This window comes from Camellia sinensis, chromosome 3, assembly GCF_055761805.1.
Source record: "Camellia sinensis isolate YWXY chromosome 3, ASM5576180v1, whole genome shotgun sequence".
Classification (NCBI taxonomy): Eukaryota; Viridiplantae; Streptophyta; class Magnoliopsida; order Ericales; family Theaceae; genus Camellia; species Camellia sinensis.
The window spans coordinates 169,814,276-169,886,364 of NC_138963.1; the positions used below are offsets into that span (position 1 = coordinate 169,814,276).

Genomic DNA, 72,089 nt, shown 5'->3' on the forward strand with positions numbered 1-72,089 from the left:
TCATGCAATGGTCTGAAAACGAGACATTTATGCACAACTCTCAAACACGTTTAAAGAGTGGAAATCATGGGAATATGGAATTCATATAAGCTCTGAAATATGATGTACAATGACCCCAAAGCATGAAATCACCTCAGCATATGCATGCAACAGACCTCAAATCTCAAAGCTAAGCATGGATATTAAACTATAAACATGCAAAACAAGCATCATTCGACCATGAGACCCAAAAACAGAGTTAAGGCAGTCTAAAACATGTACAAAATCAGTTTAAGGCATGGCCAAAAAGTGCTAACATGAAGGGCCAAAACAACATGCAACGTAGGCTAGTAAGCATGGTTTACACTACATGTATATAAAGCACATGAGGGGCCACCAAACCAACCAAAAACAGAAACATGACATGCCAAAATATGACCAAAAACCCACTGAAACTCAGTCGACACATGTTAGAATGAAGTGTTCCTTTGAAAGGCCAATGAGAGGGTTGTTCTACATATGTATGATGGACACACAAAATGGCAAAACTACCTCTGGACAGAGGTTATGAGGGCCCTAAAACTCACTGAAAAGGGCCTGAAATGAGTCTAGGAAGCATGCAAGTAAAGGCCCCTTTGGAAGGCCTTGAAGATGATTACTCTACACATACATAATAGACATTCAACATGGCAAAAAGGGCTCTGGAAAGAGCCTATGAAGGTCACAAAACTCACAAAAAGTGGCCTGAAACATGGCTTTGAAACATGCAAATAGGGGCTCCTTTGTAAGGCCAACAAAGCTAGTAAACAAAATAAGGGGTGAGAGGGTCACCCCTCTCTAATTTTGAGGCTCAAAAACACATGTTAGCCACTGAAAATCTGTTGGATTTCAGTGGCTAAAAGGCCAAACCAAGGCCAACACAAATGCTCTAATGCATAGCTCAAAACAAGGGAAAATGAAGCATGCAAGGGGGTAGATGACCCCCAACAGAAAAATGGCCTTAAACAAACATGTTTAGAAGCTTAAAACAAGACTTTTTTCAGTTTATAACAAAGCCTAAATATGCTTGAAAATAGAGCTAAACTATGAAGCAAAATAAGGCTACAAAGAGGGAAACAGAGACTTACCCTTGTAGAGAAGAAGGCTAGCAGCTTTTGGACCAAAATAGAAACTCTTCAACCTCTGAAAATGAGCTCCTAGGTGCTTAGGTTGACCATGGAGGTGTTGTGCTTGGAGGTGTAGTGCAATGAGGCCAAGAACTAGGAGTTTTGGACACCAAAAGAGAATGATATAGAGAGAGCGAGGTGTACGCCTTAGCTAAAATTTCTCAACCTTGGCTCATGAGGGAGAGGCTCCCTCTTATAGAAGAGGAGGTCCATAGCTTCTCTAAGAAGCTTGGAGCAAAGAGGCCAAGCTTCTAAAGGAAGCTAAATCAAAAGAGTTAAGCTTCTTAAGGAAGCTAGACCAAAGGGGTCAAGCTTCCTCAATAAGCTCAACAAAAGATCAAGCTTCTCTTAGAAGCTAAGCAAAAAGGACCAAGCTTCTTTAAGAAGCCAAAACAAGAGGGTCAATCCTTGGAGGATGGGGCAAATGCCTCCCAGCTGGCACAGCTGGATAGCACTGAAAGAGACAAAAAAGCAGAAGGCTGGCCGACCAGTTTAAGTGGTCGGCCGACCACTTGCCCTGGTCGGCCGACCAGGGGTCAAAAGGTTCAAGTTGAAAAGGTGGTCGGCCTACCCATATTGGTGGTCTCCCAGGTGAATGCAACTCAATGGTGGTATGGGAGACCAGAAATTGTGGCTCAAAGTGAGGGAGACCACTTACTTGACAAGAAAACCGGCCAACCGGGGAAAGGTGGTCTCCAAGAGGAAAAGGTGGTCTCCCACCCTTGTACCACCTTCCAAACAATGAAACTAGGGTCCATGCCAAAAATGAACCCACACCGATGCGAAACGAAGGTTCGGGGGCCAAAACGCACAGCCGGAGGCCTCGAAAACTGACTATTAAGCATCGAAAGTGGCGTGCGACCACGAAGGTGGTCTCCCGGGCCACAGTGTCCCTTTAAGGAGAGGAAACAAGGTGTGTGCCAAAACCGGAGCAAACGGAGGTAGTTAAGCAGTCCCGAATCGAGGCGCACAGCCGACGGCTCCGAAAATCGGAAACTGGTCTCCAAACGGGAACAGTGGCCTACGACCACGAAATGTAGCCTACGGCCTCTGAGAGATGATCTACCAGACCTCTCCCTCCCTTCAGGAAGAGAAAATAGAACCTGGTTCGTAAACCGAGGCAAAGCACAAAAGGGTCCCAAGGTCCAGGGGTAAGGCCCTCAGCCGAAACTCCGAAACCTCCGAACGAGCACAACATGCGCAATCACCGAGCGCTCAATCGATGATTTCTAAGTCTTAAGGTTGGTCAAAAAAGAGGTGTCTACAGCCACGTATCCTGGGAATGACGTGTTGAGCAACTAACAAGACTTGTTGGGACTGAACGAGCTGTGAAACCAAACAACTTTTTAGCTCGGCAGAGTGGGGGCGTTCTTAGCTCGGCTGGACGAAAAATAATCCCAATCATGCTACACAGATGGAATTAAGGGGCAATTGAGAGGGTAATTTGTAAACAAATTAGGTTGAGCTGGGAAGAGTCTTTTTTGGGAGTTGGACCGCGTAATGGGCCGAGATAAGGGTTGGTGTAGCTCGGTCTTAGGCCAAGAAGACATCTCATATTTCGGGTTTGGACCGAAGTATCGGTAGAAGGAGGACCGGGCTAAAGGATAACTCTGCAGGGCGTCATCTCAAAGTCAAGACTGATAGTAGTGCTTAAAGTATCACAGAGCCGAAGTAACTTGGTTGACCGCAATGTTAGCCGAGGTAAAGGTGTTAGCCGAAATAAGTGGGCCTGGTGGTTAGCCGAGGTATTGGTGAGAAAGGATGCCGAGCTTGGTATAGCTTGGCCGGGCGCCATATACATCATTACCTAAGTGTGTGACCGAGGTAACTTAGCTCGGTGTGGTTGTAGTAGCTTGTATAACCGAGATAAAGGGTTCAGCCATCTCACTTGGCTTGCAGTGATGAGACTCCTAGTTGGACTTTGCTAAGGAGAGTTAGAGTCTTACTGGAATTATGTAAAAACCATCTCACTTGGTTGGTAGTGAGTAGGAGTGTGACTCCTAGGAGGACTCTGCTAAGGAGAGTAAAGTCCTACTAGGATTGTGCAAACCATCTCACTTGGTTGGTAGTGAGTAGGGTGTGTGATTCCTAGGAGGACTCTCATAGGGAGAGTTGGAAATCCTACTAGGAATGGGCCAAGCCAAGTCTATAAAAGCTCATAGCAGGACCTATGGACAGGTATGACAATCCCAATTTTTACTCTAGAATACACAGAACTTATTGTCTATTGTCTAGTTACTGACTTAGGCATTGGAGGGGTTTCCGGCACACACTCGTCGATTAGCTCACGTTTGTGTTTTCAGGTGGCAAAGTAACATTGTTTGGAGGAGTACAAACTTGAACAACAGGATCATACGAGAAGAATTATTTCTTGTTCGTACAATTTTTATTTTTGGATGGAGCAATTGAAGACATTTATTTCATTTAATTTTAGCCTTAGCTTATCTCGTCGCATGTTTATTTGAATTGGAATTTTCATTGTTTCCAAATTTCTGACAGCGAATAATTTACTAGAACTGAACTTCTCTGACTCTACTGAAGTAAACGCAAATAAATTCAAATTACACGTTATTATCATTATTATTATTATTTTACATTTTCTTTTATTTATTTTGATCATAACATTATTGTTTCAATACAAGTGCAAGGCAACTAAGCTAGGCCAGAAAAAAAATTAAAAAAAAGTCTGCCCTTGCTTTGGAAGCACTTTATAGATGGGAACGGACACTTTTAACTGAGGTCTCGTTTGACAAGTTAATATTTTAGTTAAAAAATTAAAATATTATTAAAAAAGTTAAAAGATTTATAACTTATATTAAAAAATCAAAGATTTCCTTTTCTTTCTATTTTTTATACATTTTTTCGTAAAAAGTTAAAAAATCATTTCAAATATACTAGTTTTTTTTATCTTATATTTTAGCTAAAAAATTAAAAAATTACTAAAATAGCATGTTCTCAAACGAGGCTTACGGCTCTATTTGAGAATAAAAAGAAAAAAGTTATATTTTGCAACTTAGGTCAAAGATGTTAAGATGGCTTTTTTGTTATTAAAATCATTTGAAAGTATAGCTAAAAATTACTTGTGAAATTACAATTATACCTTTTATGTTATTTAAATGAGACACGCAGATGAAAATGATTATTTTTTAAAATGGGTAGAGATATTTTGATTATGATATAACAACATAAACAACTATTAAGTAAAAAAGTCAAAAAATAACTTTTTACTAATTTCCCAAATAACTTTCTAAAAAATTTAAAAAACTTAATTAAAAGTTAAAAATAAACTTTTCATAACATCTCTAAGTAAAATACCATTGATCTCATCTCCTAGTACCGTTCATCAATTGCCAGTTGCAATTCAAGTTTATTGCTATCATTTTTGAACGGAGCAATTGAAGATAATTATTTCATTTAATTTTTAGCCTTAGCTTATCTCGTCCTAGGTTTATTTGAATTGGAATTTTCATTGTTTTCAGATTTTTGAAAGCGAACAATTCACTGGAACTAAATTTCTTTAACCCTATTGAACTGAACTCAAAATAAATTCAAATCACACATTATTTTTTTAGATAAATTACAAATACATCTCTGAGTTCAATGTAAAATACAGATTACTCCTTGTGATTTGAAAAATTACAAATACCCATTTGTGAAAAAAAAATTATTTAACAAATTTAACCAAAAAAATAAAATTCATAATTGTTCTCTTATACAATAATTAATTGAAACATATTTATAATATTGTTAAAAACTGTTAATTGATTTCATGATTTATTAATAAAAGGGACGATTCGTTATGAAATTGAAAATATCAGGGATTAGATTGTAATTTTTAAAATTATAAAAGGTGATTCGCATTTTAATCAAATCTTATGAGATATATTTATAATTTATTTATTTATTTTGATCATAACATTTCTTGCTTTAATATAGGTGGCAGGGTAACTGAGCTTGCTAAGAAAAAAAATAAAATAAAAATTCTGCTCTTGCTTTGGTAGCACTCTACACAAATTTATTTTCTAAACTGATGTGATAGCAAATTATTTCTAATATTTAATTTCAGTAAATCTCATTTTAAATATTAAGAGTTTACTATTCTTTGTGTTGGTATTTTTTCATAAAAATACAAGAAAAATATATAAAATAAAATAAATAAAAATATATTTCTTATTAAAGAATGAAATACAAAATAAACTATACAGCTAAAAATACATAAATAAATTAAATTATATCATGAAACATATTACAAGATGGATTCTCATGAACATATAAAATAATATGTAAAAAATAGTTCAAATGTAAAAGGTTGAAGAACAAAAGATAAAAGATGTAAACCGAAACCTGTGTGATACCACAGTTTCCTTAAACAGATTCATAGCCTCTCGATAGGTGCTAGAGGTATGCTGGCGTCTGTTTTTAGGATACGACGGTCGAAGCCAACTAATGCAGAAACACCATCTGAATATCTTCGGTGAACCTGACAATGGTTGCACTCTCTCTAACAAGAACCAAAGAAGAGGCTAACAAAAGAAAATCGGAAAAAATTTCTTTGGTATAAAAAATCATCTCCAACTTTTTATTTCAAAACAACATCTCATTTTCCATCACAAAACCTCTCTAAAAACAACCTCCTAAGTTGGAGGAGAAATACCTCTATTTATATTCGTAGGGGAGAGCCTTAGCCATGAAGGCTAACATCAATGGGGCTATCAAATGTCATTAACTTTAGCCATTAGAGTTAGAGTTACAAAGGTTCAAAACTCCAAAATCATTGTATAAATCATAATGCGTATATAATGTATAAGTTTTGAAAATTAAACCAGATGGGTTGCAAAATGGATATGGGTGTTGGGTCACAACCCAATTCAAGCCCAATCTTAAACATATGCACAAACTAAGCCCAGCCCAGCTCAGCCCAAAGCTCAAGACTAGGTTTAAGTCCAAGTCTAAGACCAAACCCAACATATGCACAAGTACAAGTCTAGGCCCAGTCCAAATCAAGACAAAGTCCAAATCTAAACCCAACTTTATTGATGCCCACTTTATGAGACAATTCTCATTCATAACTCAATGGTCTCGGCTCATTATTTTTGTAATGTAATCTTCTCATTTAAGAGAATACAAAAACCACTCAGCCCACCTCAACCGGCGGTTGGATTTCACTTTAATTTCGAATTAAAGTTGCCGAAAACCCATTATTTTCCAACAATCCCCCACATAAATAAAATTGGTCGAATAAAGAAAAACAGACAACGCTTAACAATAAAGACTCTGAGAGAGAGTATACAGAATAACCCTACATTAGAAAAGGTAACTGTTGGCCTTGAACCTTTTGTAGTGAAAGCCTATTAAATTTACTGGCTGACTAGTGACCGTGATGTCTTGAATTGTTCTGTCGTTTGTGTAAATCAAGACAATAGACCTCACACAGGATTTACTCCAACCATTGTTCTTGTTCTCACTGGTGTGTCCGATTTGGCCCTAGAACACTAGTCTAGTTCAGTAAGTGTTTTAAAAGAATTCGGCCTTGTCAATTCTTAAAGAAACGGTCCCATTTCGCACTCAAATAGGTGACCTACATAAGGTATCTCGCTATACCACGGTTGACTATTCACAACACTCAAGTCATTAAAAGTATCAGCTTAACCTTCCACCCCACAGGGTATCACTGTATAAAAGAATAGGCAAGAGGACTTACCTCCAAAGTGACTCATCCGTTACACGCAATTAGGTTGTCTCTTTGAACCTAGATCTTGGGATTTCCAGTCAACTAGGTTGGGTTTTCCATTCTGGTAACATTTGTTAAAGGCCTTAACCCTATTCCTCTTGACAACTTTTTACTAACTCTCGATTTAACCCTTAGGTTAATGGATCCATAATATTATCCTTAAACTGTATGTAACCTATAGTGACAGCACACGAGAGTAGTCGTCGTATGGAATTATTATTAAAATGTCTAGTCTTTTCATTACATGTTGTAGACCTCCCTGAACGACCCGGGAGGGAATCTCTCGTTTCATTCATTTGGGCTCACTACAGTTCAGGACTCAAATTGTCACGGTTCTAAATCTGAACCAAAGAGTCCAAATCTGGCAAATCGTTTTTGAAAACAGATTTTTTTGTAAAGAAGTGCCAAACATGGACTGCTTTGCCAGATACAGAGTCGCCACCTAAATATTTTTTATGGGAGAATTTAGGAAACCCTGACTCGTTTGCCTTAGGCCACGTGTCCGTCATCACCAAAGTTGCTTCGGCTCGGGAACTTGGGTACGATTGGGGAAGGTCAGCTATGAGCACCCCCGCTCGCCCGATCCGAAGATCGGCCTCTACTAACCATGATATCTTGTTTTGAAAACATTATGCGTTCTTAAACTGGTTCTTAGCCTAGATTTACTACATGATGCGCACAACATACAAGTATAGACTGAATTCCCTGAATTGGAACAAAACATCGTATATCCGTTTTTTTTGAAAATGGATTGAAATTTGCTACTCGCAAGTAGGCTAAAATACGGGTTTTGACGAATTATTCCAACTCAAGCAACCCAACCTTCACCCACAGGCATTCAGGCAGTTATAACACATAAGCACATAGCCTCATGGTAAGCATGCTATCATGGCAACACTTACACTCATGCAAGGATGCTAAAACATAAATGCTTACCGAGTACTCCAAGCCAAAATAGAAACTAGTTAATAATCATATGCATGATCCTAATTCATGTTAAGATGGCTAATGCAACACATGCAAGATGCAACTACAATAGGCTCGGTTATTCTAAGATGGCATATGATGATGCTACAACTAACACGTATTCAACTTGGAATTGAAATACAATGCAGTTAGTATGATGCGCCGAGCCCGGTGCATGCAAGACAAATGTATGGATGCACGCATGTATAGCATAAGGTATGCTAATTTAAATATGCCCTAATACTAACCATTGAAAGCAGGTAAGTAAAAGGGAGAAGGAAGTGGGGGTTGGAAGACATACACATACTCACACACACTTATTACACAATTGCCCTCGCTCGGAGGGTCTGAAAGAATAATACAGGCCAAATAATGAACCAACTATCCTAGCTAATTAATTATTACAAAACTTTTAATTAATTAACAAATTAATTACAAAAACAGCCTAAATATGAAACTAAAGAGACCGCCACAGCTCTGCCTCGGAATGCGCGGATGTTGCATGCTCGATTTGCCTTGTCCGGAAACCCGCTGCCATGCCATTGTTGCCTCTGTTTGCATTGTCCTATACCTCTGAGGACTGTGAAAATCCTGGAGATGCCTCTGAATTGCTCCCTGAGCATTGTGAGATGCCACCGACCAAGGCATAAGATCTCCGACCATTAATAAATGGTCATCGACCAATTGTTGAGCCATCGGCTAATTATTTTTGGTCGGTCGGTACTGTAGGTAGCCGGTCGGCCAAATCTTCCTGCAGAAACCTGTTTTGACAGCAGCAGAGGACAGACAAGGCATGGCATGGAATTTTCAAGCAAATGTGCACATGTCCACTCTCCTTATCATGTTATAGACTCAAGGGAGTGTGGCCCTTGGTCCTCGGGCCACCAATCACGCATTTCGATGCATGATGGCCAAAGGCACCAAGTTTGAAAATCAATGTGAATGCATGCGACAGAACAAATGAATGCCTTACGCCCTATCATGTTAAGGTCAAGGGCATCGGCAACCGAGGGTTGAGACGTGTTTCGTCACTTTGAGTACGAACACACCTCACCCCTCATGCTTGGTTTGACACCCCAAACCAAGCAAAATGTAATGCATGTATGCAATGTGGCTCAAGGATGCAACATGGGTCAAATATGCAATATGAGGCTAAGTTAACAAAGCATGCCAAATGCAATGCAACCTAAGCATGCAAATGTACAATGTGCTAAGCATGCAAGATGCAATGCAATTCAACCTAACATGCAAGCTAAACTAATGTAACAAGAACATGTAAACACGGTATAATGCAAGCATGCAACTAGAGGCAACATGTCAAACATGCAACTATGTGCAAGGATGGACTTAAATCGAAATTGGGAGACCTCAGCCCATCCCAAAACAGTGGCCAAAATGATGGGTGAAGGCAACAAAAATGCAAAGCAAACAAGCTTACTAATTGGTCCATTACTTAGACCACAATGCACAACCTTCAAGCATGAGTGAAATGCGATGAATATGAGGATATGGCAATACGATAAGCTCTGAAATCATGTCAATAATGCTACCAAATCATGCACCTAAGGTGAATAAAGCATGCTAAAAGGCTTAAGGTCCAAAGCTAGTCAAGATGCTTGAACTAAGGCCATATCAACCAAGCCCCGCAAGGCCAAGATGACTAAAAATAGACTTAGGGCAGACCAAAATAAGAATAGAACATGCATGGAACATGGTCAAAACATGCCAAGAAATGGGCCCAAAACAAAGGGCATTCAAAGCCACAAGGAGGGCACTTTACTACAACCACCCCAACTGCTCATGGCATGGACTAGACAACCGAAAACAGAGTTTCAATACATCAAAATGCACCCCAAAATCCACTGATATGGCAGCCCAAAGCCTCAAACACATAGGCATACACCAAGGCCCTAACATGGAGCATAAGATCACATCTCTTCAAGGCATCGAAAGGGTAGCAAATGCAAGCATGTAAGCACAAAATATGGACTGAAATGGCATAATAAGTGATTCCAAATCACTGAAATAGCCTAGGTAATGCAAGCTAATGACTCACACACTCAAGGCTTACAAGCCAAAATGCAAAGAGGCTATACCAAACATGGCAAACATGATCAAATCAGCACCCAGCAGACCTTAAGCATGATGAAATATGACCAAAAGCTTCATGAAGTCAAGCTAGAACATGCAAGCATGGAGGTCTAAAGGCAAGATGCATTTCTAGGCAAAATGAAGGAATACAAGGCAAGTATATTATGCATGCAAGGGGTCAATAAACCAATATAGAATAGAGGTAAAACATGCTAAATAAACTCCAAATAACCTCTGAAACAAGACCAAACAAAACTAAGCATGCATGCTACCCTTATGAGCAAAAAACATGAACAAATGAGACACAAAGAGAGAGGGGTGTCTCTCACCTATGCAAGACTTCAAAACCTCTTCTTCACCACTAAAAATCCCCTGGATTTCAGTGGTGAGAAGGCCAATGCAAAAAAGTATTCAAAGCTCAACCAAAGAAGGCACAAAAGGGGCCAAACAAGGCCTAAGAGGAGGAGGTCGACCCCAAACACAAAAGAGATCTTAATGAACATCTTAATCATGAAAAATCAGAGTTTTTATCAGTTATACACAAAACTCAAAACAGCATGCAAAGTAGGTTAAAAGCTAGTGCAAAATTGGGGAATATAAAGCAATAGTGTTTATCCTTGAAGAACACTTCAAGAACAGCAAGTCCAGCCCATTTTTTCTGATCAAAACTAACTCAAAACTCCAAGAACAAACTCTCAACACCTCCAAAACCGAAGTATGGTGTAATACTAGGTGTCTTAGTGCAAAACTAAGAACAAAACACCCTTTTAGGCCCTCTAACACACACAAATGAAGAGAGAGAGGGAGATATAGAGAGAGAGTGGTGTATATATGCTATATAACTTTGATTTGCTGAACCTCTTCAAAGGAGAAGAGAGATCTCCTTTTATAGAGGAAGACAAAGGCCTAAGCTTCTTAAAGAAGCTAAGGCAAAAGGGTCAAGGAGGTCAAGCTTCTAAGAGAAGCTAAGGCAAAGGGTCTAAGCTTCTTGAGGAAGCTAAGGCAAAGGGTCAAGCTTCCCCAAGAAGCTTGAGCAAAGCGTGCAAGCTTCTCCAAGAAGCTTGAGCAAAAAAAAAAGGTGTAAAGGGTGCAACTCCTCCATACACGTGTATAGAGGACAAGTCCGTGCATTCCAGCTGGCACAGCTGGCATGTATAATGTCTAAAAAAGGCAAAAAGGAGGTACCGGCCAAAAAAAGAGACAACCGGCCAAATAAATGGTCGGCCGACCACACAAAAAAGCCGATACACCTAAGAGAATACCGACCGACCAAAAATTTGGTCGGTAGAAAAAAAAACAAGGCTGGTGGGATCATGCCACGGCCGGTGGGTTTCAGGGATGGCTAACAAGCCTCTTCCCACCCTCAGAAGCACAAAACACAAGTCCTTGGTGCAAAACCAAGCACAGAACAGGCAAGTTAAGAGATCCTGAGGCAAGGCGCGCGGCCGAGGCCTCCGGGAACTCAAAACGAACACGAACATGGATGGTCACCGAGCGTTCAAACGGTGACGTCCAAGTCTTGAGAACGGTCAAAAATGGGGTGTCTACACACGTATTACTCTGTGCCCTACCAATACTTGATTGGTTGTCGCAAAGTATATAAAATTGCTAGCACACGTTTTAATCAACATGGAATATCCTCAAGAAAACAGCAAAGTCATTCAGCTACTTCAGTAGCTTTATCTAAATTATTGAATTCCGATTCCATCATTGATCTCATAATATACATCTGCTTGGAAGATTTTCAAGACATAGTTGCACTTCTAATAGTGAAAAGAAATCCACTAATGAATTTGCAGTCTTTATATTAGATATCCAGGTGACGTCACTGTACTCTTTTAGTATAACCAGATATTTGGGATAATGCAACCCATAATCCCAACTTCATTGTAAGTACCTTAGTACCCACACAAACGCCCTCTAAATATAGGCATTGGGATTACTCATGTATCTGCTTAGCCTGCTAATTGAATAGGCTATACCCGGCCATATATAACTCATCAGATACTTCAAACTTCCAATGATCTGAGAATATTCCATTATTCTTGGTTAAACGGAGACTAAAGTCTATTGATATCTTTAACACACTTGTATCTGACTTATACATCTCAAGACTCTTATCAAAATAATGAGACTGAGAAAGTACACTACTAGCAGATGGTCAGGAAATCTTAATTCTCAAATATACATCTACAAGGCCCATGTCAAACTTAGAGTTCAACATCCACTTGGTAGTATTGAACATCTTCTCATAACTACCAACAATGAGCATGTCACCTACACACAGACACAACACGACATATACCATTGTCAATGTCTTTGGCATAAACACATTTGTCAATACCCACTTGACAACATAGTGTAGTCAAATTTCTCAAGCCATTGTTTTGGTGCTTGCTTCAAACCATACAATAATTTGAGAAATTTACAGGCTTTCCCACTTTGCCCTAGAGCTAAAAACCCTTTCGGGCTGTTCAATAAAGATTTATTCAGCTAAATCTTCATATAGGAATGTTATCTGAGCATCTATCTTGATATATCTTTAGGTTTCGTACAATTGCAATCACACTCACCATAACTGGTGATCACGTATCAAAGTAATCCAGATCTTCTCTTCACTGGTATCCTTTGATAACAAGCCTGTCTTTCATTCACTTGCATCCAAAGAACTACCTCTGCAAGATCAAGTTAATTTAATAATTACTTTCTAGAGAAATCACAACTTAAAGAGAAGTTTTTAGCCTCACTAGCCACCATATAGGGGGTAAGAAGATTAGATAGAAGAACTTTAAAGTCCTAGCCTATTTAATCTTCTAGGCTTATCTCTTTCTTCATGAAAATCACTTCCTCAATTTCGTGATTGTAATCTTGTGTAAATCTGAATATCAGATTCGTTCACAAGAAAACGTATATTTATTACTTTATTGTACATAACCGTTGAACATAAAGTCAACGGATTTTCAAGCCTATCTTACTCGCTTAGGTTTAGGTATTGCCACATTCTACATGACACACCCTTACATTTGCCACCTTTTGCATGACACCCCCATATTTGTAGAATTTATACGAAGGCTCTTGGCCTATCCAAAAATTCATACAGGGTTTTTAAATAATTCCTTGTGTCATAATGATTATGAAACTCTTAAAATCATATCACATAAAACATATTCCCAAACTGTCATTAACCGAATTAGGTCTTTCTCGAATTCAATGCACCATAACAAGTTTGGTCCAACATGTCTGTCACAACCCAAACCCGCTTCTATAGGTTTAGCGTCATAACCGGCCAGTAATCCTGGGATTACCAAAGACCTCTGAACAGAATAATATATAATTAGAGGCTGCAGAAGTAAATATATAAAACACATTGTCCATAGAGCTGTGCTAATGTATATGGGACAGAAATTTAAAACTCTAGTAACACTTATGTGACATCATATATATATATGTTAGTCGTGCATTACTCACATATATAGATAAAACAAAAATGGGACTTAGCCTAGTGTACAGATGAACAGACCTTGTTCTATACCCAAAAGGAGATAAAGTTTAAACATAAGCTATTTAGACTTAACCTGCACACAAAAGGGAACCTCTTCGGAACCGCAACGACTGGCTGACAAAATTGAGATGCCAGGTCATCAACTCTGAGCCTGGTTACGCGCCTGGTCACCTACATACATAATATAAATAGTGAACGGAAGCCTAGTGAATAATAACAGAGTAAAGAGATTTAATGAATGATGTCCGTCACAGATATAACTTTCAAATCTCTTATTGAATAGAAGCACGAGCATATTCGTATCAGAAACAGAGTCATAAACATATTCATATCATGAGTGGTGTATCCGTTAGCATTAAACATATCTCTTTGGTCAAGCATATTAAGTTCCACATTAGAATCTTCGGTACAGGGTTACATATCTTATACATGGGCCACGGTATTGTTTCTCCCGGGCGAGGGCCTGGGACACGGTATTGTTTCCCCCGGGCAAGGGCCTCATGACCATAAGCCACAGTATTCTGTACCCTAGGCGAGGGCCTTTGTTAAGGATAACACAATTACATTTCAAAGAAGTGGATCATCATTCATGTAGTCACAATACATTCTTTTCTACCATTCACACATAGTTCATATCATATCATATCATATCATAATATTCAAAAAACATTTCATATCGAACATAGCTTTACTAAGTTATTACTTACAGATAGCTTCACAGATAGCTTAATAGCAAACCAATGGACCAACAGCTCACGGCGCGTGACCTACATGAACATAACAGATACATATGCTGAAACATACGCTTGGATCATACGTAACTCATTTCATTTGGTTCTTAGTGTGTTTCTAGCCTTTACTCTCATTATTATGTCTTAATCTTGATCTAGGAATGCCTAGGATGCAATGAGGATGCTAAAATACACTTGAAAACACTTAACAAAATTTGCTGAAAACAAGGATCCTGCTTGAGCGTAATTTCCTTCGCTCGAGCGGACATATAAAATGTGAGTGGTCGCTCAAGCACAACTTTTGTTGCTTAAGCGGCCTGCAAAATCTGCAAAAGTACTAGTTGCTTGATTTTTCCGCTCGATGCTCACTCGAGTGTGAGACTCGTGCATTTGCTCGAGCGCAACTCTTGTCGCTTGAGCGGTCTGCAAAATATCTAAACTTCTGGGAGCTTGCATTTCACACTCGAGCGAACGTGTGAAAACAAAGGTGGTCGCTCGAGTGCAGGATCTGCCGCTCGAGCAGAGGGGCAGAATCTAAAATTTCCAGATTGCATTCCCAAGCTCAAAACTTGAATGCGAAGCTGTAAAATGCACCCTTTGGGCCTCAAAACTTGAGAAAACATGTGTAAACTTGCAAATCATTGAGAATTAGAGATCATTTCATGAGATCAAGGCCCAAAAGCATGCCAAATGCTCAAATCTAAACTCAATTCTTTGAAAACATAACATGCATGTTTTATGTTAACTTCAATGCTCCCAAAACATGATCAATTGGTATAAAATGATACAACACAAGATGAACTCTCAGAACAAAGGTAGACTTAGCACAAGCATGTGAGAATTACTTGAAATTTAATTCAAAATGTAAGAAAATGTGCATGCATGCATGATATGGCTCATGTTCACCTATTCTAGCTCAATCCTTACATTACTCAACTAATTTCTCTTGAATTTTTGGTTTAGACATCATAAGTATACGATTCAAAGGTGGAATTCCTACCTCAACTTCTTAATGAAGCTCTAGTTGGTGAACTCTCTAAGGTTCCAAGTCAATTTCCTTGAATTTTTTAGCAATTTCTTCCAAGCTCTAGTATTGATCTCAACTCCCTTGGTCTCTCTTCCTCTCTCTCACATTTGTCTCTTGAAGGCTTGAAGATGATGAGAAAAAGGTGACTCGAGTGGTGTGTATAGGCCTTATATAGGCTTACTTAGGACATTTAATTAATCTTAACTTAAGCTAAGCAATTTGACATTAATTATTCTAATTTAATGTGTTTCGAATCAAATTTTAATTAAACTTACTATAAGGTTCTAAAAATTGTAACTAGCATAGAAATCAAGTCAATTCCGTGATCGGATACCAATAAGGCCTTCAATTCGCAGAATAAAACAAAAACATATATTTCTACGATAGACAGATAGGAACACATATAATGCATTGCACATGTAATTAATTTAGGATTTCATCTTAATTACTTATTAAGCATAATAGTCATGGATTAATCGGTAATCATGGATTGAGGTTGTTACAATGTCACTCTGAAGTCAATAGCCTTACAATTTGGAATCACAAACCTAGTGATCAATAGTTTACTATTTGAAACTTCATAACATGACTAGTAATCTTATCACTAGGAATCACTAATTTCTCATAATGTGGTAAGTAGACTCTCCACTACTAGGAACCACAATATTTTAAATGTGATTAGTAGTCACTTTCATTACTAGAAATCATCATGTTTTGACATATAATCAGTAGCCTCTCCACTATTAAAAACCATCATGTCTTAACTTGTAATTAGTAATCTATTTACTACTAGGAACCACAATCTCATAACTGTACAACCAGTGGTCTAACACCTCCTAGGAACTACCTGTTTTCTTTCTCTGTAATCAGTGATGTTGTACTCACTAGGAGCCACCAATTTAGGAATATATTTAGAATTTAAAAATTCAGAAATATATGCACCCACCCTAACAGGTTGTCTCATCTTTGCTTTTAAATGAAGTCACATAGTAATCATACGTGCTATAATTGACACAAGGATAACATATTAATTGCCTCAGATTCATTCAGAGATATTATCATGCAATCTTATGATTTCCTCAAATCACACTTGATCTCTCTAGATCTTCTTTTAAGAACCTCGTAAGGCTTAAGGTTGTCAGGTGGAACAATATTTTATGTTGCCACCTCTTGAAGCCATTTTTGGAAAATCACAATAGAATTTCACTATTTTGTTTTTCCAGAAACTAAACTTAACACTAGAACTCCAAAAGTCTGAAATTTAATTCAAAATTGATCTCACCACTAACCCTAAAATCGAACATGGTTAGGAAAGTTTCTAAGAAAACTGGAGGGGTCACACCGGTTCCACTTAAGACCCAATTAATCTTAGACAAAACTTTCAAGAGCATGTTGACTCCTAATACATGAAAAACAAATTTAGAATTAAGTTTTCCAATAGATAAACTAGGTTGAAACAAACCAAGTTTGCAAAACTTATAAGCAATTAAATTTGCTATCAGAATTACACCACTCGTAAAAGTTAATCGGTACTCCTAGAACTGAACCCATTATTTCTGAATAAAAATCAGAAATATTTTAGCTAATGCTAAAAGTTGGTTTCTTTTCCCAAAGCAAAACACTTTCGAAATAATTATATTATAACCAAAAACTTTTTCAAAACTTGGTTTCCTACCACTTTGGGAATAAAAAAATTAAAGCCAAAGACTTCCTCTAACCACAAAGGTTTGAAACCAAATCCATCTTAATTGTCATTTCTGAACAATTTAGAAATACTCTTTAGCCAAGACTAAACGTTGGTTTCTATTACAAAAAACTAAAACACTTTGGGAATAATAAAATTAATCCCAAAGATTTTCTCTAAACCCGCAAGTCTATAATTTCTTTCTTTCCTCATTATTACAAATTAAAAATTAAAACCACTAGAAATGGAAATGGAAATGGAAATGGAAATGCAATTGTTACAATTACAAACTGTCTAAATCTACAAAACGGAGTTCATAGTTGCATCTAGAATCATCTGTTTAGCCAAGAACACACTTCTCCACTTGTAATGCTTATCTTTGTATGAACACATTACAAAACTCTATTATCGTTACCACTAAATCTCTATGCTCACTGTTCACATACACATTTGGATACAAGATGAGTTAATGAACCAATAAAGTAAATATTACACAAGTAATTTCAACTATAACTCGCAATGTGTAGTCCAAAGGCTAAAGATGCATTGTAGTTACAAGAATGTCATGAGTTGTGGCTATAAATTAATTATACATAAAGGAATATTATGGTCATAATGTTAGCAATCCAACCATGCAATTATGAGCAAATATATATAACAATAGAATTAAACTTCCACTTACCATTCTATGAATACAAAAAATATTTAGGAGTAATTTTCTTGATTACCCATCAAGACATGAAAGAACTCAAAATTGATATAACCAAAAATAAATAGAATGAACAAGAGTTACTATCATTACAATGCCAAGTTATACCACTATGCGATAATGCAATATAATCAAAAGCAATCACAGAAATAAGACCATTGGTTTACTAAATTTTCTCCTAAAACAAACTTGTTTGGAGATACTTTGTACCGGCGAAAACCTTTTGACTAGCCAAATCTCTTGAAATTCTCAAAATTCAGCTATTAGTTTTTCCCAGAATTTAATTAATCAAACTAAATCAAAATTATCACCACACTTTCAAAACAACATATAGAATAAATCCTAAATCAAATTGAACTATAAAATAAATAATTAAATTACTAAAATTCCAAAAGTTCAATATTATTCCTTATTCCACGCAAATGTAATCATGTTCAAACAAAAAATTAATAGTCCAATTTACTAATTCCAATTTATTTTTTTTGTTTGTATACATATCATTCTTTCTCGTTTAAGTAAACCTGTAAAGAAAGTTAACTACAAAAGAAAACAATTAAACAAATCAAATCAAATAGTAGGAATCTTACATAATAAAATTTTTATTTTTTATAAACTTCTACCAACTTAAATACTAACAATCAAATAACTCATGTAATAACAACTAAATAACATAACATAAATTTCATGAATAGATTATTAGAAATAAACAATTCAAAACAATCTAATAACTCTAGACAAGTAAATTAATTTTAATTCCAAGAGTTACAAGAATAAATTAAAATAAAAATTAATTTTTTTTTCAAAACTATTTATAATGAATCTGTTTTAAGATTGTTGGTATTTTTTCATAAAAAAAATAAAAATATATAAAATAAAATAAATAGAAATGACAAAACATTTATTATTATTATTATTAAAGAATGAAATATAGAATAAACTATACAACTAAAAATACATAAATAAATTAGATTACATAATGGAACATATTACAAGATGGATTCCTATGAACATATAAAATAATATGCAAGAAATACTTCAAATGTAAAAGTTTGAAGAATAAAAGATAAGAAATGCAAGCGGAAACCTGTGTGATACCACAGTTTCCTTAAAACAGATTCATCGCCTTTCTATGGGTGCTAGAGGTATGCCGGTGTTTTTCTCCCAAGATACAATGGTTGAAACCAACTAATGCAGAAGCATTATCTGAATAGCTTCGGTGAACTTGACAATGGTTGCACTCTCTCTAATAAGAACCAAAGAAGAGGCTAACAAAATAAGATAGACAAATTTTTCTTTGGTGTAAAAAATCATCTCCAACTTTTTATTTCAAAACACCATCTTATTTTCCATCACAAAACCTCTCTAAAAAAACAACCTCCTAAGTTGGAGGAGAAATGCCTCTATTTATACTCGTAAGGAAGAGCCTTAGCCATGAAAGTTAATATCAATGGGGCCATCAAATGTCATTAACTCTAGCCATTAGCGTTAGAGTTACAAAAGTTCAAAACTCCAAAACTATTATATAAATCATAATGCATAAGTTTTGAGAATTAAACTAGATGGATTGTAAAATAGATACGAGTGTTGGGTCACAACTCAATCCAAGGGATTGGGAATGTTGCTGCGCGGGGTGCGCAATAGCATCTGTTGTGCGGCGAAATGGGCCCATTTTGATAATATAAACCATTCACATTTTAGAATATATCAAGTAGAACATGCTTGCAAAAAATCAAGATAATCGGATATTGTTTACCCATTCATCCACTCACATTTCTATCTACAAAAATAAATAATAATTATGATTTAAAGTATTAAAATGAATACAAATGTGAGTGGATGAATAGGTAAACGATATCCGATTAACTTAATTTTTTGCATGCATGTTCTACTTGATGTACTCTAAAATGTGAACGGTTGGGATTATCAAAATGAGCCCCGAAATGGGCCCATTTCGTCGCACAACAGATGCTGCTGCGCACCCCGCGCAGCAGCATCCCCAAATTCCCGATCCAAGCCCAATCTCAAACACTTGCACAAACTAAGTTTAGCACAACTCAATCCAAAGCTCAAGACTAGGTTCAAGTCCAAGTCTAAGACCAAGACCAAATCCAACACATGCACAAGTACAAGTTTAGGCTCAGTTCAAACTAAGACTAAGTCCAAATCTAAACCCAATTTTATTGATGCCGACTTTATGAGACAATTTTCATTTACAACTAAATGGTTTCGGTTCATTACTTTTATATTGCAATCTTCTCACTTAAGAGAATACAAAAACCACTCAGCCCATCTCAACTGGCAGTTGAGTCTCACTTTAATTATAATTTCGAATTAAAGTTATCGAAAACCCATTATTTTCCAATACTATGCACATTATTAGTTTGTAAATATATATATATATACTAGAAAAGTTTGTTTGTATAAGATTTTATTTATAAAGTGAGTAATGCTATACTAACAAACTTATTTTCCAAATCGATGTGGCAGTTGACTTCATACCGTGTTTGAGTTTATTAGTTTAAGGTCTCGTTTGACAATATCATTTTTTAGCTTAAAAATTAGAAAGTCATTAAAAAAATTAAAAAATCAGCAATTTATATAAAAAAGTCAAAATTTTCATTTTCTCTTTACTTTTTACATATCTTTTTGTAAAAAATCAAAAAGTCATTTCAAACAATCATTATTTTTGAAGTACCATATGTCTGTACTTTCTAACTAATTATTATTCAATATGTCCCCTCATATTTCTCATTCACTAACTCAATACTCACCTACATACTTTTTCCATCAATCATAATATTATAAAATATATAACATATGCATATTTCAAAATTATTGAATAATTACACGGTGATGCAAGTCCTTCGTATTTTTGGAACTTTTTTTTTAATAGCTTCCCCCATTATTTAGGGGTTGTTTTGGGTGTTCTAAATAAGTGCACTTTTTGTTTTTTTGGACTAAAAAAGTGAGGGGAAAAAGATAGTTGTTTGGGATAAATTTTTGACTTTTTATGAAAATGTGTGTAATATAATATTAGTACACATGATAAAATGACTGTTTTGCCCTTCCCAACTGACACACTAGCTCAGGCGTACGTGTCACCGTTGTTTGGGGTGTCCTGTCAGTGAGTGGTGACAATTGCAATCACTGTGCAACGTAAACAAAATTTAATTTTTTTTCTCATTTCCTAAGTACTGTGCAACGGTCAAAACATGTGGTTCTTTTTTTTTATTCATTATTTTTTAAGTTTCATTCTTTTTCTTTTATCATTATTTTTTTTTTCCTTGTAGTCATTTTTTTTTTCTTTTCCTTGTAACATTTTTGTTTTTATTATTTTCCATTTTGAAAGAATTTATTTTTTTAACTCTTTTCCTAATACCATTATTATTTGTTTTATTCCTTTTCTTTTTTATTCATTTTTTTTTTGGTTTGCATTCTTTTCCTTTTAACATAATTTTTTTTTCTTCCTGTAGTCAGGACTTGTCCTTTTAACATTATTTTTTTTTCTTTTCATTTTTTTATTCAATTTTTTTTTCCATTCTTTTTGTTATAATTTTTTTTTCTTTCTATTCCTTTGTTAGTCAATATTTCTTTTTTATTCTTTTCCTTTTTGTTTCTTTTCCTTTTAACATTTTTATTTTATTTTTTATTGTTTTCCTTTTAACATTATTAATTTGGGTTTATTGTTTTCCTTTTTTTATCATTTTTTTTGTATTCTTTTCGTTTTGCGTGCAATTTTTTTTTGATTGTTTTCCTTTTTTATTCATTTTTTTTCTTTTCCTTTTGATTTTTTAAAAAAAATTCTTTTCCTTTTGCTTTTATTGTTTTCGTTTTAACAAATTTGGTTTCATTCTTTTTTTTATTGTTTTTTTTGTAACTTTTTTTTTATTCTTTTTCTTTTTTATTAGCTGGCCATGCACAATGCTGTTCTAAGTTGTTGAAAATATATATATATATATATATTTATTCTTTTGCTTTCATTTTCAATAGTGTTTTTTGGACATATGTAGTCTAAAATTGGATACAAAACTTTATCAACTTCCTACTGAGAAGTATTACAAATTCAGAAAAGCAAAACAAATTAACAATAAATGATAATATAAATTTGAATCTGAGTTACACACATTATAAATTTAACCAACATTAATGTTGGTTAAATTATTCGTGTTCAGTTGTTGGGCTAGTTGGTACGTAATGTTCGCTCGTACAACTGTCATTGCGGGGTTGGAGTCCCCTTCCTCAATCACATCGGCAACCCGTGCGTATTCATCGTGGTCGGGCATTTTAGGGGCCACGTATTCGGTGCTATTTGCGATAGGAACTGTGACCTCATCAATTTCACTGTTTCGGCGTATGAAGTTATGTAATGCCATCGACGCACATACGAAGATCACTTGATTAGAGAAACTCAACTTCTGAATATTCCGCAATGCCTCCCACTTCGACTTCCACGCACCGAATGTCCGCTCGATACAACTACGCAATGACGAATGTGCCTTATTGAATAGTTCGAACTCATTTTGTGGTCTTCAATTTCGATGGGCATTTTGGTGATACCTATACCCCTTGTATGGGGCTAGGTACTCTGTCTTGTTGCTGTAGCTGCTATCCACCAAATAATATTTTCCTGCAACGAACATTTAAAAAAAAAAAAAGTTATTTGAGAAAAATAATTTTGCGTCAAAATTTTTTTTTAAATGATATTATCTATTTTTGTTCATTTCTCAATTACGATAGCAAGTATGAATGTGTAATTTGTCTTATATTATTTTAAAATTATACTACTTTGTTAAATAAAATATAATTTTACCAGGTGCGGGGTACGGGAAGCGATGTTTAGATTCGGTTGTCACGTAGTGCAACACCCTACTGTCGTGCATGCTCTCGTCCCAACCGGTTGACACAAACGTGAAGCACAAATCGAAGTCACATATGGCCAGTATGTTTTGTGGTGGGACGCCTTTCCGGCCGTAATACGAAGTGGCGTACTCTTGCGAGACACGAGCCATCACGTGCGTGCCGTCTAGTGCACCGATGCAGTCTTACACAACGCACCATTACGCAAAAAGTATAAATAAAAATTCATGGCATATGTCGCCACTGTGATATTTAAAATTTTGTGAAATAGTGTCACCTTGAATGGCCGGTATCGCCGTTACGATTGTAAATGTGAGTGGCCCCTCTGTTGCACTTGCTCAGGCGTAAGACTCCTACTATGAACCGCTGTGAACGGTATCATAACTTTCAAAACCTCATGGAAATGCCGTGACAATGTCTCCTTCGAGTGTTGGAACCGTTCTTGCAAATCTTTTATCTTGATTCCCTGCAATGCACAAATGAAAATGGCTACCTTCTCTTCTAGCAGAACGCCATGCTCCCGCTGTGGCAGTGTCAATCCAAAACTATGAAGAGTGTCGCATAACATCAAGAACACTGGTTTGGACATACTGACAACATCTTCAAACCGGCCTTGGTGGCCGTTAAACAACTCATACATCCATAAACGTCCCGAAAGTATTGATGTATTTCGAGGCACTCTGTGATAATGGTTGTAGTAATATTTAGCTACACTGTTATACGCCTCTAGCAAGTTGTGATCAGTTTCGACTACCATTTCTTGTGCAATTTCATCGACAGCTTCCCGGGATGCATTACTGGGCACAGTGTAACTAGGACCTACGTCGTCTGCCATTTTAGAAACATATAACGCAGAATATACAGAGCCAAGCAGGTTTACCAAAATTTGACTTGGCCGGTATGAGGCTGCCTATCAAGAAAATTATAACGACTTTGGACAATGAAAGAAGCAGATTAGGGCGAGGGTAAGAAAGGAGACAACCACACTGATTTGTGGTGTTATATAAAGAAATGAATGATGAGATGAGCAAAGATTCTGGTGAGACCTTTGAAGCCAAAATTTCAACTGATTTGTGGTCTTATATAAAGAAATGAAAGATGAGCATGCGCAAAGATTGTGGTGGGACCTTTGAAACCAAAATTTCAACAAATCAACAAAAAGGGATTCTCTTCTTTGAAACCAAAATTTGGGGCCTGCGTAAGAAGGGATTCTCTTCTTTGAAACCAAGATTGTGGTGGGACCGTTGAAACCAAAATTTCAACAACTTCACGTGGTGTCCATGCAGATTGGGCAACACACAAATTATTGGGGCCTGCGTAAGAAGGGATTCTCTTCTTTTTGGTGTAGCCACCAAATTATTGGTGTATACGAAATTGTGTGTTGTGCCGCCAAAATAGTTAGATCAGTGGAAAAGGTAATGCCAAATTATTGTTTGCCCCCACTGGAGAGTACAACATGACTGGTTTTCTGGTAAAATGGGCAACAAAACAGAAAATTCCAATATTTATGAAGAAATAATGAAAATGGCTTAAAAGGCTTTGGATCTTTTCAACGATGAACTCACAAAAACTATGAACTGCTAATGGAATAAAAGCAAGATCTTAATTGGAGAGTTGCTTATTAAAACGAACAACAGAAGAGAGAAAAAAAAGGAATACACAAACATAAATTAAAAAATGCACAAAAAAAAGGCAGTAACAAGCATATACTACAACATCAACATCATCACACAAATATTATATCAACTGATAATGTCCTAAAAATTCCACGAACAATGCCATAGTTTTTGGAAAGGAAGGATAATTGGCCAACTGTTTGTTCGAAGGGGAAGAAAAAACAAATGGCAACACACAAACATTACTAAAGAAACATTACATCAATATTCATAACCAGCCACCACCCAAACATTAATAAAGAAGCAACACACAAACATTAATAAAGAAACACAAATTATTTGCTGGACGGTCTCAGAACCAGCCACCACCCATTCCGGGGTTTGCTGCTGATGGGCCACCGATGCATTGCTCACGGGACTTCTTTGTTCGCAACCAAGCAATGACAGCCGCGTTTGTCAGAATCGACATCATTATGGCTTGATTTGCCGGGTTGTCAAGTACCGATTGAGCAAAAGGAACTAGTGGGTCTTGCGGATCCAGCCCTTCCAGCGAATACAACCTTGTCATACATTTCTCAATGAGTTGTTGTGCCGAATCTGTGTAATCATGTGAGACGCGGATTTGTCATTGTTGTAATTTCACGGAGGATGCAAGGTTTTCCATACTACTCGCCAACAGAGAAGCTCCCTCACTCTACCCTTTTTTCCGCTGTGGGTGTGTTGGGCCTGGCGATTTGCTTTTGTTCATGCCACTAATTGGTGTGTCGTCAGCATTAATTCCCGACGACGCAGCGTGCACGGTTGCCGGCGTGCCATCCTCTTGCGCAACAGTGTGGTGCACAGTGTGTTCATGCTGCGCGGCAGGCTGGAAAGGGGGCAGCCCGCTACTGTCCTCGCAGTCTTTTTCAGGCACTGGCGAAGTACCATCATCGGGTGCCACAGGTTCGAACGCTGCACCTGGTGTCCATGCATATTTTCCGGTTACCGTAGCGCCTTCGTACACCCTTCGCATGAGGTCCATGTGCTCCAACGGTTTTGTTTTGAACTTGATTGCATTCTTGTCAACCTGGGGAAAACAAAAAAAAAAACCACAGGAAGAACTTCATCTCAGATAGTGAAACTTAGAATAATGGGGAGCAAACACAGGAAGCAGATTGGCAATGGATGCAAATTGGGGTTGATAGATTAAACAAATTCTTAAGCATTGCTAAACAAATCCTGTTTTATGAAATAATCTTTATTTTTTTAATTGAATAAAGATTAGCAAAATGTATGTTTCTCTTATTTCCAGCTAAACAAATCATGTTTTATAAAATAATCTTTGTCATTCAATGCTGGAAGAAAATTGGAGGAAAACAACCAGAACTGGTGTCATAACATGTATTTGCCTTTACATGTTAAAGCAGGATGTGGATTTTTGTAGAAAAAATAAGAACACATATACTATTCTGTAGCCTATGATCGACTTCCAGAGCAGATTGGAAACCTACTGTTTGAGTGCAATCAACAGTAGGTTGCCCAAAAAATTAAGCATCGAAAATAAGCTTAAGCATTGAAAATAGGAAACCTACTGTTCTGTTACTGTAATTTGGCCAAAAAATTGAGCACCTACTGAGATAGAACAAACTAAAGTTCATAAGGGCAACTCATAAAATAGTAAAAATAGAAGCAGACATATATATACATCCACACGTAACAATAGAAATACACCCCACCAGGTCATTAAAGTTGTAATAATAACGGTTTAAGTATCCATGTAAATGGCGTAAGTAAAACTCAATGGAAATGTTACCTTTTCGTAATGCGCCCACCAGTCGTCAGATGCTTGTATCAAACCCGTGGCTTCATTGTAACTGATGCCGGTTAGCCCATGCCTGCTGTCCATCAGTTTCGACCACGACTGCCAATCCTTTTTCAGCAACACGTACTTGTTCTGCAGTTGCTTGACGTCATGCACCTTATTTGTACGGTCCAGAAAGCCCTTGCTTATAGCTCGATATCCATGCATTATCATTGTATGGAAGCTTCTCTTGAAACCAACGTCCAACTCTTTGATAACAAGTTCCAAAAAAATCCGCACCGTGTCGGAGTCCCAAGATGCTTTATGCACGTTTGCGGACTGCTGCTGCGTCTGTATACTACCGCGCTTGCGCAAAGATTTGGAAGGCGTCGACTGCGTTTGGGACTGCTCCATTTGCGTACTACAATGCAACAAAAATTATGATATACGTGGAAAAATTGAAAACATTGAAACTCATACTGCGAATAAAATAAAAAACATATAAACAACTGTGAAACAGAGCTAAATTAGCCAAAAGGGCAAAAGATTATAGTGTAATAGTTTAAACTACTATTAATTTGAGTTTTGTAGTTCAAACATCTATTTTTGTATATCCTACATTCAGTTTCATAGTTCAAACATCAATTTTTGTTAATCTAATTTTGTTAATGAAAATGAACTAATAGTTTAAATTAAAAACAAATCAACAAAAACAAAAAAATATTTTGGTTTAGAAGCTATATATATATATATTTCTTTTTTTTTTCGTGTGTAATTTCTATTTTTGTGTCTCTTACTTAGCTAAGATAGGGTAATATATTGTTGGCCATTTACTAATAAATCCTATATGTATGACTTGTAATCACATAAATACTCTTGCAATCTTATAAATTGTATTCCACATTCCAAAATTTCAAATACAATATACTCACATTTCAAAACGCAATAAGATAAATAGTTGAAGCAAAACAAAATATACCTTATTGTCATTTTCTAATAGTAACATATTTAACAAAAACTAAATAAGACAATACCATAAAGCTAGCACATGTATTCATTTAAAAAATAATACATTTGATAAAAATTTCATATGTAATGAACAAATGAATCATCTTCGCAGTTGGAATTTCTAGGAATCGTTAAAGTAACAAACGGTGTACTTTTCCAAATGTAATGACACTATAAATGTCTATAAGAAACGAACAATTCATTGGTATTGATAAGGCAAAGTTGGATTGGTCTGATTATCAAATTAACAAATTTGTGATGAAAAAAAAGTTGAACATTCATATACGTATGCTTCATAATCGAGTAAATCATACAGGTAGGGATAACAATGATGATTGTGGCAAACACACTGTTATTGAAAGACATACACCCTAGCAATGTTAGAGCATTGCCAATGATTTGCAAAAACAACTACGAAACCCATAATATGACAGTTTGGGCCAAAAAAAGTAATCCACTTGCATGCTATAATGCCAAAAGTTCCAGATCAGCATCCCAGTGGTTTCTTTCTTCCATTTCTCCCACCTGCATCCTTTCCAGCAAAACTCTATGAAATAGAAAATAATTTTTTCATAACAAAATTCAAAAATTACAACAACAATCTGTACACACACAACAATCACAACAACAACGACAATTAAGAATTTATTGCAACTTCAGATAAATTTCAAGTAATTTCTCCAAATATGCAGAAATATAATTGCAGAAAAAGAAATACTTGGAAAGCTTTTCAAGGTTTGTCATCTTCTTCCCTGAAGTTGGTCTTGTTCATCTTCAGAGAGAGATGGATCGATTGTGAACTACGAACCAAAATCGTGAGAGATGCTTAGATCGTGAAACAGATCGCCGAACCCAATTGAACATCTTACAACCAAATCTATAGATCTGGTTTGGGTTTCGGATTCATAGAGGGTTTCGGTAGAGAGAAGAAAGGGTTTCGGTGTTAGAGATAAGAGAAGAGAGGTAGAAAAGAGGAAAAGTTTTGGAACAGAATCAGAGAAAGGAGAGCGAGAGTGAGAAAATTAATTTGCGTGGAAGAGATGTTACCTTGTAGTCAGGGAGAAACGGGCCGGCGTGGTGTAGATCTGGTCGGAAGTGGTGCAGATCTGGGCGACGAATTGTCCAACAGCCGTCGGTTACTGTTAATTTGCGATCGAGTCGAGGTCGGACTTCCCCATGGCTGTTGCGGTGCTGCACGGTGAAGGCTGCGACGGATCTCCGGCAGTCGCTGGTGTGGATATCTCCGCAGACGAATTGTCCCCTTTTGTGGCTATCTCTGTAGAACTCGACTGATACAGACAAGGAGAGAGAGAGAGGAAAGGGGATCTTCAGGTAAAAGGATAATATTGTGTTGAGGAAGAAATAAAAAAATAGAAACAAAATAATATTTTTACCCTCTCTAAGTCAACACAATTTTGACCACCCAAAACATAAAAATAAAATATTTTTTAATTTTTTTAATAACTTTTTAACTTTTTATCCTTCTTGCACATTTCAAACTTGTCCTTAACATGTTATCATACCCTTGACCCACACCAAATCACAGAAATATCCGCCAATCCCATTTGTGCTTGTTACTTACACACGCCGCTGTTATCTTCTCTCTATCCATTTCTCTCCGAAGGTTTAGGAATCTGTGTCTCTCTCGGAACGTCAATGGCGATATCTGTCGCAGCGGTCACTGTTCGGCCTCTGAACTCGGACCACTCAACCAGCTTATCTTCTTCGTCTTCTTCAAAGCTGTCTTACTTGTCTTCTCTGCAATTCCCTCGGCGGCTTCGGCTCATTCGAATCGGAAACAAAGGGTTCTCCTCCTACTCGCGGCCTCGAATGCTTCCACTGGTAATAATTATCGATTTCTTGCACCAAATTTGTGATTTCTCTGAGTTTTTTTTTTTTTTTTTTTTGAATTTTCTCATTTGGAGCGTGGTGTCTTGATTTGGGAAAGACTTTAACGATTTTTTTTTTTTTGGCATAACTTCATATTCATAAATACCAAAGATGTGACGAGTCATAACTAAAATAAGGTCCTAATTGAAAAATAAAATCAGTCGTAACGAAAATGACATAAATTAGGTGTGTTCCCCTCTTGATTTTTACAACTTTTCTTCTTGGAGCTTGAGATTCTTGGATTGAGCTGTGAATAAGTATTGGATGAGTGCAAATTGATTGAGAATTTTAGAGGCTTATAATTTTGTCGGATTAATTATTGTTATCGAGATTTACATTGTTTAGTTTGTCTGAAAATTCGGTTGAGTTTCTCTAAGGGCAGTTCTATTGCTGGGGCAGAGTAAAATTTTTTTGGATGCACTGAGTGATTGTGCTCTGACCTAGCAGCAGCCACTATTGCTCTGGCAACGGGGCTGCCCTTCTCTTATTGTTGGAGTTTAGGGTTTAAGGTAATGTTGGTAGGTCAAAATTTGGGAAGGTGGGTTTCAGATGTTGACTTAGGTGGGTAGAGGAAAGTTAGGTCACATAAATCATGAAAGAGAGACACAGACAGTTGTATGTTGCCCTTAGTACTTAAATATCATTCTGTCTTATACACCCACTGTAGGATCTCTGTATACCCTTTTCACCAATTATGGCCTTACCTTGGTCAACCTTATGTTTGTCTGTGTGAAGGTGAGAACTATGCTACCTGAAACGTGGATCGTTTTGGTACGGGGAACGGGAACGGGAACAGGAATGGGTACGGGTATGCCACATGTTCTAAAATGTGGTACGATAGGGGTAGACTTGTATAAGACTTATATATATTATACTTAAGAATTTAAAGTATTTTTAGAGTAATTTTTTTTTAACTATTAGGTATCCAATAAAATGTAATATTTTCTATGAGCATTATGACCAATTTTTTGATATTTTTGTCTTGTCAAAACTTAATTCACCTTAAATTTTAATTTATTATATTTGAATTTTTACTCTTAAGATAAGATTTAAGGACATATATTGAAAAAAACTTTTGAAATTGCTTTGGATCACTAAATTTACTTTTTTAGAACGAAAGTGTACCATGTTTCGGAACAAGTGTACCAATATGTAATTCGCTAGACTATTATCGTTTTCTGGTAACATTGGGTGAGAATACATTGTTGCTGGAACTCAACATACACATTGAGTAATTGTTCTTCTAAATGCCTAGGGCAAAATAGAAAAAATCAGTCTATAGGTCTTTTGCTGCCTTCTTTTTCTTGCTATGGCATGATACCTTGTGTAAGGATTCTGTATTCAATTTCTGCAAATTTAGATATATTTAAGAATGCACAGGTCGATCAGTTGGCCTCTGGACAAGCCATTTTACACTTCAACATTTGTAAAACAAATTTTTTTTTGGTTGAGATTTTGTAGTTAAATGGCTTGTCCAGAGGCCAAGCCATGGTTTGGGATGGAATCATTTTGTTGTTTTTATCTTAAAGTCATTGTTTGCATTTTAAAGAGGAAATTGGTGCTTGGCATTTGAATGCCATGGTTTGGGATGGAATCATTTTGTTGTATTTATCTTAAAGTCATTGTTTGCATTTTAAAGAGGAAATTGGTGCTTGAATGTCTCCCTTAAGGTTGTACTTTTAGTGTCAAGCGAGTGTCTATTTTAGCAGGCAAGGATTTTGATGGTTGACAATTTGTCTGATAGAAAATGTTTTTTTTTTTTTCTCTTTCATGAAGTTGTTGGTAAAGCGAGTGCAGGGACCATAAATCATTTCCCAATTAGTTGCGTACTGCATTTTAAGTTTGTTGCTTCATTTCTCTTGGTTAGAGCAACTTTAGAATCTCCTCTATTAAAGATAGTTGGTCAAGGTGTCTGTGTTGCAATAATTGCAAGAACGATGTAGCAAGAGTGTTAGCTATTTAAGGAAGGCGAAGTTGGTTTATCTTAAATTTTACACCTTTGTCCACAGTAACTATAATAACTAGCCACTTCATCCAGGGTTTAAAATCAGCTGGCATGAATTTTGAGAGTCCAAAAATTGTCATTGCTTTTGGGCCTATTTCTGGCTGATTGAATGAAGGTAGTGTTCAATAGGTCATCTCCTCGTTGAGAATATTAGCTAATAAGGTTGAAGTGTTTTACTTTTTAGCTGTGAGTGAGTTCTCTCTAATGTCTTGTTTGGTATGAGGGAGAGAAGATTGAGGGATGGGAGGCTAGGAAGGACAGATTTATTGAGAGGAAAAGAATGGATGGAGGGTTGGAAAAAGTTACCTAGAAAAAAGGATACTAGTTTTTCTCTTTGAGCAATGGGTTCCACATACCTGAAGTTTACTAGTGTGCTAGTGCAAACTAACGCAATTGTTGTTTGAAGGGAAAAAACATTAGAGGAAAAGGTATATCCCTTTATCTCCTGCTCACTTTAGGGCAGGAAGAAAGTAGTGAGCAGGATGGAAACTCTCCCACTCTTTTATTTTCCTGTTCTGTTTTGCTGCATATAATGGGACTGGTTAAATTGGAATCTCTACTATCCAGTCATGTTTTCGTATGAAATTGCAAATATCAGATACCTTCCATTACAAATTTTATGTTGCCGATTAATTAGTTGTATTGTATGTCAATAAATAAGTTACAATTTGAAGGCATAACTTGCTTTCTATGTATACTAGTGTGAGTTTCCCATGTATACTTCTATTTTCGATTGGAATTTGGAACCATTGTTGATACAATAATGTCGTTGTTAAATTCAGCTATAGCAGGACAGTTGACTTGAAAACTGGCTTTTCTGGGACTTCATCATCATATTTGTCTTGTTTATGTATTGCTTGATTACCAGTTTCGAATTCTCATAAAATAATGGTTGATTTTTTATTTTCACCAATTAGGTTGAAGCCAAGAAGCAAACATTTTCCTCCTTTGATGATTTGCTGGCACATTCTGACAAACCTGTATTGGTTGATTTCTATGCAACTTGGTAAGTTCCTTGTACTGTGTCTATATGATCATCTACTGTCTTTAAATAGATGACTGAGGATGGTATATGATTATATTGCAGTTTTATTTAATTGTCCTAGTGATAATTATGTGCATAACCATGTCATTTGTGTACTTGTGCATCTTCTTGTTTTGTTGGCAAATGTTGCAAATCCATGGGTGTCTTGCAAGTAAACTTGACTTATTGTAGTGAGTATGTGGAGATCTCACATGGGGAACCCTTGCGGGTGTCATGTTCTAAAAAAAATTCTTCACTACTAGGCAGTATGAAGCAAAGTGAAGTGAAATTCAAAGATTCAACTTGAACTCTTGTTGCAGGTGTGGACCTTGTCAATTCATGGTTCCTGTTCTGAATGAAGTTAGTGCTTCGATGAAAGATAAGATCCAGGTGGTGAAAATTGATACTGAGAAATACCCAAGTATTGCTGATAAGTACAAAATAGAGGCATTGCCTACTTTCATCATATTTAAGGATGGAGAACCCTATGATCGCTTTGTAAGTGGAACTTCAATTCTATTTCTTTCAATTAGCAGTCTTTCATTTGTCAAGAATCTGAACTTAGATTGTACGGTATCATATTAGACTTGCTGTTTTTGTCTCACACATGCCTGGGGAAGGGAGAAATGCTGTGACATGATTTCACACTTTCTAAGTAATTGCATATTTCACCTAGAATGAGAAGATAATATTGGCATGATCCACCTTTTGGGCATTTCGGCTTGTAATGTCAACATGATTATTACTTGATTCTATTTAAAATTACTCAAATAATGCTTTGTATATCTGCAATGTTAGTGCTTTAGAACAGTAGATTTCAATAATGTTAATTGTCATTGTTGACAGTGTCAGCACCATCCTCTATTGGGGATCCTATATTTTCTAGCACTAGTTATTTTGAATTTTTTTTGGGTTCTAGATTCAAGAGTTATGCTTTCTTTGTAATCATTTCTGTTTAATAACATTCAGGAGGGGGCTTTAAATGCAAACCAGCTCATTGAACGCATTGAGTCTGCATTACAAGTTAAGCAGTAGGAAACCAATGAGGTGATGTAGCAAATTCAATTGGAGTGCCTGGCTGCTAGAAGAATGAACAGCATGTTCACTTCATTCTCTGTTGCTTCACGAAATAGTTGGCATTGTGCCTTGGAAATGTGATAGCACTTGTTCATGTTCTAATGGGTTATGTTGATCCGAGTCCAACAAATTTCAAAACAGATTTTTTTAACTGCTGCTCATTTGCATAGCCATTGAATATGATAAAATTTGAATGAGAAAGATATGATCCCCCAACATTACCATTTTATGTTGAAAGATGTTTGTTTACGGTATTCGTAGCTGCCTATCTGATAAGCACTTATCTCATTGGATTGCTTGAACTGCAACTGCATTCAACATCTTGTAGTCTGATATTAAACTTCAACTCACAGATGAGAATCCTTTGTATTGATTCAAGGCGAACTTATACTGAGGCCAAGTTTGGCTATTCTAAATAAGTACACATTTTTTATCTTTTTATCTTTTTTCCATCATATCATCTCTCTACTTTTCTGCACATCTTTTCGTAAAAAGACAAAAAGTGCACTTATTTAGGTCATTCCAAACAACTCCTGAGTCAACAAAATAGCAGTGGTAATATATTCATATAATATGTTGTTAATTTTTTTATCTGTTGATATAGATATAGATAATGTATGAAACGAAGTAACTGACTTCTGATCTTCTACATTATTCTGTACCTGAAGTACATGATTTCCGTTTCAAACAATCAAATCTTGACTCCTCTCTTACACACGGTGACACGCATACCATAAAAAAAAATGTGCCATGTAAATTATTCATCACAAGTATGATATTGAATTGAAGATTCATATATAAGGGGAAAAGAAAATGAAAGATCCTAGTCTCTCATTTTTTATTTGGATAATTTAGAAAAATAAAGATAAAAGAGTGGATCATCATCTATTATTTGTTGAATAAAAAAAAGGAACAAGGGAAGAAAATAAACTTTATAATGTGAGTAATTCATACAACAACATTTTTTATTTTATTTAAGAAAGTACTGAAATGGATTCATGTATTGGAGAAATTTCATATATTTATCTGCATTTGTCCTCTTTTCTCATCTATATCAATTTGAAAGGAGACTCTGATCCTATTTGTTTAGCTCCATAAGATGGAAGAGTTTAAGAGTATAATGAGATTAAGTGAATAGATTGTTAATATAGTGATATCATATTAGAGATATAGGATAAAGAGTGCTTATTTATACACTACCGGATTAATAATATTATAGATAATATTTAATATATAAAATTAATATTTTTTAATATCATAATTATTTTTTTATTCTAAAAAATATAATTTTTACTTAAAAATCATTTAAAAATTTATCAATTTTCTCACTCAATTTCTAATTTCAACCCTCCATAGTTTTATTGGTTTTATCACATGGGATTGCTAGTTTAAAGGGATAGTGACAAGCCTCTAACCAAGAACTCAAGTAAATCAAATCCTCTTTTTCCAAAGGGCCAAACAAAACACTGCCTTGTTTTCCATTTTATATTCTCTTCAAATCATCGGATCCAAAACGGGCTGCTTCAATCTGATATTTCTTCTAAGTTCAGTGACAGAACAAGAAAAAAATGGAGATCAGAGCGAGCGAAGACATCAGCATAGGCCAAGATCTAACCCCTCCACTGGCTCCCCTCGCTTTCTCACTCCACTCCTCCTCCCTCCTCTCTCACTGCTCCGCCTGCTTCTCTCCTCACTCTCCTCCTCCTCCCCACCTTCCATTCCCCAACCCCTCCTCCTCCTCCTCCGTCCTCTACTGCTCCCCACAATGCTCCGAGGCCGACTCCGATCTCCACCTCTCCAGCGCCGAGCACCACCTCCTCTGCTGCCACTTCCACGGCGGCTGCGACACCTCCGACCTCCGCGCCGCCCTCCGCCTCATCCGCCGCTTCGAGCTCCTCAACCTTATTTCCCGCCAAAACTACCAGTTTGAGAGAATTGGCGGTTTGATGAGCAATCGCGATAAATTGATGTCTTCCCTGAACGAAGAAGAAGACGGCGACGTTTTGGCGAGGATTAAGGATGGCGCGAAGGCCATGGCGATGGCGAGAAGGATGCGAGACGGTTTGGCTTTAGAATGCTCGGGGTTAGGGGACTGTGTATTGGAAGAGGTGGTGTTGTGTGTGGTGTTAACGAACGCCGTGGAGGTTCAGATTAGCGGAGGAGGTCCTGCCGTTGGGATTGCTGTGTACGATACGACATTTTCGTGGATCAATCACAGCTGCTCCCCCAATGCTTGTTACTGGTTTTTGCAGCAGAATGAGTGTTCCGGTGGCGCGTCACGGTCGCGCATTGTTCCTGCCAGCAGTGATGGAATTGAAGAAATGGGAAATGGTAACAAATGTGAATCAACAAAAGGTAATTCATTGTTTATATTTTTCCAAAAATGAGAAATGAGCTATTCTTTCAAATTCAGTGTAGTTCTTTTTTGTGTTTTGTGTTAATTATGATGCAGTGAGAGCTAAGGAATATGGTCCCAGAATAATTGTTGGAAGTATCAAGGCGATTAACAAGGGTGAGGAGGTATCTGTTGCTTACACTGACTTGTTGCAACCTAAGGTATTTTGGTCTTCTCCCTATTAAATTTTATACAAATGTGTAATTATTATTATTATTTTCTTTCAGTGGAATATGTTCATTTTAACTAAATGCATAACTAGATGGTCACAAATTTTGGATTCAGGTATTATTCGCTTCAGTGTAGTTTGTATTGTAACCTGGGATTGGGAAAAATTTTAAGACTTCTTTTTTGGTGAAGAAGTTTATCATATTTTAATGGTCTTGATTATTCAGAAATTTTGGGGGGAAAAATGGTGAAGTTATTTGTAACATTTGGGGGAAGTCCTGGGGTGGTTGAGAACATGAAATATGCCAGGCTTAATTTGTACTTCTCGACAGAACTTGACAATCGATCTTGAAGAAGAAGTTGAAAAACTAGGGATTTATTGTTGATTTCTTTCATATCTGTTACTGAGACATTCAGCCTTTAGGTATATTAGTAGAGGTGCACGTGCGTTGCACATGGTAAAATTTCTTATCTTTTTTTTTTTTGGTAATTAGTTTTTAGCTTTTTGTGTTTTACCTTTTTATAATAGTTGCATTGGCCAGACCATATGAGTGGGCATTGAATGTAAGATAGAAGAATACAAATTAGTATAAACATTTCACAGATTATCCTATATTTTTATATTAATGTTTAAACATTAAAATTTTGAAAGTAAATCAAAACCAATCACATAAAATAATTGTAGTTCATATCATATGGTTGGATTTATTACTATTAAATATATAATTCACCAGATTGTTTTACTTTTGTTATGTGTATGTATGTAGAAACCACTTGGTAATTAAAAAGTGGAGAAATAAAGCACCCAACTAACATTGTAATATTATTATTATTATTATTATTATTATTATTATTAAAATAGGAACTCCATAATATAGAATAAGAGCACATGCGTAATCAGATATTAAAAATTAAATAGAAAATCGAATTCAAAAAAAAAATTCAAAACAGAGTTGAAATAACAAATTTCACAATACAGAAAAATACTAAGGTAGCAAACCTACACTAGTTGACAGAAGGGCTTTCATGTTCAAATCAATTGTTTTATTATCTTTGGTTAATTTCCTTCGTAGGTCCTACAAAACAAATCAATCAGTACAAGTTTAACAATAACAGTGAAAGTTTGCAATACAATTTTGAGTATTTCAACTTGGGATATTTGAATGGACCTTTATGAAGTCAAAACTTCTTCGTAAACTATATTTTCTGTGCAATTACTTTACTTTACTGTTTTGTTTTTTTTGTTTTGGATTCCATTTTAATGAGGACTCTAGCTGTTGCCATTGAAGTTCCATGGGACAATGCAACATATACTTGCGCATGGGAGAACATGTGTTCAAGTAAATAAACTCCTACATGGGGTATAGTAAATGAATTGGAAACTGTGTACGCTTGGATTGGAAAGGATAAGACTCGTTCTCAGCTACTCAATAAGAAGGGCTATTATATATCAATGTAACAAATTAACCAAAAGAAATCAGTGAGAAGGGCTGTTCAATGATTTACTTATGTGGAGCTTCAATGCATTAAGTATGCCATTGGACCAATGTCCCTAGGTGGCTATTCTATTTCAAATTTTATCTCGAAAAGTAAGTGTATGGTGTAGATTTAAAATTAGTGAAATGTAAGTTACACCCACAATGAATGTAGTCCATTAATTAATTTATAATGTGGGAGAAGAAAATAAACTTCATTATTATTTTCTTTCAGTGTAATATGTTCATCTTTTGAAATTTTAACTAAATGCATAATTAGATGGCCACAAAATTTGGATTCAGGTATTATTTACTTCAGTGTAGTTTGTATTGTAACTCGGGATTGGGAAACATTTTAAGGCTTATTTTTTTGGTAAAGAAAATTAATAATATTTTAATGGTCTTGATTATTCGGAAATTTTGGGGGGAAAATGATGAAGTTATTTGTAATATTTGGGGGAAGTCCTGGGGTGGTTGAAAACTTGAAATATGCTGGGGTTAATTCGTAGTTCTCGACAGAACTTGACAATCAATCTTGAGGAAGAAGATGAAAAACTAGGAATTTATTGTTGATTTCTTTCGTATCTGTTACAGAGACATTGAGGTATATATGTAGAGTTGAAAACCGACTTCTAACAACTCAACTAACCCATTGATCACTTGTTCACTAACTAACTTGTAGAACAACTATCTAAATATAGATAAGCATTGGGGCTAACTACCTGACCTAATAGTTCTTCCCTTCGATAAAAGTATTTGTATAAAATTGTCAGATTCTAAATAATAAATAAATAGAGGATAATTTTCTTAGTTTGGTTAATTTAGTTTAAGATAGAATTTAAAAGAATGAAGAATTTTGTTACTTCAATCACAGAGGTTACATAATCTGACTTGCATATTATGGCTACACACAAATGTATATACATAATCCATTACGAATAAACACATGAGCTATTTGATTAGTGGATTCACAAACTAATGGTAATAGGATAATAGCAGAATGGCATTGCAACATGCATTGGAAGTCTCACACACCAATGCGGCTAGTTAAGAATGATTATGAGTATCATCATGCCATATAATGATCCATCTGATACATAGTTTTATGCATGACTTGGCTACATTCCCCACTGGTTTCCCACTGGTTATGTAAACACTGCCTTACGCGAGTGTATGCCTGTCCTTCCATGTCACATTGCCTCAATCAATATGGACAGTGAATCTTCTTATACCAGTATGAGTGGCCAGGAACCCGTGTTATTAAAGGCGATAGGCGCACTAAGGTGCCAAGGTCTCCTAGGGCCTAGGCTCAAGGCGAGGCGCAGGCTTCACCGAAGTGAGGCGCACCTTGTATGGAAAAAAATCTATAATTTAATATAAGTAAATAATTTAAGGTTCAACATAAACAAAATGAAATGTTAAACATTTAAAGTTCTTCGGAGATTAGGAATTAGGGTTAATTTTTTTTCTATCATTGATTTGGGATTGAATGCCTAATGTATTGGCATTTGTAATAAGAGTAGAGATCTTCTGTAATTTCACCATATTTAATCAATGGTTAGATTTTAAACAAAACTAATTAAAGCAATAATAAAAAAAGCCCTCAAAACACAAGCCTTAAGCCTGATTGTGCCTTGGACTAGTCAGGCGCCTTATCGAAGTCGCCTGGCCTGGAACACTACAAAGCACAAACCTTGAGTTTGGATGGGACTTGGGCCTAGGCGCACGCGTAGGCGTGCCTTTAATAACACTGCCAGGAACAAAATCAACTTTTAGAACTATTTAGAACCTTCTTATTAGACTTAATGATTTCCTAGTGCATTTTAGTTTCATATCTATCTAGGTTCAATAGTTCAATCATCCAGAATGTTTTCATATGCCAATTTTGTTTTTCTTTTTTCACCAGGCGATGAGGGAGTCAGAGTTATGGTTGAAGTATCGCTTTTCTTGTTCTTGCCAGCGATGTAATGCATGGCCCCCAACTTATGTGGATCATACTTTGCAGGTGAGAGTTCCATGAAACTAAGGGTTGGTTTGGGATGTTCTAAAAACGTGCACTTTTTGACTTATTGGCTTATATGGGTTGGGTTTGAGTTGGGTTTGATGTGATGTATTAGAGAGGTGATGTGATTTAAATAAGATGATGTGACTTAAATAGGATAGTGACTTTTTGACTTTTTGTATTATTTAGTGTACCACAAACCAAGCCTAAAATTATTGATTTAGATCCATCTTTGTGAGTCTGTGCCCCATCTTATAATTTTTTATTATTATTAATTTATTTTTCTTGTTCAATCTCTCTTTCTTCTTTTCTGACTTTGTGCCTCGTCATTTCTAGTTGACAAACATATTCTGTAGCAGCCCTTTCATTTTCTGTTTGCTTCATGACGTATTTCACTCTGAAAATTATCTAAACTATTGCAAAATTTTTACATTTCAATTGCTTTGCTAGTTTTTCATTTATTTATTTTTATTATTTTTATTATTTTATATCTTTCACCTCCAATCACTATTTTGTTCCTGCTAGTCATATCCTATAATACAATTGAATTTTCCTCTCAGAACCCAGATGGTATTGGAAATTCTTTTCTATTCAACCTAGAAAAAGTTGTTTATTTAAGTCATAACTTATGAAAAAGATTTCTTCCTTTCCTCGTCTTTATCTCTACTTTTAGTTTCTGTTTAAGTAACTTTTTCGAAACTTTTTTTAAAATGGTAGTAAGCATATCCTTTTGTGTCAATCTTTTTTCAGCTTCACATTTTCCTTTCATGTGAGGATGTAACTATTCCCAAATCCTTTAACTGAACTTTGTGAATTAGCATTAACACATTGATCGTTTTGTTGGTTAGGAAATTTCTGCTGTCAATTGCAATTGTGCCAACTTGAGTTCTGATTACAACTACTACAGATATGAGGCCATTACAAGGTTGACTGACTATGTAAATGATGCCATAACTGAATATTTGACATTTGGTAATCCCAAATCTTGCTGTGAGAAGCTTGAGAACTTGCTTACTCATGGTCTCCTTGATGGGCAGTTTGAATCAAAAGAAGAAAAATCAAAGCAACAATTTTGGTTGCATCCCCTCCACCATCTCTCTTTGAGTGCCTACACCACACTGGCATCTGCCTACAAAACCCGTGCAAGTGATTTGTTGGCAGTAGATCCTGAAATGGACAAACTTCAGCTGGAAGCTTTTGATATGAGTAGAACTAGTGCAGCATACTCCTTTTTGCTTGCAGGTGCTACCCATCATCTATTTCTGTCTGAATCTTCTCTAGTTACATCTGTTGCAAATTTCTGGACAAGTGCTGGGGAGTCCTTACTAAATGTTGCTAGAAGCTCTGTGTGGAAATTGTTAGCAAAACGGGGGTTAACTAATGCAGAGCTTCCACATTTCCCTGGTTATAAATGCTGTAACTGTGCATTGGTGAATACGTTTGAAACAAACTTTGCTTTTAATCAAGCCCGAAATGTAGTGTTTGAGGACATATCAAGGGAGTTTCTTAATTGTATCACGAGTATAACGCCGAAGGTCTGGACCTTTCTGATACAGCGGGGCTGTTACTTAAAAATAATTGAAGATCCCATTGATTTCAGATGGGTTGGGACTATGATGTCTTTCAGAATGCTGGATTGTGAATTAGGTGAGGCAGATGCAAAAAGTAGTGTTTCAGGAGGTGAAGCATGTGTATGTATAAAACCAGAAAATATAAATCTCTTTCAGCTTGGTGTCCATTGCATACTATATGGGGGTTTTTTATCGAGCATTTGTTGTGGAAAAGAATCTCATTTGGCTTGCGACGTTCAGAACCTTTCATATGGTTAAATCAAAATGATTTATTTTGTTCATCTAACAAATGAAGATGGAAACGTACATGTTTTCATGCCCTGCCCCGGTGCCCATGGCCTGAGGTGAAAACTTGGAATTCTGGTTCAATGTTCTGCTTGTTCATATCCTTTTTTGAAAAAGTAACTATTGAAATTGATTTTTGAAGCAGCAGTGGAAGAATCAATCAAGGTTTGCAAATGATGCGGAGAATGAATCTTTATTAGCGGAATTGAATCATAATTAGCAGTAGATTTGGAGGAAGAGTCTCTACTGGCTGTGGACGTGGCAATGCTATACCATCCGGGCTTGGGTTTGTATTGCAAGTAAGTTTATTTTGTTGTTTCTTTAAATATATTACCAAATAGAGATGCATCTATATTAAATTTATGCAACCGAATCAGTGCTATTTATAATGAATAGCATATACACCCATCCTGTCTGCAATTAACATCTCTTGAAGGCCATCCAGAGCTGCTGTACCCACCCAATACTAATAAGGGGTATATAATCGTATTTAACAAAAAAAAAAAAAAAAAAAACTAGGATCAAACTGATCATCCTCAATCCACTTATTATTTTGTAGCAGCCATGCATGAGGAGACGATTTCAAAAATGATGTTTTTCAAAAAAATATTTGTGAAAAGCATTTTTGCTGAAAAAATATGTTTCACCATAATTGCATGTTAAAAAGAGTAATGCTGTACTAATAAAATTTTCTTACTAAATTTATAATTTGTTGTGTCAATCGAGTTTATCCTATCATTAAATTTTAGAGGGTTCATTTCAAATATCAATACTTTGTTATTGCATGTGATATCAACTTGTAAGAAAAAATTGTCCTCTAATTTTATTTTATTTTTATATAATGTATTTGCTTACAATATAGATGGGGTGAACTAATTTAGAGAAGTCAATAATGTTATGATAACTACAATTACAAATAATCGCAGGGGGTTAGCCAAGTGGGTGTAGCGTGGGGTCTAGAGGTGTGCTCTGTGGGCATTTTGAATGGGTCACAGGTCTTTTTTTACTTCTTACTTTTCTTCCTACATTTCAGTTTTATAGTGGGAAAATAATTCTATTTTTTTGATAGTGCAAGTCTTTTGTTTGTAATATTAAAGTCTTTATTGTGTTTGGTGCAAATCTCTTTTCTGTCTGTTAGAGTTCGAAAAAAGAAAAAAAATACCATATTATAATTAGTTTGAAATTGTCTTTCTTATTAGTTGTAGTTTTTCCTTTGTTTTTTTTTAAAGGGTAAATTATATTTATACTCCTTGAGATTTACACTTAATACAGATTCCCTCTCCACATTTGAGAAATTACAACCCTCTCCCCAAGTTTTCCAATCATATTACAAGGAGCCCCTTGTCATTAAGCGACTGTTAAAAACTAAACAGCAATTGACGATGTCAGGGGGGTGCCTCAATTTACACATCACTTTTCATCTCAAGGCACACCATTACTCAAGGCACACCTTTAGTAATTTGATAAATAAGAAATTTGCTCAATATATAGCATAATCCTCCATCTTTATCCTTACTCGTACACCCCACCCACAATCCTCCATCTTTACTCTTACTCACACACCCCACTCACAATCTTCAATCTTCCATATTCTACACCTCCACTTCAAAAACACACACAACGTCCCATTTCATTCTTTGTTTCATTGTCATTCCAGAGCATCACAGTTGGAAACAACTTCATATTGGAGATACAATAGGTGGGAATTCTTATTTGGCTTAAATTTTAGGGTTTTAGTAATAAATTGGCTTGTGTAGTCAACAAGACACTCAATCCAACATTACTGCCTTCCATGGATGCACAGTTCTGGAAAAACAAAAAAAAAAGTGTTATAAGTGTTAAAAAATACAGAGTCGAGCTAAATTCAAAAGTTTGACTGTTGAAAATTGAACAAATGTTATAAGCTCGGAACTTATTAACCGAACATGTGGACTATGTTCGACACTAGAAAATCGAACAATTAGAACTTGTTTGGTTGTAGATAGTCAAACATGAGTACATTGTTCGAATCTGAATATCCAAACGAATACAAACGGTTTACCACTCAATAAGTACACGAAAATGGAAAAAAAAAAAAAATGAAAAACTAACATTTTCCTTGCTCCATTGTTCCAAACCAATATTGCCAGATGCATCAATCATTCAGTCCAATCAAAATCTTCAATAATACGTATATTTTTGGTTGTTTCTTTAAGGGTTTTTGCTTTTTGTTTTAGGGTTTTTAGGTTTTTGAGAGAGAAAATACGTAACGTTTCAGAAGAGAGGTGTGTATTGTATTTATTATTGTCTTTTATGGTAATTTTACATAAGGTGTGTATCATAGCCATTTGTCCTTTATGATCATTTTACATTAGGTTAATATTGTAATAAAAAATAAACTAATTAATGATCTGCCTTGAGATGAAACATGGTGTGTAAATAGAGGCACCCGATGTCATGGCCTCAAAATTTTTAAAAGACTATATTACCCTTATCTTTACAAACCCTCATCCTATTCTAACAACTCTGTACTTTCTTTCCTCTTTTATATTCTCCCATTATCTTCTCTCTATGCTTAACTCTCATCCATCTCCTCCCTCACAAAGCAACTACCACAAACACCAAGGTTATCTTCGGAGACTATCACCTGTCATCACCGACTACCATCTGCAACAACCACCAAGCCACAAAAGATCATTTTCGTAGCCACCGCATGCATCCGCTACCCCTATGGAGAGATCCTCCGCGGAAACCATCATCTCTGGGCCAGGCTCGTCTGTAAATGGATCATGGCTATGATCCCTTGAAACCCAAATCTCAGTCATCACCCATCTTAAAAATCTCTACACCACCACGACACCGTCTCTCCATCTTTGCTCTCATCACCATCACCATTCATTCTCTCTCTCTCTCTCTCTCTCTATATATATATATATATATATATATAATTTTGGGTTTTGATTTGAGATTTTATTTGGAGTATTTGAAAGGCATTGAAAAGTGCTTGGATTGAAACCCAGTTTGATGATATTGGATTCCACAGCATTCACTAGATAAACTCCTAATGTGTTGTTGCTGTTTTGAATTTTATTAAAGAATTCATTAATTGAGCTTCTCTAATTTTGGGTAACAACATAACACTGGTTCAACAAGCACATTGGGTCAAAAAGCATGCTCGCATGGATTGATAATAAGGCTTATGTAAAATAAATAAATAAAGAAGAATGATATTATTTAGAAATTGCTATACCTGATTTTCTTTGTTTGTGTTTTTGATTTTATTTATTTATTGTTTGATTGATCATACGGCTCAGGATTTTATATATTATTATTTGGGGGTAACTGGTGGAGGTGCATACCAAGTGTTTGAAGTAATTCCTAAAGGCAATTGTATGGATTTTTGTATTGTTTTTTGGGAGCTGAATTATATTACTATCTAGGGTTTGGCAACGAGTCGGACGAATTGTGGTGGTTGGTGGTAGGGGGTGAGGTTGTTGTAAGAGTTTAAAATATTGTAGTGATGTGTAGTGGCCAGTTGTTATGGGTTGAGAGGGTTGCAAGATTAGGTTCTTATTCACAGTAGTGGCCAGTTGTTATGGTTGAGGGGTTGCAAGATTAAATTTTTATTCATAATATTGATGATCTCTGTCAATACATCCATGAAAGCAATCTCAACATTTGTTTTACATCAGATTGTGGTGCAATACAAAGGAGATGACATGAAAGGGTAATATAGTCATTTTAATTTTCTGTTAAGATGTTAGTGGGAGCATCTGTTTACACACACCAAATACTCTCTTTGCATATCCTTCTCACTACACACACCAAAAAAATTAATTCCTAATTAGTTTACTCACTACACACACGGTTCATTCCACATCTACCCTCATACACACACACACACCCCCGACCCCAAACCCAGCTCTGCCAACAGTGCAAATACACACACCTATTGAAGCTGAAGCTACATCTTCAACCTTGAGGATATACACACCCATTGAAGCTTACCGTGTGCAAATACATTGAAGCATTCCATCACATAGAAGCTTACCGTGTGCAACCCAGGTGTGCAAATACATTGAAGCATTTCATCTACGAAGCTGCATCTCGTTGAAGCATTCCATCACATTTTCAATCCTCATTAGGTGAGTTTACTTTTGAGTGGATTGCATCCCATTAGATTCGAAACATAATCGTTATAATTTTGTAGAGTGAACCTGTTCAGTTGTGAATTGAGTGGTGTAATCCAACACAAAATCCGCGCAAACCTGACTTCCTTGAGTTGACACATATTCTTGCATGTTTTGTATAACATTACAAATTTTTTATGGCATTATAAAGATTAATTTGCAATTTGAAACTGTAAATTTGGTATGCAGTTTGCAAATTTGGAAAATAAAATGGGAAAAAAAAAATTTAGGGGTTGTTTGGCATCCCCTAAATAATCCATCTTTTTATCTTTTTATTTTTTTTCCATCACATTACCTCTCTACTTTTCTGCACATCTTTTCGTAAAAAGACAAAAAGTACACTTATTTAGATCATCCCAAACAACTCCTTACTTCATTCGGAAGTAGTTGTTCGAATTTATTTTCAAATTTCGGAAGTTGAATGTTGTAAAAGTTAACTTTGTTCGGACAACAACTTCCGAATTTAAATACTTTGTTCGGACAACAATTTTCGAAATTTATTACTTTGTTCGGACAACAACTTCTGAAAATAAATAATTATTTCGGTAGTAGATTTCTGAACCAAATAACACAATTCGACTCTGGTTATCCGAACGACGCTGGAAAAAAGAAAAAAGAAAAAGAAACTCATATTTCCTTCGCTCTGTTTCACATAAACACTTATTTGCTGATTTTCAGAAGGCAAATCTTCCATAACAATGATAAATAAGGAAGAAGCTACGAATGAGGAAGGTTGAGAAGCTACGAACTTGGACCTTAATGGAAGAAGCTGAACTTTGAGCTTAATGAGTTAGTGCTTTCACTTCTAGCTCAATGAAAGAAGCTGAACTTGGAGCTTAATGAATGAGTGCATTCACTTCTACCTCAATGGAAGAAGCTGAACTTGGAGCTTTAACGTGAAGTCTGGATGTGTGCATTGAGACTTTTGAATTGGGTAGATGTCTAAAATAGTAATTTCACTTAGGGATAAAATTGTAATAAAATTAAATATTATTAAGTGTGTTTATAGAGGGGATTAGGTGTGTGTAGATAGAAGCTCCCGATGTTAGTCAACAAATTCTGATTAGGAGAGTATTGTAATTAGAGTATTGTAATTTCTGAAATCTCAAGAGAAAGTCTGTATTAATAACAAACCTCAAGGGGTGTGGGTGTAATTTATCCTTTTTTAAATTTTATTTTATGGCATTTTCTATCGCATGTGGGCCCCATTTTCATTGTGAATAGGTGATAGAAAATGTAATAAAAAAATGGTGTCTGTAACTAGATTATTTCGATTATGCTTGAAAATGATAATAGTCAACGAGTCATATTAATTTTTTTTAATGAGAAATTGCATTGACGGTAATTTTATTTATACATAACACAAAATCTCAGTAAACATTTTTATATTTGAATAATTCATTTTTATTTATAAGTTTAGATTTGAATAGTTAATTTTTGTTTGAAAATTTATATCCAAATGACACAAATAGTGGACATTGAGATTTGATGCGGCGTGCAAACAAAATTTTCCTTACATCATCTCTTGAGATTTGAAAAAAATATAATAAATTTTATAATTTTGACATAATTACATTTGATTTCTGTAAGGTTTTAATTCGTATAAACTTAGTCCCTTTGTCATTAAAAATTTGTCAGTCATACGAATATAAAAGTGATGGCATCTTTTTTACATTAAAATATATATTTTACGTTGTTTATCTTTGTGCCTTTACATTTATATTAGTTTAATCGCTTTAGTTTTATTAAAAGAGAAGTGGGTGTAATTATGACAAAAATTACGAAATTTATTGCTTGGTTGTGTTTTTTCAAAAACACTTTTTAAAAAATTTTATTTTCTTGTTTTCCGTATTTTTTTGTTTTTACTGATTTTTTTAAATATTTTAAGCAAATTTTTTTTTTTATATTTTAGACATATCTAACATAAACATACTTAAAAACTAAAAAATTTGTGAAAAAATCTTTTAAAAATTCACTAAATACCAAAAATATAAAAAAAATACGAGAATTTCGTACGTTTTTTTGTATTTTTATGTATTTATTAAAATTTAAAATATTTTTTCACAATTTTTTTATTTTTAGATACATCTAAGTAAGGTGCATCTAAAAAAGTAAAAAAAATATTTAAAATTTTAAAAATATTCACTAAAAATAAAAAAACACGAAAACAAAAAAACTGAGTTTTTAAAAAATTTAATTCAAAAAATTCAAACCAAACTTAAATCTAAAAGAAGGTCAGTTTAATTTATCCTCGTCTTTTTTTTTTTTTTTCTTTTTCTTTTTTTAAAAAAAAATATGATATGTAACTTTTGAGTGTTTGTATAATTTCTCTTTAAATATAGTAACATAATGTAATTTTTTTTTTTTTTTTGATCAGCAAAGAAAAATTTCATTTAAACAGCATGAAATTAAAGGTACAGGAAGAAGACATGCATTGAGAGAGATTCGGAAGTATAAAAATACTCCTACTACTACTACTCGCACTCCTACAACCAACCCCTAAACCTCTCGATTTTTTTTTTTTTTTTAAAATAAAGTTAAGCAGAATTTAACTAGAAAATTAAAAATACATGAATCTTCACAAAATCCACCCACCAAAACCCCCCAAACCAAACAAGAAAACTAAACCAACAACCACAGTTACCCGAACTGAATACCCAATTAATCTGCATCCCAAAATAATGACCACCTACAGCTACTACCCAGGCCTAAGCTGCTCCACGCCCACCTGCTACACACCACCAGCTACAGACGCCCACCTGCACCCCGCTCCTCTTCTGTGCACCTCTGCATCGAGACATCACCATGACAACTCCACTGCTGAACAACTCCTCTGCAACCTCAAAGCTGAACACTATGGCTGGACATCTCCACGCTGCTACAACTCCCCTGCGCACCACCTACACACCCACAAAACATGCACCAGGTTTTCTTCTAAACTCACACCCAGCACCCACGAGCACCTACGCCAAAAGCCTCAGCAGCAGCCCACACCCCTGCTGCTTCCAAACTCCATAGCCACCAAGACTTCTGCCAAACTCCACACCCACCGAACACCGACCACCCGCTGGGACACCACCAAACATTGGTAGAATTTCACCCCTCAAACTCTCACTCGAGGAGGAGCGCTCGAGTGAACACCGGAAAGAGCTGAATCGCCTACGAACCAGAGTGCACCCCTCAAGCTCCTACTCGCCAAAAGCGCTCGAATGAAAAACCTGGACTCCCCTGATGAATCTGATGCAACGGCAAGGTTGAAAAACCTGGACTCCCCTGATGAATCAGATGCAACGGAAATTGAAGACAAACCCGGACAGCTCCTGAAGACAAACCCTGCACGACCCCCTACTCACCAAAGAACACCCCCGCTGCAGCAAAAAACACACCAAGGTGGGAAGATGGAAGACTCAAGTTTATTTAAAGGAAAAACTAACAAGACCGCCGCCGAAACAAACTAGGCCAGCCGACCGCCATAGCCAAAGGCGGCGGCCGGCCAGACCAAAGAAGAGGCCGGGGAAGGAGGTTTTTAGAGAGAGAAGAGGGAGAGAGGTTTTTTTTAGAGAGAGAGAGGGTTAAGATAGCGGCAATGCTGAACAAACCAAATCCCACATAATGTAAGTTTGCACCTTTCTTTTTGTGAAAATTTGAAATACGTGAGACACTCATTTAACAATTGCAGAAAAAAAATTGTGGTGTAATTCTAACACCCAACAAAGAATTGCACTAAGCATATGAAATGATTTGCACCATATACATACAAGAATGATCATAAAAATAAAATTATTTCTCCATTTGTCTATTGAAATGCAATTTTCCCTCTCTCTCTTTTTTTTTTTTTTTCATTAGTCAATTATATGAATTTTATTTTATTTTATTTTTATTTTGTTTAATTTTCTAGCCTGTCATGTAAATGTAATGTCTTAGCAAGATTTGAAGAATGTATAAATTCTATTAAACATTTTTGTTCAATTAATTAAGAAGAAATTAGTGAAACATCTCTTCAACTTTTGATAGTAGGAGATGTTCAATATGCTCTTTCTTATTAATTAAAGTCCTTCAATAATATTATTAGAGAAATTTAAGCTCATCATAGAAAAATTCTCTGTGATGAGCTAAATTTTTTTTTGAAGAGCTCAAATTTCTTTGTGAAAATATTAAAGGACTTCAACTATTATATAAATATTACATATAGTTTATTTTATGAAATTTTAACATCAAGACCTTAAACTAAAAATCCTATTAATCTATAAGTTTGCTACTTTATTATCTTGAATATAAAAGAAATTAAATATATATATATATATATATATATTCAGAATAATAATAAAATTCAGGCAGAGCAGAAATATAAAAGAAATTAAAAAAAAAAATCAAATTTTAACCATTGTAACAAAATATATCTTGAATTTTTAATTTTTTCAATTTAAATCTTAAACTTTTTATTTGTTTTTCATGTAAATCATTTGCATATTTTCATCAAATAAAATTGATACAGAAATGGGTATTGTAGTCATTAAATTCAATGAAAAATAATATTTTAGACATTATATATATATATATATATCTATATTGAGTTTAATAATTAAAATATTTTTTTCATCAATTTTACCTAATAAAAATAGACTAATAATTTAAATTAAAAATATATTAAAAAATTTAAATGTAAATTAATAAAATTAAAAATTTATTTTGTTAGAAGGCAAAAAAAAAAAACATTCTGGTTTTGTTTTGTGTGGTTGGCTTCAACCACAATCCCAAATCACCTAGCCTGAGGAATCTGTAAAAAAATCTCTTGAGTTGGTATTTTGAAAAGTGCATATTATTAATTTGTTATTTATAATTTTTATCACAAAAGAATATAAATATTTGTAATTTTTATCATAAAAAATTATAGAAAAAATTACAAAAAAACTTTAATGTTTAAGCCTTATAACAAAATAAATATTAAGATTTTAATTTTATCAAATTAAAATTGAACGTTTTGATTTGTTTTTAATTTAAATTATTTGTCTATTTTCGTTAAGTTAAATTGACAGAAAAATAATATTTTAGTTATTCTACTCAATATATGTTGGTGTATGGAAAAATATCTAAACTATTCTTTTTCATTAAGTTTAATAATTAAAATATTTTTTTTTCATTGGTTTTATTTAACGAAATAGATAAATAATTTAAATTGAAAACAAATCAAAATATTAAGATTTAAATTGATAAAATTAAAAATTTAGAATTTATGTTGTTACAAAACTCAAAATTTAAGATTTTTTAGTTAGCAAGTTGATTGGACCTGAGTCTATAGGATCCATCATGGGTCTTGTTTTAATGATCCGAACTGATCAGTTTTTACACGATAATGTGTAAATCATTTATGAAAAGAATCAAATTAATCCGATAATTATAGTTATGTAATTTTATGACATTTATTTACAAAAAAAAAAAAAAAAGAACGACAAATATTATTTGAAAACTAGACCATTCATCTTTTAAAAGACAAATGTAATAAACTAACGTAATTATGATTATCGTATCAATTTGAATTTTATTTTATTTTTATAGATAATCTACACGTTTTGGTCTAAAAAATAAGCAATTCGGATTATAAAGACGAGTAGAGCAATGCAAAATATTGCTCAATTTGCTAAAATCGCACCAATCCGCATCAATTCGCACTGCTCTATGCGCTAATCACAAATTACACTTTAAAATTTATAATCCTTCTTCGAAACTGCTCTGCTCTGCATTAGTTAATAGATATATATTTTTTAATCTGCAATGAAATATCAAAATAAAAATGAGTGTGATAGAAATTTAAAATGTGAAATTTATTGCAAATTAATAGTTATATATATAAAAAATATTATGTAAAATTAATTTGTGTTATATATATGAAAAATATTATGTAAATGTTTGACAATTGATTATGATATTTTTCAATCCGTTAATCTATCCAAAACTATTTAAATTACAATTTATCAATTTATCATTGGATTTGTAATTTTATTCTTAAACGGTTCGAATCACACTATACACACCTCTAAAGATAGGCCGCGTGGTGAGTTTATGGGGTCCAAATAACACGGTTTTTTAATTTTTTTATGTAACTTTCGAAAAATTATGACTTTATTGGTGATGTATCACCCTTTTTAAAATGTACCCCATCAATTTCTTGATAACAACATTGACATATAAAAAATTATTTATCAATCTTTTTTCCTTAATTTAATTATCTCGCCGCCCATTGTTTTGTTTTTTTTAATCTATGAGCAAAATTGTGAGATGGTAAAACATTAGAATAATGCTGAAAGAGATGGCATACGTGTAAAAATCGAACACGTGTTGGACGTGGGCCGTGGGGCATTCTGCTTCTGCCGACGCATGCGGACAAGAGTGGATAGAGGTGAGTCCGGATCCTCTCCTTGAGGCCCTCTCCTTCATTTCTTACTGGGAATGGCTCAGATGAGCCGTTGGACATCCAACAGTTCAGATTAAAAAAAAATAATAATAAAAATAAAAAATGAAATTTCAAACGTTCCCGCCCAAACAAACTCAGCCAAACCCAAAGCTATATGGGTTATACACGCACTTCTTCTCCTCTATAGAACCCACCTTCACCAGCGACCTACTCCCGACGGGCGGGAACGTCTGAAACTGCAAAGGTAGTGGTCTGAAACTGCTGAGATCAGTTGCTGGCAGAAATGGAGGAGTGGTGGAGAAGGGGAAGCCCTCGAAGGGGTCCCAGATGTCGAGAGAGAATGGGTCGAAGATGTTGCCTCGTCGGCCTCCAAAGATGCTTGGAATCATCGTCATTTCTGATAATTATTTTTTCTTCAAGTGAAGAATCTGTAATTGAGATTGAGAAGATTGATTAAGATTGAGTTCAATTCGATTGACGAGTTGAGGAGGAGCAAGGGATTTATATAGGAGGAAGAGGATGAGTCTGGTAATTTCTGGAGAAGAGTTCTCTGTAAAAATCCTTATTTGCAATCTTCTTCATTTGCACTGACTTTGGTTGCTATATTTTCTGGGAAAGTAAAAATGGAATGGTGAGATGTTGTGATATAAGTGAAACATCTCTTGGGTTGTTAAGCTAAACATAGAAATTAGGGGTGGGCGCAGGTCGGTTGCGGCCATGGAAACTCTAATCCGTCATCCGTCCGCCAGATTGGCGGATTGAAGAAAATCAATCTGCATCCGTCCGCCAATCCGGCGGATGTGGATTGAGCGGATTGGCGGTTTGGCGGATGGATGCGAATCGGTTTGGCGGTTTGAAATTTTATAAATTTTCAACATAGTTCAACTTGTACACTTCCTCAAAAAAAAAAAAAAAGTATTACAGTCAATGACTTAAAAAAGTATTACAATTACTGTATGCCTTATCCAAAGAAAGAAAGTTTGAAACTTTAGAATATCAAAATCACTGCATGCTTCATCCAGATATTATAATCACAGCATGCCTTATCCATATAAAGTATTACAATATGTGGTTCTTAAAATATAAAAACAATTCAAACTATCAAAACCATGAACATAGCAGTAGTAGAGATTGTATGTCTCTGTATTGTTACATTTATATACGTTTTTGAAAACAAAAACCAACCAGCATATATCATATTTTCTATTTATTACTTTTAGAGTTAGATTTAAAAACCAAAAAATATAAATAAATAATACGTTTATTTTTTTCAATTCAAAAAATATATTCAAGTTAAAAACTTTTTTTCAACTGAATATTTAAACTGTTTTTCAATTGAAAACACAAAATCTTATAAATTATTAAAGGTGCTCGCGGTTTGGTGGTTCGATTGCGGCCAAAGGGACCTCAAATCCGCTATTCGTCCGCAAAATTGGCGGATTGGAGAAAATCAATCCGCAACCGTCTGCTCGTCATCACGCATCCGTCCAAAATGCGGCGGATCGGTTCGGTCGGTTTTGGCGGATCGGTATATCCGCTGCTCACCCCTAATAGAAATTGACATTTGCATATGATGATGGTGCAGGCAACTAAGGCAAGGGAAAGGATGTTGAAGGAGAAATGTCCAGCTCTCAGTGAATCCAATTGAATGAAGAAATGTTTCTGAGATGGTGTTTTTCATACACCAAATGAGTTGGAAATTGTAATCAATTTGTCCATTTTGATTAGTGATCAAGGAGAATTAGAACTAAATACAGAGCTTGATTAATTTAGTGTCATTTCCACAATTGAGAACTAAATACAGAACTTGATTAATCATTTTGTCCATTTTGATTAGTGATCAAGGAGAATTAGAAGAAAAAATATACACTACCAACTGATCCAATTGATTGTTTGAACCACTCACAACAGAGGAAGGAAAAAGAAAAAAAAAAAGCAAAAAAAATGGGTTTATTTTCTTTTGCTCTGTTTTTCCTTGTTTCTTTGGTTTTTTTTACTTTTCCCCTTTCAAATTCTCAGCAAGAAAGTGGAACATCACACTCACATATTCAACAAGAAAATCATTTGCAGAATATCAAGAAAAGCTAAAAAAATGTATCAATAGAAACTAACAAAAATTGAACACACAACCACCTTAACTAGCACTGGTGCAACAAGAATTGAACAGTCATGTATGTTGCAACAAGAATTCAGCATTGATAAACAACAAATTCAGTACAATTTCAGTGTGAATACAAGCCATAACACACATTTCAGCCCAATTTCAGCAACTATAAACAAAAAACAATTTCAGCAAACATTTCCTCATACATGTTCACACAAAAACAAGAACAAATTCAAGCTCTTTTATGTTCGCAACAGATGTACAGCAGCAGCAACAGATGGACAGCAGTTTCAGACAGTGTTCAACCCCATTTCTGCCCGCGAGACCTCTGCCTTTGCAAAGACAGTGTCTTTGCCAGTAGGAAATGAAGGAGAGGGCCTCAAGGAGAGGATCCGGACTCGATAGGGGTAGGTACACCCACCACTCTTTCTTCCCGCATTTGCTTTTCTTCTTCCTTGATTTTTCTTTGTTCTTGTTTATATAATTATATTTCTTTAATTTTTTATTGAGATTTTTTTTTTGTTTTTTATGAAAATATATATATAAAAAAAAAGTAAAGAGATAATGTGACTCAAATAAGAAGAAATTATTCAATAATCCCGGAACACCAAGTGATTATACTCCAAGCCAATCACTAATTACTTAGTCACATGTTGTTCTCTATCCTCAACATGAATCGTGGGCCACTGCCCCTCTTTACCAATCAAAACTTTATGAAACACTACAGAGAAATACTGAATAATCACTCTTCAAATAAGTGTACTTATTTAGTTTATGTCAAATAGTGCTTAAGATTTTATAAAATAAAAGATATGTAATATTTTTGTAATAGTTGAGATTCCTTAACATTTTTACAAAGAAATTTCAGTACAAATAAATTTTGGCACAATGAAAATTGTCTTCACAAAGAAATTTCAGCTCTTCAAAAAAAAAAAAAAAATCAACTTCATAGAGGAATTTATCACAGAGAAATTCGTAAAATTTTTTTGTGATGAATTGAAATTTATATGTGAAGAGATTAAATTCTAATAATATTATTGAGGAAACTTAACTAATAAAAAAATATATATTAGACTTTTTCTATTATAAAAAATTAAAGAGGAATATTTCACTAATTTTTCCTAAAATCAAAATAAAAAAAGATTTTTAATTTAAGTCCTAATATTAAGTTTTAATAAAATAAATAACATATAATATTTTCATAATAATTGGGATCTATCAATATTTTCACAGAGAAATTTTAACAAAGAAAAATTTTAAATCTTTAAAGAAAAATTTCAACTAGTCACAAAAAAATTTCTTACTACAAAATGTTAAAGGGGATATTTCACTATTTTTTTTCATTTTATTTTTCATCAATTTAATTTTTAATTATTAAAAAAAATAAAATAAAAAAATACTAGCATATTGGAGCAAACTGATCTTCGTTCTTCTCCTTGCAACCCACCCATCACTCTGTTTCCTTCCTTTTCAAAGAAAAGAAAAGAAAAGAACATGGCCGACGCGTTGGTTGGGGGAGCATTTCTGTCTGCTACCCTTCAAGTGTTGTTTGATCGGTTGGCCTCTCGCGAGGTCATCAACGTCTTCCGGGGCCGAAAGGATGGCGATAGACTCCTCAAGAGGCTCAAGCTATCATTGTTGGGACTTAATGCTGTGCTGAATGATGCTGAGAACAAGCAAATCACTAACCCAGCTGTGAAAGAGTGGGTGGAAGAGCTTAAAGATGTCATCTACCATGCAGATGATTTAGTAGATGAAATTGCTACCGAAGCTTTGCGCTCCAAGTCCGAAGCCGACTACCAAAGCAGCAGCAGCAGCACTAGCAGCCACAGCCGCCTAAGCCAGGTACTAAATTTAATCCCTCTGACCTCAACATCCTCTGGCTCTACTACCGCTAGTTTCTTTAATGCGGGGATAGAGTCCAGGCTAGAGAAGATCATTGATGACTTAGAATATTTTGCACAAAAGAAAGATGTCCTTGGTTTGACAGAAGTTTGCGGACATAATAACTGCTTTCTCAAGTCCCAAACCTCTTCTTTGGTCGATGAATCTGGTGTTTATGGAAGGGATTTTGACAAGGAAGATGTAATGAAGGTGCTGCTCTCCGATGATGATGCGAGTGGTGGTAATGAGATAGGTGTGCTTGCAATAGTGGGGATGGGTGGGGTTGGCAAGACCACCCTTGCTCAACTTTTATATAATGATGATAGAGTGGTTGATCACTTTAAAATGAAAGCATGGGTTTGTGTCTCTGAAGAATTTGATGTTCTAAGCGTTACCAGATCAATTCTTGAGGCAGTTACTGGAAAGGTTTGTGATGCCAAGAACCTAGATATGATTCAAGTCAAGCTGAAGGAGTTGTTGATTGGGAAGAAATTTCTTATCGTCCTGGACGATGTTTGGACCGAGAACTATGGTCACTGGGAAAGCTTGAGTCAGCCTTTTAGATATGGTGCACATGGGAGTAGGATTATTGTTACAACACGCAAAGACAGAGTTGCATCTGTCATGAAAAGCGTTCATATTCATCGATTGCAGGAATTACCATTTGAAGATTGCTGGAAATTGTTTGCCAAATATGCATTTGAGAAGGGAGATTTCAATTCACATCCAAACCTAGAAAATATTGGCAAAGAGATCGTGAAAAAATGTAAAGGTTTGCCTTTAGCTGTGAAAACATTGGCGGGTCTTTTGCGCTCTAAACGGGATGCTGAGGATTGGAATAATGTATTGAAAAGTGCCATATGGGATTTGCCAGAGGATGACATTCTTCCAGCCTTAAGACTGAGCTATCATTATCTCCCTCCACATTTAAAGAGGTGTTTCGCTTATTGTTCCATATTTCCGAAAGATTATGAATTTAAAATGGAGGAATTAGTTCTATTATGGATTGCAGAAGGTTTTGTGAAGCCAAGAAGTAACAAAACAATGGAAGAAGTAGGTAATGAATGCCTCGATGAATTGCTGTCAATGTCATTATTTCAGCCAAGTGCTAGAGAATCTTGTTTTGTCATGCATGATCTTGTTAATGATTTAGCTCAATCTGTGTCTGGAGATTTTTGTTTGAGGTTAGAGAATGACAAGCCACATATTATTGCTGACAAAGTACGCCATTTCTCATATGCTAGAGGCACGTTTGATGACTTTCAAAGATTTAAGGTAATCAATGAGGCTAAGTTTTTAAGGACGTTCCTACCTTTAGGACGTAGATATTTTCGGAATTGGCTGAGTAAAATGGTTTTGAATGTTATTTTGTCAAGACTAATTTGCTTAAGGGTGCTGTCTTTGCCACATTATCGGATTTTTGAATTGCCTCATTCAATTGGCAATTTGATACATCTACGCTATTTGGATCTCTCTCACACGCAAATCCTACAATTGCCAGAGTCTGTTTGTAACTTGTATAATTTACAAACATTGCTATTGATTGATTGCTATAATCTTACTACCTTGCCAACAGAGATTGGAAAATTAATTTTCTTGCGTCATCTTGATATCAGTGGAACTGCTAAGTTGAGGGAGATGCCAATGCAAATGAGTCGATTAAAAGATCTCCAAACATTAACTGCCTTCGTAGTGGGAAAGTGTAGCGGTTCAGGTATTAATGAGTTGAAGGAGTTTCATCATCTTCGTGGAAGCCTCTCCATTTCATGTTTGCAAAATATAACGAGTTGCACGGATGCAATGGAAGCAAAGCTGAAGGAGAAAAAGTTCCTAGGAACATTGGTGCTGAGCTGGGATAGTGGAAATCCTAATGATTCAGAAAGTGAAAGAGATGTACTTGACAAACTACAACCTCATACAAACTTGAAACACCTAGAGGTAAACAGGTACCGAGGCACAAGATTTCCGGAATGGTTGGGAGATCAATCATTCCGTAATATGGTGTCTTTGTCTCTGCAAAATTGTGAGGATTGCTTTTTCTTGCCGTCGCTTGGTCAACTGCCCTCTTTGAAACATCTTACCATTTCTGGGATGCCGAGCATAACAAAGGTGGGCCCTGAATTCTATGGGGATTGTTCTTTAAGCAAACCATTTCAATCTCTAGAGACTCTTAGTTTTTCCAAAATGTTGGATTGGGAGGAATGGTATATATTAGATGATGGAGAGTTCTCTCGGCTTGAAGAGCTTCGGGTAACCAACTGTCCGAAACTGATTGGAGGCTTACCCAAACACATTCCATCTTGGGTGAGAGTTGAGATTAGGGACTGCCCGGGGCTTATGGCTTCACTTCCTAGGACATGTGCTGCAAATCAATTAGTATTGTGGGGATGCACTGTAGAATTGGGATGGAAAGGTTTGTCTTCTCTTGTAGATTTGGAAATTTCATCTGCAAGTTTGAAGGAACTGACACCCGAACTATATACCTTAATAAATCTGAAGAAGTTGACGATAGTGCGATGTCCAGACCTATTGTTATTTCCAGACACAAGGTTGCCGCCCATGCTTACAGGCCTTATAATCATTGATTGTAGGGCTATACGTTTTTTGCCGGAGAGAGTGATGCGTCTCAACAGTTGCCTTAAACGTTTGTCCGTTCGTGCCTGTCCGAAACTAGTTTTCCCACTATCTGAGGAGATGGAGAACTGCTACACATCCCTGGAATATTTGTCCTTGGAAACCTGTGATTCTCTCCCATCCCTGCCACTAGAATTGTTTCCGAAGCTTCAATCTCTAAAAATCAAAGACTGTAGAAATTTTGAGACTCTTTTGACTCTAAATAGGCTTGGATTCCAAAATTCCGCATCACTCGAATGGCTTAGCTTGGATGGGTGCTCTAATATGGAATCTTTTTCGCAACAAGTATTAATCGCTCCCAATCTGAAAATGTTTTATCTCGGGAACTGCAAGAAACTCAAGTTGTTGCCCGATCGAATGCATAACCTCACATCTCTTCAATCATTGCTTATATGGAACTGCCCAGGAATTGAGTCATTTCCGGAAGAGGGTCTGCCCTCCAGCTTACATAGTCTTGAAATCAGGAATTGTGCGAAACTTGTGGCTCGAAGGAGAGAGTGGGGTTTGCAAAGACTCCCTTCTCTTACACGTATTTCAATCTCGGGTGAATATGAAGAAGATGTGCTAGAGTCCTTTCCAGAGGAGGGTCTGTTGCCCTCGACTCTCATATGGCTCGAGATCAAAGACCTACCAAATCTCAAATTGCTGAACAACAGGGGCCTTCAACATCTTGGCTCTCTCAAAAACATGAGGATTGCGGGGTGCCCTCAACTCCAATCCTTGCCGGAAGAAGGGCTTCCAACCTCCCTCTTTTTGCTGGAAATCTCCAAGTGTCCATTGTTGAAACCTCGTTGCCTAAGGGAGGAAGGACAAGACTGGCATAAGATTGCTCGCATCCCCTTACTACATACGGATTCTGAACTCAGCTTTGATCAACGCACTCTCGCTTCAACACAAGATTTCTCTCTGTTTTTCTTGGGCTTCTGGTAATCAGAAATCTTCTCAACTTTCTATTCCGGTATTTGCTAACATGCTATAAAATATTTTCAACAGTTAAATAATAGAAAATGTTATATATAATTTTATTTGTCATTTTTTCTTCTTCTTTTTTTTTTTTTTTTTTTTTTTTTTTCATCACTTCTAGATCCAACTTAATGATTCTCAGGTGCATTTATTGATGTGAGCACCAATTTTTTTTTTTTATGTTTTAGAATGAAAAAAAAAATAATGTAAGAAATGAGATTATTTGTAACATTGGTCGTAAATAATTAATCTGCCAATAATTCATTTAACTCCTTCCATTTGGAAAAAAGGTTCTCCTCCAACTCATTTAAATCCGCTCATTTGCCACCTCTAAGTGTAATGCAACACATTTAAGTCTGCTCATTTGCCTCCTCTAAGTGTAATGCAACACTTTATGATTGGTGAAGAGATTACATAATTAAGCAAAATATATATTTGAAATCCTAATTATTTTAGATAACTTGTTTATCTTTTTCGTAATTAATTTTTTTTTTTAACTATCAAATTGTTCTACAATAGTATTCTACAGTTAGTACCAGTTTAAAATTTACATACATTAAACAACATTGTGGGCCATAGAATTTTGTTAAAAAATTAGTTTATTTGGTTTAATTTTTGTAAAATATGTTTGAGTTTTTTTATCCCATTAATTTTTTATTTTTTTGTCTTTAGAAACTTTTTGATATTTTAGTCAAATTTTTAAAAGAAACTTTAGATGCACCTAAAAATTAAAATATTTGTGAAAAAAATCTAAAAACAAAAAATACTTTTTTTACTAACAATAAATAAAAAATAAAAACAAAAAAAAATTATTTATTTATTATATCTTTAGTGATTTTATCCAATATTTCTTCGATAAACAATATTGCCAAACATATGTAAATTTTTAATTGGTACTAATTGTGCAATACAATTGTAAAACAATTTAATCATGCAAAAAAAAAAAAAAAAATTATGGATCGTTCAAAAATTGCCAAAATTAAATTATATATTTTTAAACAAACATTTAATTTTTAAAAAAAATACACAAGTTACATAAAATAATTAAGTTTTCAAATACATAGTTAATCTCTTAGTCAATCATAGAGTCACATTACCTGAGTTGTAAAAATTCCTATATCCTAGATTGGTGGAAAATCTCTTTCATTCCTTTCACCTACCTTTATTAAGGGTGATGCTACTTGGGCCTCAAAATTAAACCTATTTTTTAAACATAATAGTATGGAAATTTATTAAAATATTTAAGACAACTCTTTTTCTCATATATATTTTTTTTAATTATCAGTAAATTATTTAACTTACACATCAAATGAGTTGCATATCATTTTTCATTTCATTCACTTTTATTTATTAATAATTTTCACTCAACCACTTCTCTCACTCTCTTTGCTTGATAGAAAAAAAAAAGGTCAAATGTTTGAATATTTCGTGTATCAATAACAAGGTTGCTGCCTCCTCCTCAATCAGGTACGCGCTTCTGCTTTCATTTCATATGGTCTTAATTTATTTATTGAGTAATTATTTTTGACGCCCAAAACATCATCCTTAAATTTATCCACACGTGGTAGGAGGTTAGATATTAGTTAATTGATTTCTAAGACTATGTTTGGATTAAGAATTTGAGGAGGAATTTACAAAAGGAAATGAAATAGAAAGGAAAAAAAGTAAAATGAAATAGATATTAATTTTGTTGTTCCATTTTCATTTTTCTTTCCGAATTCCTCGTCAAATCATTGATCCAAACACAACCTAAAATATATAAATCAACAACTTACAATAACAATCCATGTTGGGAATAAACTATTCTAAACATTTTGGGGGGGTCTTAAACATTTTTTTCATTAATTTTGTCTACATTTGTTATAAGGCTGGTTAGATCTTGAAAGTCATGTTGCATACACTACTCTAAATTGGTGAAATACTACTTAGGATAGCATAAGAATGTGTCCCTGGACAACTAGACAATAGTTAAGGCTCCATTCGTTTTGATGTGAAATATTTTAAACTCAAAAATATTTTTCTTATAAATTGTTTTTGCACAAAAAAAAAAAATGGTGTTTACATGACACTTTAAAACCAAAAATTTCTATTGTCGCGTGGGTAGAAATCAATGAAGAGTCACCATTTTATCTTTGAAAAGATTAATGTGCTTGAAGGGCCTAGTTGGGAGTAGACTTCCTAAAAATCAACTTTCAAATTCTTTAATGGCAAATCATTTTGGGAGATTATGACCAAAAATATTTTTCCCAAAAAAATGTTTCACTTACTTTTGTTCAACCAAACAACAGAAAATATGTAAAATATTTTTGAGAAAAACATTTTACGTCCAAACAAATAGAGCTTGAATGAAAATTGTATTTAAAAAAGTATGAAATTTTGTTGTGTGGTAAAATCTTTGGAGGGTGGGAAATGAAAATTAGATTTATCCGATACTTGGACTGATATCCACACCCAACAAATGTGTCCCAATTCATGTAACAGAAAGCATTATTCCACGAAACCAATTCTTCTTCAACAACAGTGAGTTCTAAACATTTTTTTTATTCCACGAAACCTCAATGTGTTGCCGGTTTTTGTTTTTAATTTTATCGGAAAAAGGTGAAATTTTATTGATGCGGCAAAAGATAACAAACTTATATCAAAAAAAAGCTAAGCTCATTAGCATCATTGGTACATACCACCTGCCAATCACAATAACCAAGGCCAAGAGAACAAACAAAAGCAAGTTGGCATGACACCAACTAAAACTCCCTCTATAAAACAAAAAATCCCCAAGATAATACTAACTAAACAAACACCCCAGTACATAGCAGCCCAAAATAAACAGGAAACAGCTCCTCTAGATATTCAACAACTACAAAGGTGTTGGAAGAAAAACACTACTGTTTGTGTGTTGTTGTAATGTTTAAAACAAATCAGAAATACACTGTGTTTTCTATAAACCAGAAACCAAAACACAGAAACTGTTTGAAGCAGAAAACTGAAAACCAAAATTTGTATTAGAAAGAAAAAACACAGACAATATTTTGTGACTCTATGACAGTGTTGAAACAGAATAGAAACAAATATCCGAAAAACAACTCTGTATAAATCAAACGGAAACAGGAAAATCTTACAGTTTGTATGAATGCAGAAAATCAGGTTGATCAAAGCTTAGCGTTTGACACCATGTACAAAATTTTGTCCCTTGCATTGGTTCTTACGAACTTCTTGGACGCATCAACATGGCATGCAATATGTCGCCAGCTGTAACTGAAGATTTCTGTTGCAAGTAGTAGAAAAGATGTTCTGGTGCAGTATAAGTTCCTTTTTTGTGACATATAGTTTGATTGCAAGCAGCCTCTTCCAGTAATAAAAAAGATTGTAAGTGGTTTCTGATCACTATTACAAGCTTACTTGTAAAATTCATGGAGGGTACTGTAAATTTTCCCTAGTATTATATTTTTAGATGAGCACACTGGCATATGTAAATTCTAATTTGTGCAGCTTTGTGGATTGTGTTCTTGTTCTATCGAATTGCTATTCAGATTTTCTTCGTGACTATTTATATCTTGATGTTTCCTACCAGCAATTGTTTCGATTACAGAAAAATTAGATATCATAAGCTTTTCCTCGTTCACTCTTTGAAAACTGTGCAGTTTATTATTGAAGTTGGTGCTAATTGCGTAGTTTGCCTCTAAAAATGTTCTTGCAATATTGAAATACTCTACTTTTTGTTCTTCATTTTTTTGAACTCGTGACTTGTTTAGATTTTTGCTAATTGAAATACTATTACTGGTTCCTATTACAAGTTAGATTTTTTTGCTTCATTGTTGTACATCCATTTGCCTGAACACTTTTTTTCACTTTTCTTAAGCAATATTTGCTTTCATCAATCTAAAACTTGATGTTCAAGAAAGTAAGATTATTGGTGTTTTGGCAATAGGAAATAGGCAAGAAGCCACAAAGGCAACTCTTCTCTTTACTTTTTTGTATGTTTTTCATTAAAAAAAAAAAAAAAAAAAAAAAAAAAAAAAAAAAAAAAAAAAAAAAAAAAAACTAAAATAGTCAATTCCCAAAGTAATGTAGTTCCATCCATTTTTTTTTTTTCATTTTTTATCGAATTTCTGATGGTTTGTGTAGCGCTTGATTATGCCTCCTATAAGTTGAATTCTTCCTCATGTAGTTTGTTTCATTGATTTTTATTTTTATTTTTTTCTATGTTTGCTGTATTATTGCATTTCACTTGATGATATGATGAGTTACAAGAGTTCTGGATTTGTTATAGAATTCTCTCGAATTTGGCACCAACCAAACATTGTTTTGACTTTTAGTCTTGAGTACTTACTTGGTTGAGTTTTCAGAATCTGTTTATGAAATTTTTTCAAAAATATTACAAATTAATTTCACAAAAATAAACACAAAAAAGACTTTATGAGTTTTTTATTTTTATTTTTATTTTTTTCACTAAACTAGTTTTTGAAAAGTTTTCAAAAACAGATTATGAAACTTAACGACCATGACATAACATTGTACTGTCTTATATAAAGATTTTGTGTAGCATTGTAAAAGTGAAGTCTTCTATTACAGGACAATAAAAACATTGTGTGTGAAAATTTTGCAAGGTCTTTGGCTTCTATGAGCCTGAAGTGAAAAACTACTTATTAAAAAAATAATTAAATAAAGTGAAAAAGCTATTTATGAAAAGGCAGGTTTCAAGTTAGAAAGTGCAAAACAAGAATCTCTTTTTATTTTTCAGGATTGATAGAAATCTTTTCATCCAATTTGATTTAACAGATTGCTCAATGCTAAAAAGGTTAGGCTTAGGTTGCCTAACCTAGGGTTGGAAATGAATTGAATCGAATCGAGTTTTGTAAGGCTCAATCTTGGCTCGATAATTAATCCAGCTAGAGTTCTACTTGAAACTTAATAATGAAATTTTTTAATATTATTTAATATAATTATCCTATTATTTATAGACATTTTTACATTATGTAAATAATAAATAAATAAGCCGATGAAGCTCAAGTTCGGTTTATTTAATCAATGTGCCTAAAAAGTGTAGGTTAAACTCGTTTACTAGTGTAGCTTATTTATTTATTTTCCTAATAAATTGAAGCCCTTATTAAATCTAGTCAAATTTACAAACAATTCAATTCATTTATAGCATTATTCTAACTTAACACGTTGAGTTAAGGCCTTATTTGCTACCACCACTCAAAAGTTGCAGTTAGGATTACAAACGAGACAAGCCGAACTTTTGAGTGTTCAGGCTTGTTTGTCAAGAAGTGGTTGAGCTTGAGCTCATGTTGAGCTTATATAATTGAGCATGATCTCAGCTCATCAAATATTTAATAAACTTGAGCTTGGTTTGAGCTTGCTTGATTACATAAAGCGGTCGAGTTCGAACTCGAACTCGAACTTGAACTTAAAAAAAATTAAATTTAAATTTATTTATTTATTAATATAAAAAAATTATGAACTAAATATATAAAAATGCTTATATTAATAATAAATTTTATTAATGAAATATGTAAATTTTTACAAACACCAAACACAAATAGAAAAATAAAATAGATTATTAAAAATTTACTAGATATATTATTAAAAATAAATATTAATTTATTTTTTTTACATTCACTAGCTGAGTTTGGGACTACTTGAGTTTGACTCGATTGATAAACGAGCTTAAAAATCGAGCTCCAATACGTTGATTTAATAAACAAGTCGAGCTCAAACAACCTTTAAAGAAGTTGAGCTCGAATTATTCGTTAATAGTTCGATTTGTTTGAAACTCTAATTACAGTAGAGAGGTTCATGATCATTCATTGGACCTCAAACATATGACCCATTTACATCTTTTAGAGCCCAATATCTATCCATTCTGGTATATATATTTATTTAGGGTAATGACCAACTAGTCCCATTAAGTAAATTTAAATATCATTAAGTCTTATTGACTTTTCGAATTCACCAATAAGTCATGCCCTCATTAAATTATTACTTATTAGGTTCTTTCATCTTCTCTTCTTTGTCTCTATTTCTTTGTCCCTCTCCACCATTTTCCCAAAAGTTTTACACCACCACCGTTGTCGTCCACCGGCTATTGCAGTCGCCATCGCCGTTGTCTACCCACCACAACTATCGTCATCATCGTCTACCCACCACCACCATTGTCGTAGATCTACACAACCCCCATATCACCACCGCCTCTTTTTTTTCATATTCATATTTATTTTTCAGTGATAAATTTGTTAGTCTCCCTTGTTCTTTGTGTATGTGGTAGAGGATGGTAGATTCTTGTAAGTGAATGAGTCAATATGAGTAAGGATGGTAAACATTAATGAATAAATTTATAATAACAAACTTATCACTTGAGAGGGGGATTTACGTCGAGTAAATGGGCTGAGTTGGTTTGAACTTGGAGCAAATTGCAAGGCTGCTCAACCGAGACGGTATCGCACGGTGTGACTTGAGTCAAGGTTCTGAATCACATAGTTAGGCTAGCTCGAGATCCAGTCCCAGGATCGGGCCAGTTGTTGTACTTGGATCATGAGGCAAGGTTTGTGTGTCGAGCTAGGTGCTCCTGGGTCAGGTGGAGTTTGCCTTGATAAATGAATAGAACTTGAATGGACTAAATGTGACGAGCTCAGATGATTGAACATTTGAGATCGACAAGGATCAGTTTAGCCTAAAAGATTAGTCAAGGTTGGAGAGTTAGGCCAGACTGGGCTATGGTTAGCTTGGCCAGAATTACCACGTGGCCCAATTATGGTATGAAGAGGGGATTCCACCATTTGTACGCATCAATACTGTTAAGTTGTTTTGTCGATGCTGTTTGGTGGCATTGATGCATACATGTGTAAGGCGGCGAGATGACAGTACATCCACATGTCTAGGAAAAGACGAGCAAGGTAGTGCGCGCAGAAACTATATAAACGGTGCGGCGCCTCTATGCAACAGGTCTGGAATTCTTGCTATCAGAGCTATTTTTCTTTTGTCTCTTTTAGCTCTATCTTCTTCTCTAAGGGTGTTAACTTGACTGTTAGAAGGGTTTTCTGGCAATACACCCGCCGAATAGCTCATTGTTGTTTTGTTCTCAGGTTGTACGTTGTCACCTAGAGTAACGCGGAACTTAGACCCAAGGAGTACGGAGATAGACGCATATTTCCTCTTCGTACAATTATAATTGTAAGTAGATATGTCTGGTTAATAGGACTGGCTTGTGAGTGCCTTTATGTATTTTACTCTCAACAATATCCTATCAATATATATTTTTAACATGGAGGTAATACTATGGTACACACTCTTAGTATATATCATATGCAAGTTATGGCATTTGTAAATTTGATTACTATAAATATTGTAACTTAATCTTATAAGAATTATAATTACAAAAAAAAAAAAAAATATATATATATATATAATCAAACACCAAATAAGGTATAATCTAAGAACTTTCACATCATAATCAAAATAATATCACAATTAATACCATGGTGAACAACGATGACGTTCCGAAGTCCATTATCGATGGCATCACTCCAAAGTCAGTCCGGCGTTGAGATGACTTGCTTGCCGTTCTGACGATGGCTAACTAGGAAACCTCCACGCGAGGACCTCCCAGAGATGAGCGAGACAAGCGCGCAAGGAGTTCTGGGGGCTCACTAAGCCCGTAGGGGCGTCGTCGACGGCGAGAATCACACACTCAACACTTGGAAAGCAAGATGAGAGACCAAGATACCATGATCAAGAAGATGGCAATGGAGTTGAAGGCCGTGAAACGCCAGTTGAAGGGATAAGGCGTCGCTGGAGTGGGAAACTGCAGTGAACATGCCCAATCTCACCGTTCTGGCAGTTAGAACAGACGATGAACTCCTTCACTCTCCATTACAAGGAGCTTTAGAGCTGGCTGTTGGGTATACCTCCTTATTGGAGTGTGGGACCTAATTGGTTTATTAAAAGAGTTTTAATTTGGTTTGGTTTAGGTATAATATATTTTTATATATTATATTTGTGGAGACCCAATCCAATTTGGAAACAACTAAGGCTTGATAATAAACCCTAGATCCACAATATATTTGTTGGGTGTTGTTTTTCCCAAGACACAAGTGGCGGCTACAACATATTTGATTATTCGGTGACTTTGGTTTTTGTGGGTGAGTAGCAGGTTTTGATCAAATCTTTTGGTGGGTTTGGTTTTGGGCAACACCATAGAACTTTGGAAAAGTTTAATTAGTTCTTTGCTTCGTTTTCGATGTTGATTTGGTTCGTTATTTTGGATCTTCTACAACTCTGATTCTGAAAATTTTGGTTCATCTATTTGGTGAGGTCTTTCCTCTTGTTTATTTGTGATTATTTGGAATTCACCTAAGGGTGGTTTTGTGAGACCATTAGTGTCTCGTTTGTAATTGTTTGGAACTTATTTGGTTGATAGTGGAATCGGATTTCGATCCCGTGGACGTACCTCACATTGAGGGAACCACGTAAAAATTCTTGTGTTGCCTTAGATTTAATTTTTCCGCATTAGTTTTTATTCCCATTGATTGATTTACTTGTGGGGAATCACATCGATTTTCCCTAACAACTGGTATCAGAGCTTACGGTTTATTTGGGTCTATTTATTTGTGTAAATCAATGGAGGGGAATGTGGGTCGTATGTCTAGCTTCAATGGAAGTAATTGGGTAACTTGAAAAACTAAAATGGAGGACCTATTATTTTGTAAAGATTTGTATGGACCCATTGAGGGTGATAGTAGCAAACCTGAGGGTATGAAAGATAATGAATGGAATAGGCTTAATCGAAAAGCCGTTGGTGTTATCCGTCAATGGATTGATGACAGTGTGTTTCATCATGTTGCTACTGAAACTTCAGCACATGATTTATGGAAAAAATTAGAGGGCCTTTATGATAGGAAATCAGCCACAAATAAAGTTTTTCTGTTTCGTAAGTTGGTTAATTTAAAATATAAAGAGGGCAGCCCTATTCCGGAACATCTGAATGAAATAAAGAGTATTGTTAACCAACTTGCTTCTATGAAAATTGTTTTTGATGATGAGTTGCAGGCTTTGATGCTACTTAGTTCTTTGCCCGAAAGTTGGGAGACTTTGGTTGTGACAGTCAGTAATTCGGCGCCCGATGGAGTTGTCACAATGGGCCAAGTCACTAGTATGAAGAAACTAGAAGAAAATCAGCGGGTTCCTCTTATTCGGAAGCATTCGTTGTGAGAGGCCGAAGCAAAACAAGGGAGAGGAGTAAGACTCCTCATGGTCGTGATCAAAGCCGTGACAAATCGAAAGATGGTTCTTTTTCAAAGAAAGACATTGAGTGCCATTATTGCCATGAGAAAAGGCACATGAAGCGGGAATATCGAAAGCTCAAGAATAAGGAGAAAAGGTGTGACAAAAGTGTGGACAAGAAGTAAGAAGACACAACAGCAGTTACTACCGATGATCTCATGGTCGTTTGTGAAGATGATTGTATCAATTTTGTGAGTCAAGAGAGCAATTGGGTGATTGATTCCGGTGCTTCTTTTCATGTGACTTCTCGAGTTGATTTCTTCACTACCTACACTAAAGGAGATTATGGTTTTGTTCGAATGGGTAATGAAGGTTTGTCCAAGATTATTGGTATGAATGATGTTTGCTTGGAAACAAATTTGGGCTGCAAGTTGTTGCTTAAAGATGTGAGGCATGTTCCCGACATTCGCCTCAATTTGATCTCTACCGGGAAGCTAGATGATGAAGGCTTCAACAACAAATTTGGTGATGGAATATGGAAGCTCACGAAGGGTTCTTTGGTGGTGGCTAAGTGCAAGAAGACTCATACACTTTATTCGATGCAAGGAAAAATTTGTAAAGGTGTTGTCAATGCACTTGAAGAAGATACTTCTACCGAATTATGGCACAAGCGGCTTGGCCATATGAGTGAAAAGGGGCTACAAGTTTTGTTCAAGAAAGAGCTTCTACCCGGTTTGAAAGGTACACATCTCAAAACTTGTGTTCATTGTTTGGCGGGTAAACAACATAGAGTTTCTTTTCATAAAAATATTGCTTCTAGAAAAGAAAATGTTTTGGAGTTGATTCATTTAGATGTTTGTGGTCCTTTAAAAGTTAAAACACATGGTGGTGCACTTTATTTTGTTACTTTCATTGATGATTATTCAAGGAAAGTTTGGGCTTTTCTACTAAAAACTAAAGATCAAGTTCTAGAAGTATTTAAGCATTTTCAGGCCATGGTTGAAAGAGAAACAGGGCAGAAATTGAAGTGCATCCGATCAGACAATGGTGGTGAATACATTGGGCCATTTGATGAGTATTGTCGCAGCCAAGGTATTCGGTACCAAAAGACAGTTAAGAAGACTCCTCAACAAAATGGAGTTGCCGAAAGGATGAACCGCACAATTGTGGAAAGAACAAGGTGTCTGCTTTCACAAGCTAAATTGCCAAGATCCTTTTGGGGTGAGGCATTGAAGACAGTGGTTGACGTGATCAATTTGTCTCCTTCCTATCCTTTGAATGGTGATGTTCCAGAAAGATTTTGGACTAGTAAAGATGTGTCTTATGAGCACTTGAGAGTGTTTGGTTGCCGAGTTTTTGTTCACATTCCAAAGGATGAGAGGTCCAAGCTTGATAGTAAGTCAAGACAATGCATTTTTCTTGGCTATGGACGTGATGAATTTGGGTATAGATTGTGGGATCCGATCGACAAGAAAGTCATTCGAAGCCGTGATGTTGTGTTTCTTGAAGACCAAACAATTGAAGACTTTGGCAAAGGTGATCAATCGGAGCCAAAAACTAGTGATCTCATTGACATGGATCCATCTCCTTCATCTTCAGTTGATGATGAAAATAGGGGAGATGTGCAGCCACCTATTAAAGAAGTGGAGGATGATGCTAATCCTAATGAAGTTGAGCTAGAAATTAAGGAAGAGCATCCAACTCAAGAACCGCCACCACAACTTGAGTTGAGAAAATCTACAAGGGACCGACAACCTTCAAGAAAGTATCCTCCCAATGAATTTGTGTTGATTTCTAATCAAGGGGAGCCGGAGAGCTATCAAGAAGCAATTGAGCATGCAAAGAAAGGTGATTGGAAAAAGGCCATGGAAGAGGAGATGAATTCCTTAGTTGAAAATCACACCTATGATTTAGTGAAGTTGCCTAAGGGGAGGAAAATTCTGAAAAATAAGTGGGTTTTCAAATTGAAGAATGATGGCAAGAATCTGAGGTACAAAGCACGTCTTGTTGTAAAAGGTTTTGGGCAAAAGAAAGGTATTGACTTTGATGAGATTTTTTCACCGGTTGTAAAGATGTCTTCTATTCGGGTTGTACTTGGCATGGCTGCAAGTATGAACCTTGAAGTTGAACAATTTGATGTGAAGACCGCATTTCTTCACGGTGATCTTGAAGAAGAAATTTACATGGAGCAACCAGAAGGTTTTGTGGAAAAAGGGAAAGAGAAATTTGTTTGCAAATTAAAAAAAAGTTTGTATGGTCTCAAGCAAGCCCCGCGGCAATGGTACAAAAATTTGACTCTTTCATGATGAATAATGATTTTTCTAAAACCACTTCGGACCATTGTGTGTTTGTGAAAAATTTTCCGGATGGTAAATTTATTATTCTTTTGCTTTATGTTGATGATATGCTAATTGTGGGTCAAGATTCTACCATGATAAACAGGTTGAAATTGGAGTTGAGCAAGTCTTTTGCTATGAAAGATTTGGGACCGGCAAAGTAAATACTTGGTATGAAAATTGTTCGTGATCGCAAAGAGGGGCTGATTTGGTTGTCTCAAGAAAGCTACATTGAGAAAGTTCTTGAGAGGTTCAACATGAATAAAGCAAAGTCGGTTGGTTGTCCACTTGCGGGTCACTTCAAGCTTAGTTCGAATCAATGTCCTACAAGTGAGAAAGACAAGGAAGAGATGCTGAAAGTTCCTTATGCTTCAGCAGTTGGTTCTTTGATGTACGCCATGGTTTGTACAAGGCCGGATATTGCTCACGCCGTTGGTGTGGTGAGTCGTTTTCTCTCTAATCCGGGTAAAGAACATTGGGCAGCGGTAAAATGGATTCTAAGGTATCTTCGAGGGACTTCGAAGGTGTGTTTGTGTTTTGGGGATGGTAAGCCGATGCTTGATGGGTTCACGGATTCTGACATGGCCGATGATATTGATTCTAGGAAATCTACTTCGAGGTATTTATGACTTTTGCAGGGGGAGCTGTGGCATGGCAATCTAAGTTACAAAAATGTGTTGCTCTCTCAACTACCGAAGCTGAATTTATTGCTATTACAGAAGCTTGCAAAGAAGAGTTATGGTTGAAGAAATTTTTGCAAGAGTTGGGTTTGAAGCAAGAAAAGTATGTGCTTTATTGTGATAGTCAAAGTGCTATTCACTTGAGTAAAAATTCTACTTTTCATTCGAGATCGAAACACATTGATGTGAAATACCATTGGATTCGTGATATGTTAGATTCGAAATTGTTGCAACTCGAAAAGGTTCACACGGATGATAATATTTCGGATATGTTGACTAAGACTTTGTCGAGAGACAAACATTTGAAGTGTCGAACTTTGGCGGGTATGGTTAATTTCTCCACCTAAGTCGGTAGGGGGAGAATTGTTGGGTATACCTCCTTATTGGAGTGTGGGACCCAATTAGTTTATTAAAAGAGTTTTAATTTGGTTTGGTTTAGGTATAATATATTTTTATATATTATATTTGTGGAGACCCAATCCAATTTGGAAACAACTAAGGCTTGATAATAAACCCTAGATCCACAATATATTTGTTGGGTATTGTTTTTTCCAAGACACAAGTGGCGGCTACAACATATTTGATTATTCGGTGACTTTGGTTTTTGTGGGTGAGCAGCAGGTTTTGATCAAATTTTTTGGTGGGTTTGGTTTTGGGCAACACCATAGAATTTTGGAAAAGTTTAATTAGTTCTTTGCTTCGTTTTCGGTGTTGATTTGGTTCGTTATTTTGGATCTTCTACAATTCTGATTCTGAAGATTTTGGTTCATCTATTTGGTGAGGTCTTTCTTCTTGTTTATTTGTGATTATTTGGAATTCACCTAAGGGTGGTTTTGTGAGACCATTAGTGTCTCGTTTGTAATCGTTTGGAACTTATTTGGTTGATAGTGGAATCGGATTTCGATCTTGTGGACGTACCTCACATTGAGGGAACCATGTAAAATTCTTG

At 35.3% G+C, this 72,089-nt stretch overlaps 4 protein-coding genes across 11 annotated transcripts; 3 read left to right on the forward strand and 1 right to left on the reverse strand.

Moving 5' to 3' along the window:
- Nucleotides 1–24,275: 24,275 nt before the first annotated feature.
- Nucleotides 24,276–26,254, reverse strand: LOC114322549 (L10-interacting MYB domain-containing protein-like). The gene is made up of 2 exons (XM_028269890.2): nt 25,852–26,254; nt 24,276–25,125 (listed from the first exon to the last, which is right to left on the reverse strand). Exons 1-2 carry the CDS (start codon nt 26,251–26,253, stop codon nt 24,754–24,756), a joined length of 774 nt encoding a protein of 257 aa, XP_028125691.2. The 5' UTR covers nt 26,254; the 3' UTR covers nt 24,276–24,753.
- Nucleotides 26,255–28,387: 2,133 nt separating this feature from the next.
- Nucleotides 28,388–33,080, forward strand: LOC114322514 (thioredoxin Y1, chloroplastic). Its single transcript, XM_028269848.2, has 4 exons — nt 28,388–28,689; nt 31,660–31,748; nt 32,087–32,264; nt 32,736–33,080. The coding sequence occupies exons 1-4, from the start codon at nt 28,504–28,506 to the stop codon at nt 32,799–32,801; spliced, it is 519 nt and encodes a 172-aa protein (XP_028125649.2). The 5' UTR covers nt 28,388–28,503; the 3' UTR covers nt 32,802–33,080.
- Nucleotides 33,081–34,264: 1,184 nt separating this feature from the next.
- LOC114322515 (protein SET DOMAIN GROUP 41) lies at nt 34,265–46,103 on the forward strand. 7 transcript variants are annotated; one of them, XM_082921370.1, is made up of 7 exons: nt 34,273–35,198; nt 35,296–35,399; nt 38,788–38,886; nt 39,732–40,798; nt 40,885–41,038; nt 44,784–44,863; nt 45,587–46,103. In XM_082921370.1, the coding sequence occupies exons 1-4, from the start codon at nt 34,412–34,414 to the stop codon at nt 40,710–40,712; spliced, it is 1,971 nt and encodes a 656-aa protein (XP_082777496.1). In that variant the 5' UTR covers nt 34,273–34,411; the 3' UTR covers nt 40,713–40,798; nt 40,885–41,038; nt 44,784–44,863; nt 45,587–46,103. The 7 variants fall into 7 exon arrangements, with proteins under 7 accessions (XP_082777497.1, XP_082777496.1, XP_082777499.1 ...); XM_082921373.1 differs by having other exon boundaries at nt 40,888–41,038; XM_082921371.1 differs by lacking the exon at nt 44,784–44,863 and having other exon boundaries at nt 34,265–35,198.
- An 8,711-nt stretch (nt 46,104–54,814) lies between these two features.
- LOC114323588 (putative disease resistance RPP13-like protein 1) lies at nt 54,815–62,448 on the forward strand. Of its 2 annotated transcripts, XR_014364742.1 has the most exons (3): nt 54,815–58,868; nt 60,306–60,372; nt 62,039–62,448. XR_014364742.1 is itself a non-coding variant. In XM_082921378.1 (2 exons), coding segments are annotated over exons 1-2 (3,951 nt in total). In that variant the 5' UTR covers nt 54,815–54,918; the 3' UTR covers nt 60,307–62,448. The 2 variants fall into 2 exon arrangements, 1 of the variants encoding a protein (XP_082777504.1); XM_082921378.1 differs by having other exon boundaries at nt 60,306–62,448.
- The last annotated feature ends 9,641 nt before the right edge of the window (nt 62,449–72,089 follow it).

Bases quoted from the DNA above. Each gene is read 5' to 3' on its own strand.
- LOC114322549 (XM_028269890.2), bottom strand. From the start codon at position 26,253: ATGGAGCAGTCCCAAACGCAGTCGACGCCTTCCAAATCTTTGCGCAAG. The intron at 25,126-25,851 runs GTAACATTTCCA...TGTTTTCCCCAG, and splicing joins GGTGGGCGCATTACGAAAAG to GTTGACAAGAATGCAATCAA.
- LOC114322514 (XM_028269848.2), top strand. From the start codon at position 28,504: ATGGCGATATCTGTCGCAGCGGTCACTGTTCGGCCTCTGAACTCGGAC. The intron at 31,749-32,086 runs GTAAGTTCCTTG...CTCTTGTTGCAG, and splicing joins GTTGATTTCTATGCAACTTG to GTGTGGACCTTGTCAATTCA. The intron at 32,265-32,735 runs GTAAGTGGAACT...AATAACATTCAG, and splicing joins GAGAACCCTATGATCGCTTT to GAGGGGGCTTTAAATGCAAA.
- LOC114322515 (XM_082921371.1), top strand. From the start codon at position 34,412: ATGGAGATCAGAGCGAGCGAAGACATCAGCATAGGCCAAGATCTAACC. The intron at 35,400-38,787 runs GTATTTTGGTCT...TTTTTTCACCAG, and splicing joins CTGACTTGTTGCAACCTAAG to GCGATGAGGGAGTCAGAGTT. The intron at 38,887-39,731 runs GTGAGAGTTCCA...TTTGTTGGTTAG, and splicing joins ATGTGGATCATACTTTGCAG to GAAATTTCTGCTGTCAATTG.
- LOC114323588 (XM_082921378.1), top strand. From the start codon at position 54,919: ATGGCCGACGCGTTGGTTGGGGGAGCATTTCTGTCTGCTACCCTTCAA.